The 72,089-nt window shown below is 46.6% G+C and overlaps 1 pseudogene across 1 annotated transcript; it reads left to right on the top strand.

Moving 5' to 3' along the window:
* The first annotated feature begins 28,849 nt into the window (after positions 1–28,849).
* On the top strand, positions 28,850–45,042 carry LOC308512526 (protein Shroom2-like; annotated as a pseudogene). Its single transcript has 5 exons — positions 28,850–28,977; positions 37,525–38,037; positions 39,522–39,693; positions 41,532–41,804; positions 44,776–45,042. The product of its transcript is annotated as a protein Shroom2-like (transcript).
* The last annotated feature ends 27,047 nt before the right edge of the window (positions 45,043–72,089 follow it).

Raw genomic sequence — 72,089 nt, 5'->3', positions numbered from 1 at the left:
GGAGATGGACTCCCTAGTCTGGGTGATCCGGGACAGCATTGTGCAGTGCAAGTTCCTTGTGCTGCGGGTACTGTGCTTCCAAGTCTCCTTTCAGCACCCACACAGGTACCTGCTCCACTACCTGATTTCTCTCAAGAACTGGCTGAATCCTTACAGCTGGCAACGGACCCCTATTTCCTTCACTGCCTGGGCCCTGCTGCGGGAAATCTACTGCGGGGGGCTGTGCATCTGGTTGCAGGCGCAGCACATAGCAGTGGTGGTGCTCCACCTGGCCCTGCAGGTCTATGAGGTTCAGGTGCATGCCGAAGCCACGGCCGAGAAGCCATGGTGGCAGGTGTTTGGGGGCGACCTTACCAAGCCAATCATTGATAACATTGTCTCTGATCTCACTAGGATTTTTACCATGGACACAGAGATCCCCGAAGGCCCTGGCCCAGGCCTGTCCAAAGAGAAGCTTGGGACGCTTGGCTGCAAGGGTACAGTGCCACAACATTGCCCTGACTGCTAGTCCCCAGAGCACTGGCAGGGAGGACTGGTTTTGTGCTTCTGGGGACAGACAGGTGAAGGCAATGATATGCTGCCACTCTGATTCTCAGGCTTTGACTGTCCCTGGCAGCCATAGTCCAGATGGTGATGGATGCTGCACCTCCTGCGAGCAGGATCGTGCTGCGGGCAGCTCTGAGGCCTCCATTTCTGCTTTTGTCCTTTGAAAGGATGCAGACTACAGCTGAGGTTTGGGATCAGTGGAAGGAAAATCAAAGAACGGATGGGACTGTGCCCCAGGGGATTTTTTAAAGGCCAGATTTAGAGAAAGTATGACTCAATTAACATAGAGGAAATTTTATTTTGTTTTATTAAACATATTAAAAAGCCAAAATAAAAACATAATAATTATTGGTGTTGGACATATAGCACAGATAGATGCAAAAAAATTAATCTAGACCACCAACTTACACCATACACAAGTATAAACTGGGAATGAATAAAGGACTTAAACGTTAGTGGGTAACCATGAAAACCTTAGAAGAATCCACAGGCATCAAAATATCAGGCATCTGTCTCAGCAATACCTTTAGTGATACAACTCCTAGGGCAATGGATACTGAGGTGAAAAGAAACAAATGGGACGACGTCAAATTAAAACGCTTCTGCAGAGAAGAAGCAGCCAACAAATACAACAACAACAACAACAAAACAAGGAAGTCCACTGCCTGGGAGAAGATATTTGCCAATGTTATATCCAATAAGGACCTATTCTCCAAAATTCATACTGAACTCATCCAATTAAACAAAAGGAAGATCAACATTCCAATCAAAAATGGGCATAGGACTAAGACACTTTTTGAAAGTGGACATACAGAATGCCAAGAGACACATGAAAACATGCTCAAAACCATTAATCATCCAAGAGATGCAAATCAAAAGGACAATGAGATAGCATCTCACAATGGTCAGAATGGCTATCATAAACAATTCAACAAACAACAAGTGCTGCCGAGGATGGGGTGTAAAAGGAATCCTCTTGCATTACTGGTGGGAATGCAGACTGGTATAGCAACTTTGCAGAACAGTATGGAGTTTCCTCAAATAATTTAAAAAATGTAGCTCCCATTTGAACCAGTAGTCCCACTACTAGGAACATATCCCAAGAAATGACAAACACCAATCGGAAAGGGCATGTGGAACCACATATTTATTGTGGCACAATACACAATAGCTAAGATTTGGAAGAAGCCGAAGTGCCCATCAGCAGATAAATGGATTAAAATCTATGGCACATATACACATAGGAACAATACACTGCTGTAAAAAATAAAGAACTTTTACCATTCCCAAAAGCATGGAAGGACATGTAGAGCATTCTGCTGAGCACAATAAGCCAGTTGGAGAAGGATAAATACCACATGACCTCACTCATTTGTGGAATACAATGAACAACATAAACTATTCAACAAAAATAGATTCAGAGACAGAAAAGCATGGAACTGGTGGTCAAACCTCAGAGGGAAGGCAGGACTAGGGGTAAGAGATCAACCAAAGGATTTGTATGCATGCATATCAGCATAACCATGGACATAGACACTAGGGAGGGAAAGGGCATGTGCTGGGGGTACAGGTGCACAAGGGGAAAAGAAGACATATGTAATACTATATGTAATCCTCTAAACAATAAAGGATTTTTTAAAAATGTGTTCCTAGAATTATACCTTTTACTTATAGTAATTTGATTAACATACATACCTAAATTCCCCAGTCTCCCAATAACTTCATGATCATTGATATTTTAGCTAAATCAACATGGCATGTGTAAACATAACTCAGGTCACTGTAATTGCTCCACATAAAACTCTTTGGATGTCTGGAACTATTTTTGTAAACTAATCCAAAGTCACATATTCCACCAAGATGTCTGGAACTGATGGGCAGCTACACAAAATAAACAGCCACTGGACACAGTTCCCACCTTAAGGAATCACTTGAGCTTTCTGGGTCCAAAATTTTTTCCACAGATTTATACACCACAGACTCCTTCCTGACATTTGAGATTCAACAAACATCCCTTGATCCCCTTAACTTTATGAATAGAAACACTATCTCCTACCAATACAACTTCTAAAAATAATTACCCCCTATATTTTTCCTCTTATCTTTTTTGTGCATGATTGTACTAATTTACATTTCCTTGCATGTTTGTTAATTTTACCATAGAAAATAAGTGCCCAATAAGTAGGGATTTTGTCTTATTCAGAATCATTGTGTAGGCTACAAAACATCACTTGAAAGAAGAAACTTAGGAATAATATCTACACAAACTACATTTCTTCTGCTTAGAAACTAGGGAAACAACACCAACCATTCTCCATAAATCAAATAAATGGACTTCTGAACTCAATAAAAATCATGAGACAAATCCCATTCTTGGCTGTTGACAAACCCTAAAAGATAAAGGTAAAGTCAAAGGGTCAATATGTACTGATCCCCTTCAATGTATCATAAAACAGGCTCTCCAAATAAAGGACAGGGACATAAGTGAGTTATGTACTAAAAGTCACTGAAGATCAACAACTTAATATGTGGCATAACGAGTATACACACAAATTAACTTAAATATAAGATCAAAAGTGTAGCCAAGGCACAAACTTGGTTATTGACGTAGAAATCTGCATATGTTACCTTGTCCCAGGGAAGAGTGATTCTTAATAAATCCAAAAGAACGTGGCTTAAAATAATGGTATGATATGTTGAAAATATCTGAAAATATAACAGAACCAAAGAAAATATGTACCCCAAATGATGCCCGAATGGTGTGACTTTCAGGGTAATATTAAGGAATACTTGTGCAATGAGCACTGACAACATTGAAGTATATGGGACACACATTGGCTATATTTAAGATTAAAGAGAAATAAGACTATTTCCTTCACTAGTACATTAAAGGCTCAATGAAAGGAACTCTTATCCACTACTTTAAAATAAATCAGGATATATACATTTTACAAAAATCAGTCTTGTTGCACGATTCAAAAATAACCAGAGAAAAGTTAGTTAGGGAAGGAAAGGTCATTTAGTTATGGCACACCCAATGTCCTAACTCACATCAGTTCCTGTCTTGAAGAACTAAATACCTAGCCCACTTGCTGTGTGTCTGTGATGGTTGACCATGCAATTGTGAGCCTGGAGGGTACTGTTCTATTCCTGGTCAAAGAACAAGCCCAAGTCCCTTGCTCCATTCCCAGTAGGGGACAAGGAGATGGCAGCAGATCAGTGATTCTCTCTCATCATTCATGTTTCTCTCTCCCTCTCCCTTGCTGTATGAAATCAATACAAATACTTTTTTTAAAAAAAAGTATTCCAACTTGAGGGTAAAGGGACTACACATACCATATTTTCAAGACCTTTTTTTTTATGCTATGGATATGTTTGCATCAATTGTATTAGCTTCTTACCAACAGTGATCTGATTTCTGCTGACATTATATGTCTGGGGTGGGCAGGTAGTTCTAAATTAGAAAGTGCATTGAAGGCTTAAAGCACGATTCCATTTGTATTCATATACTAAAGTAACTAAGCTTAATGTACTATTTTGCTACACAAAACGGACATTTCAACATCCTTCCAACCCCACAGTCCAGCACTTTTGTGAAAAAAAAAGAAAAAGAAAAAGAATAGTGATGGCTAAATAATGATGGCTCATATGGCATTATCAAACTTTAAAAACAAGAAGAAGGAAACCTGGAAATACTATTACTTGAACCACAGTGCTAGAATTTTATTAACAGACTTACTTTTTTCTTTTTTAAAAATATATTTTATTGATTTATTTTACAGAGAGGATGAGGGAGAGCAAGTTGGAAACATTGATCAGCTGCCTCCTGCACACCCACCAACTGGGGATGTCCCCGCAACCAAGGTGCAAGTCCTTGACCAGAATTGAACCAGTGACCGTTCAGTCTGCAGCCTGATGCTCTACCCACTGAACCAAACGAGTTAGGGCAAAAGACTTACTTTTTCATTCATTTCTTTGGCAGCATCTGTCGCATATTCAGAATTCTCAAATGTAATAAAAGAAAAGCCTCTGGACTTGTTTCTTGGTACCTCCTTTGCCGGGGTCCAACCCCAGTAGGTCCAGGGGTTCCCAAAGGCATAGACGGAGTCGGCGAAGAAGGAATGACACGGAGACAGCGTTCAGTTGATCAGCAGCCTAGCCAGGATCTCCAGCCAAGTTCTGGTCTGGATCTCCAGTGAAGTTCTGTTTAGGATCTCCAGCCAGGTTCTGTGTCCATGTTGTCTTGCTAGGTTCTCCAGCCAGGTTCTCCAGGTTCTCCAGCCAGGTTCTGTATCCAAGTTCCCTCGCTAGGTTCTCCAGCCAGGTTCTGTCCATGTTCTCCAGCCAGGTTCAGTCACCAGGTTCTAGTCAGGTTCTCTTGCCAATTTCTGTAGTCAGGTTCAGTCCAGGATCTTTTGCCATGTTCTCTTGCTAGGTTCTGTCTCTAGGTTCTGAGGCCAGTTTCTGTCCAGGATCTTTTGCCATGTTCTCTCCAGTGAAGTTCTTCTGTCTCTAGAGAACCTTCTGTGTAGGTTCTGTGCCTAGGTTCTGTCTCTCTCTCGGTTCTGTCTTCTAAGTTCTGTGTTCTAAGTTCTGTGTCTTGCTGTCTTGTTACATCTGTATTTATACCAGTTGATTCAATCCTATCAATCTCTATTACAAAGGTTAGGGCGTTTCTTATCTCCATTCCAGGGAGTAAAGATTATGTAGCTTAAGCATGATTGTTCGTAGTTAAAGTGATTAATTACCTGCCTGGCACTTAGTTAAGAGGTTTTATTCCCTCCCTAACTTCAGGGGAAAATCCCTACCTGGGGAAACAATCTTTCTCAGAGAGGAGACCTTGGTTAAAACACATAGTGCCAAGAAGGTGAGCAAACATATTAAGAACAGTATGCCATATATGCCAGGTCCCTTGAAACAGCAAGCATGGACTGGCTCCCGGCAAATTCCCCCTGTTTTTATTTTTTAAAAGCAGGCATTAAAAAGAAAAACCTGAAATGCTCTCTTGTATCCATTTTAAGAGTAGGATTGACGCTTTCCACTATTACCTGAGGCCTGATCTATCACCCCACGGAGAGCTTGCCAATCCTGCACTTTCCCAGGGTGGAAAGGCTGCAGTGGGGTTAAGGATAAGGCTCCTTGGGCCTACCTTCTCCCATGCCATTACGTTTACCTTTCCTTCCTCAGAAAAGCATGGACATATTTCTTGTATAAAACGTTCTATCTGACTAGGAGTAACCTTAATTCCTCTGCTAGCAAGCATATATGTTAAAAGATCAATACAGAGTCATTTTCTTTAGGCTCAGTATGGCACATCTTCTTAATCTAGAGATCAATACAGAGTCTTCTTTCTTTGGACTCAGTATGGCACATCTTCTCAATCTAAGTTCTGTACTATCCACCTTCTTACCCTACTTATCTTCTATAGGGGGGTCTGTAGCACCCTGGTGGAGTCCTATCCATCCCGAAGGTGGGGGTTCTCAATGGAGGGGGCTTACCTAGGGGAATCCTGTTCCAGGGGTTCCCAAAGGTGTGGACAGAGTCGGCGAAGACTATCCACCCTCTTCCTATGGTGGAGTCCGATCCGTCCCGAGTGCGGGGAGCTTCCCTAGGGTTCCCTGTTCGGGCGCCAGATGCTGGGGTCCAAACCCAGCAGGTCCAGGGGTCCCCAAAGGTGTGGACGAAGTTGGCGAAGAAGGAAGGGCACGGAGACAGCGTTCAGTTGATCAGCAGCCTAGCCAGGATCTCCAGCCAAGTTCTGGTCTGGATCTCCAGCGAAGTTCTGTTTAGGATCTCCAGCCAGGTTCTGTGTCCATGTTGTCTTGCTAGGTTCTCCAGCCAGGTTCTCCAGGTCCTCCAGCCAGGTTCTGTATCCAAGTTCCCTCGCTAGGTTCTCCAGCCAGGTTCTGTCCATGTTCTCCAGCCAGGTTCAGTCACCAGGTTCTAGTCAGGTTCTCTTGCCAATTTCTGTAGTCAGGTTCAGTCCAGGATCTTTTGCCATGTTCTCTTGCTAGGTTCTGTCTCTAGGTTCTGAGGCCAGTTTCTGTCCAGGATCTTTTGCCATGTTCCCTCCAGCGAAGTTCTTCTGTCTCTGGAGAACATTCTGTGTAGGTTCTGTGCCAATTTCTGTCTCTCTCTTAGTTCTGTGTTCTTAGTTCTGTCTCCTGCTGTCTTGTTACATCTGTATTTATACCAGTTGATTCAATTCTATCAATCTCTATTACAAAAGTTAGGGCGTTTCTTATCTCCATTCCAGGGAGTAAAGATTATGTAGCTTAAGCATGATTGTTTGTAGTTAAAGTGATTAATTACCCGCCTGGCACTTAGTTGAGGGGTTTTATTCCCTCCCTAACTTCAGGGCAAAATCCCTACCTGGGGAAACAATCTTTCTCAGAGAGGAGACCTTGGTTAAAACACATAGTGCCAAGAAGGTGAGCAAACATTTTAAGAACAGTATGCCATATATGCCAGGTCTTTGGAATCAGCAAGGATGGACCGGCTCCCGGCACTCCTTTATCAAATCTACTGGAATTTAGAATTTTAAATCCCACATTCCACTTAATATTTAATCTCTAAGAGATATTTCAATTTCTCTAAGTTTTTGAGAAATTCTCACAGAGACTCTTAATCCTATATAATAAAAGGCTAATATGCAAATTGACAGAGCAGTGGAAAGACCAGTCACTATGACACACACTGACCACAAGACGGCAGACACTCAATGCAGGAGCTTCCCCCTGGTAGTCAGTGTGCTCCCATAGAGGGAGCACCAGTCAGTGAAAAACCAAACTCACAACTAGCAAGCACAGCAGTGGTGGCTGGAGCCTCTCACGCCTCCATGGGAGTGCTAATGATATCGGACTGACACCTTAGGCCCACTTCCACTGTCAGACATCCCCCAGGGGCTCCCGAACTGCCAGAGGGCTCAGGCCAGGCTGAGGGACCGCCCACTGAGTTGCATGCACTAGGTCTTTAGATTAATATAAGGGACACAGTATAGTACCAATCTTCTGAAACTTGGTAAAAAAAAAAAAAAAGGCAAAACATTTTGCATCCTCATTACCTTCCCAAAAATCTGTAGGGAATAAACGCCACAGTAAATCTGTCTTATGGCATTCCATGAACCAACCCCATAATAAACTCACAATGTCTTACTTTTCCTCCTTATTACCTGGGACTGTAACATGATTGCAAGGAGGTAGATTAATTCCTGGGCAAGTGGAATAGAGAAACTGAGACAAGAAAATCAAGTCTGGTCAGTTTGTACAGCCTTTAGAAATTCGTTAACCCTCCCCCACCAAGGACACTTGAGAACAAGTGGTGGGAAAACTTTTTGACTCGAGGGCCACAATGGGTTCTTAAACTGGACTGGAGGGCCGGAACAAAAGCATGGATGGAGTGTTTGTGTGAACTAATACATGTTAACACTGCTGCTGGTGAAGGAGCAGAGGGGAGAGCAAGAGAACCCTCCGCTCTTTTGGCTCCGCGAGCTGGATAGAACAGCCAAATGGGCCGCATCCGGCCCGCGGGCAGTAGTTTGCCCATGGCTGGGCTAATATCTCTCTTTCCACATGAGAGACTATTCAGCAAAATCACCCTGGAACTTCCAAGGCGTGAGTGAGAGAGGAGGATGGACAGAGGGGCAGTTTTGTCTTGCCCACAAAACAAAGCAGCTTGCTGTCTTGGGGAAAGGATGAAAGGGGACTTTATCTCACTCACTAAGCAAAGAATCAACAGCCTTGGGACTTGCAGAGATAAAAGTTGTCAGACATTCTCATCAACTCTGAGGCAGCTATGGCCAGTAAAAGGAGACCTTGAAATGTAGTCTGTCCCCTCCCTGCCAGCCCCTCATGCAAGGGCAAAGCCTGGGACTTTCACCCACTCTCCTTCCCCGCCTCCAGAAGACACACCTAGGAAGAAACTAAAGGGCGATTTCTGGAAACAAGCCTCCACACACTCCCCCAGGAGTCCTCTACAGGGCCATCCATGTTTACAGGGGAACTTCCTGGGCCTTTGGACAGGAAGCAGCCTGACAGGGAATGAGTGTCCATTTTCCATCTCGCCAGCCGCAGGCCACAGCACAGCTCTGCATTCTCCTCCTCAGGCTTGACTTCCTATATTGTCCCCAACATTCTGAGGCCCTCACATTTTTGTCCTCATGCAGTGGGAAGCCATGGCTCAAAGCTACTCAGAGAGGCGCGGCCCTCTAGTGGCAGTCATGGCCTGGTTCCAGAAGCAGGGAGGCTGAGAATCCTGGATGTTATCATTATGCCAGAGTGGCTGCACAGGCAGCGGGGTGGAGGGTCCCCTGCTAAATGCAGGAGCAAAAGAGGACCTCCTGGGGAAGGTTGCAAGGCGTGGAGACCAGCATTTGTTGTCTTTCTCTCTCAGGGCATCTGTTTGCTATGCATGTGTGCATATCATCTCTTAGCACCCATCCATTCTCTGTCTTGCATGCATCATCTCTTTACCCATTATCTGTCCTGGATGCCAACCACTATGCATCACCCACCTGCCATCCTCTGTCATGCCTTGTCTACCTCTCCCTCGTCGGTTGTTAAGATTAGTTATCCTGAGCCACTTGTGGGTGCTGTGAGTTTCCTTTTCACCCAGGCATCCCAGTCCTCCATTTTATACCGTCTACTGCTCACCTCCCAGAGGCTGTTGAAAGGCTTAAAGAGAATAAAACAGGGAAGAGAATACCTTATTTTGCTTAGCAGATATCTTGCAGCAAGCTTTCAGCCTTGAGCACAGCATAGCCCAGATAACCAGAAGACACCTGGCATGGGAGGAACCAAGGACAGAACAGACCCTCATGTCAGCAGAGTGGCTTGCAGCCATCAAAATAAAGAAAAACTCTCTCTCTGCTCTCATGACTGATGACTTACTCTGTCTCAACCCACCAGCACCCAGGTGTCCAGAATAAAATCTCTTTTGATACATCTTGTACCCCCAGATGTCCCACCTCACACAGGAACAGCACTCATGGACAAGATGAGGGTGTGCCTTTCAGCAGAGGATCCCCTACCAACAGCCATATCCTGGCAGAATCCCTGTCTGGCACAGGGGACATCCGTTTCTCAGTACCTTCGGAGCTTAAGCACAAGCAGATGGCCCACAGGAGGAATATCACAGCCACCTGCATGTGGTGGTGAGAGGAGGCCACTGGGCCCAAGCCTCCAAGACATCCCAGGGCATGGTGTTTTCCCAGTCTCAGGGGGGCTGTTGCTCTGAAGCTCCTGGCAGGGTGGTGCTGCAATGTCAGTTCCTGTTGCTACATACTTTGACCCTCAGTCTGGGGCAGGGAAGGGCCTGGCATGGTGAATATGAAAGATGACCATCATGCCTGCGGGAGGGATAATCAAGGAGCAGAGGAACAGGAGATGGGTAGGGGAAAGCTGGGGGCTTCCTTGATATTGCAGAAGCAGTGAGCAGATCTCCCTTTATTAAAGTCAACACCACCACTCTGAAAACTAAAACTGGGGCTTTGTACCATAAGGACCCCCTCAGGGAGGAAGCTGGGTCACCAGCCTCTTTCAAGGCCCCTACCAACTCTACACCTGTGTTGTGGCCCTGCAGCCTCTCAATCTCTTTTCCCCTTAGACATTGGTGCATTGGGATTTTCTGTCACTTTTAGGTGCCTGGAGAATTTTTTCAATGTTGGTTTTATTATATTTAAGTGGCATGATGTATCTGTGTGTTTTGTTGTTGCTAATCCACACTATAGGATCTTTTCCATTGTTGACTTTTTTCAACAGAAAGCATGGAAGGAAATGTGGGAGGGAGAGGGAGAGGGAGAAGAGGGAGAGGGAGAGGGAGAAGAAGAAGGAGAGGGAGAGGGGGAGGATGAGGGAGAGGGAGAAGAGGAAGAAGAGGAGGAGGGGGAGGGGAGGGGGAGGGGGAGGGAGAGGGAGAGGGGGAGGGAGAGGGAGAGGGAGAGGGAGAGGGAGAGGGAGAGGGAGAGGGAGAGGGAGAGGGAGAGGGAGAGGGAGAGGGAGAGGGAGAGGGAGAGGTAGAGGGAGAGTGAGAGGCAGAGGGAGAGGGGAGGAAATGAGATGGAGAGAAGGAAACATCCATTGTTTAACTACAAGCCAGGAACATGCCCTTGACCTGGAATGAAATCCGGGATCCTGCAGTGCCAGGGCTGGTGCTCAACCAACTTAGTCACAGTAGCCAAGTGGGTAATTTAACATTTTTAATCAGAGGGAGCATTGGACTGCGTGAACTATAGAAATAATATGAAGGATAGAATTTCAGCCCATTTCCAGAGAATGTGCCTTCATATTCAGTCATAATCAATTATTTAATTTAAAACATTATTCTTCAGCTGCATTTTAAATGAATGTAAGCTCCATTGTCTACCTCAGCTTCATTGACACCTTTTTAGCTCAGGCAGATAAAAGCATAGGTTTTCAAAATAGTTAAGACTTTACTAGTGTCATGTCATACTGACATAAAATAATTCGTAAAGAGGTTCAAGCATTGTTATTTGGTCACTGACTTTACAGGAGGCTCAGTTGGAGCACCACCAGCACGAAGAACCCCTCTGACTTATGGTGGTCCAGTCCCTGTGATGATTATTACAGCCACACAGGAGATGGGTATGATGGGAGCACGGCAATTACTGCAACAGCCGATGGGACACTCCTGTAAGAGGTCCTAAGTGGGGTGCTGGCTTCGATCACAGGATGCACCATGTACGCAAGAGAGAGTGAATCTTGCAGTACAGTGGCTCACCTGATTGGGCACTCGGGGAGTCAGGGGGGAAGCCCCTGTGACAGAAGAATTAGACACTGAAATTAAAAATGATAAGGTGCAGACAACATTTTATTGTAAAGAATTTGGCTTCTGTTATTTAAGAATGACTAAAAGCAAATGGTAGGTTTGGGGGAAGCATCAAGAATTGTAGGTACCATAATGAAGTTTCAGGATTGGAGGCAAGGTTTGAATTATTCAAGGTTGTTTCATAAGTGCTGATTTAAATTACAATATACTTAAATGTTTAAATTTTACATATTGTATTGTTAAAATATTCAGAATATAAGCACAACCAACAGAACAACAGAGGCAAGACACTGGGAGTGGGTGATGAGAACAAGTAACTAGGAATAGGGGAGGCCAGGGGGAGGTCAGTAGAAAAAAAGAGAGAGACATATATATTAATTTGTAAAACCTTAAACACTAATATTACAAAAAATTTTTTGAAGAAAGTGTTCTGCAACATGGGATTTCTTGTCTGATTTTACTACAAACACAGAAAAGCGGTCTGTTTGGATGGTGAGTTATATTCATGGCCCTAAATTTCCCAGGGTGTCTATGACCATATGTGCATAAAGTCTTTGAAGTGAACTGCATACAAAATGAAGCAGTGTGTTATTTCGTCATGGCATGCTGCCCTGTTTTCCAGTTAGGGAGGGTAAACAAATGAGGTATTCTCCTTGGAAAACCTAAATGGATAAAAGCATTGGAAAACCTCTGACAAGGCTGCAAAACAAGGATTCCTACAGCTCTGTGGCCCACACTTTGCCCCCTAAGATACTGATAAGGAGCAGGCCGATCCCTCTGGCCCCAGGAGGAAGAGGAGACCTTGGGGAAATAGGAGATGGTGGTGAGCAGCAATAGGGCAATATGGCATGGCAGCACAGCAGCCTAGGCCTGGGCATGAGGAAGATTCACAGACACCTGTGGAAAGGAGTATAGGAAGAACATGTCATGGCAGCCCCTATTAAGGGGCAGGTGGAAAGGCCTGAAGGTGCTGTGGGTGGCCTAGAGGGAGAGTTCAGAGGAGGGGCTGAGGTAATCTGCTTTGACTCTGAGTGACAGTGGACATGCACACTCCCTCCTCCTGCCTAAGCCCCCCTGCCTGAGCTGGAATTGCACTGCCCTTGTTGTACTGGTAGTTCCTATCTCAGGCCCATATCCAGAGGCGCTGGTGTCACAGGCTGTATCCCTCCCAGCATCCAGGTGTCCCTGTGAGAGAAAAGCAATGGCCCAGGAACCTGGCAGCACACCAGGGGAGAGCCCAGGCAGACCCTCCTCACCCATCCTGTCTGCTCACTGGGGGCCATCATCCTCTCATAGTACTTCAGGGGATTGAGCCACAGGTCCTTGGTGATGATCTGGTAGGGCAAAGAGACCTGGGTCAGGGGAGTACAGGGACCCAAATAGAAACCCAAGCAGCAGGCAGACACAGGAAGCTGAATGCTGGCATGGCCAGTGACATCCCACCTCAGCAATCCTGCCTGATCCTGCCACACTGTGGTCAGAGAACCAGTAGAAGAAGCTGGGGCTGCTGTTTTGGTGACTGTGGCTGGAGGCTGCTCATTCACAATGCTGGTACCACTGAATGGGAGTGGAACGGAACACCCTGAACACTTAAAACCCCGCACATCTGGTGCAGATTCTGGGGCGTGCGTGTGACTGGGGCTTTGCTAATGCGGGCTCTGCGGACCCGCCTTGCCTGCGGACCTTTACCAGGAGCGGGTTCAGGGAGCCAGCAAGGCGTGCGGACCGGTCTTGCTTGCTTTTTGCCTTTTCCTTTTCTATAGCCCTGAGAAATAAGCATTTGACGACTGAGGCATTGAATGTGGATACTGAATGGAAATGGTGAGTCAGCTGCATCCAAATGAAAAAAAAAAAGAAAGAAAGAAAAAGCGATGAAATCAGATGTGCATGTTTAGTCATGAGAAAACGCTCCGTGGGTAAACTCACACGCAGCCTGCTCAGTGCGTGAAAGATGTGCGTGGGGAAAAGGAACTCTGGGAGCTGAGCCTCCTCCAGTCCCCGGGTTTTGCCGTCCTTGGTGTGCTTGGTGACACTTTAGAGGCGTGCATTTCTTTGCAGGCTTTACTGACGTGTGGTGTGTGTGTGTGTTGCCGCTGTAACCCGAAAAAAGACACATCTTTACCAATTTTGGCCATGTGTCTTAAAGATGGAAATGTCTTGGCGCTGCTCCCAGATGCTTTTGTGTGTGTGCGGGGAGGGTGCTGTGTCTCGGGAAATTGCGGAGGAGACCTGTGTGCACACATGCGGGCACTCTGCGGCTGCATGCGCAGGCCTGCACTGTAGAGGGCTGTGGGATGCAAGCGCACTTGCCTTGCAGAGGAAGTGGGGAGAGAGAAGGAGCTTGCAGGCGGGTCCAGAAACCCACCGTGCAGCATTTGTAACTAAGCAGCCTGCTGCCTCACACACTGCCAGCTGACAGGATGAATGGGTGAGAAGTAAGATTTTCAGTTTATGTAAAATAACGAAACATTTGGTACAGATTTCCTGGTTGACACATTTCTTTTCTTTGCAAAGCAGGATCTTTGAGGGCATATTCTACTTTCTTTATGATTATGTTGCAGAAAAGTATTTTAGGGGTGGTAGGAAAAGGGACAGCTCTATGCTTTTGTCATGCATAGTGGAAAAGTTTTACACTATCTCTTTTTAAAATATGTTTTATTGTTGATATTACAGATATCTCCCATTTATACCCTTTCTTTCTTATGTGTGTTTTTTTTTTTGTTTTGTTTTGTTTTGTTTTGTTTTTTTTGTTTTGTTTTTAATCCTCTTAAAAAATCAATTTTTGCATTGATTTTTAGAGAGAGTGGAAGAGAGAGGGAAAGACAGAGAGAGACACCAATGTGAGAGAAATGCATTGATTGATTGCCTCCTGCATGTATCCAACCAGGGCCAGGGCCAGGAAGGAGCCTGCAATTGAGGTATGTGTCTTTGACAGGAATCGAACTTGGGACCCTTTGGTCTGCAGGTTGATGCTGTATCCACTGAGCCAAACCGGCTAGGAATACACTTTCTCTCTTACCTGTCCCTTTCTCTCTCTCTCTCCTACTTTCTCCTACTTTCTCTCTCTCTCTCTCTCTCTCTCTCTCTCTCTCTCTCTCTCTCTCTCTTTCTCTCTCTCTCACACACACACACATACACACACACACACATACACACACACACATACACACATACACACATACACAAACACACACACATAGTAAGGAAAATATCTTTGGACTTATTCTCCTTTATAGGTATACTACTGGCCTGGTGCACAGATTCATGCACATTGGAAGGAAATTAATTAGAAGGTGGCTGGTGGGGTGGGGTGGGATCTGGGCAAGACAGGCCAAACACACCCTGGAGCCAACCTCCCATGGTCCCTCTCCACCAGGCACACCGGAGGCGGTGCTGAGGCCCAAGGTGTCTATGGAGTGAGTGGGGTCCCTCGGCCTGGCCTGTGGGAATCAGGCTGAACCCAGTTCTCTGACATCTCCCAAGCTGTCCCGGAGTGCGAGAGGGCATTCTGCAAAGTTGCTGTCACTGGACAGCTCCTTCATTGAGTGTATGTCCCCTGGTGGTCAGTGCATGTCATAGCTACCAGTCTGACGGCCAGAAGGTCGCTTAGCCTTTTATATATATATATAGATGAACAAAACACAGGCAGAAGCAATATTTAAAGACATACATGTTGGTGTCAACCATATGGGCTGCATAAGCTCCTGCTGCCCAGCTGGAGTGACAGAGGACCCTTGACCAATGTGCTAACTGGATTTGTGCAGTGCGGACCACCTGTTCCCCAGGGCCCAGCTCTGAATTTGGGAGAAGCCAGTGTCTTATTTGGCCTTCGGAATGCATTTGCTTGCCTTTCGCCACGTCTACATCTTTACCTCAGCGGTAGGAACCAAGCTGGAGTTTAGCCCATCTTTCCCAGCCACTGGCTATGGATGCTTGCATTTTGCAGCTGACTTTCCTGCAGCAGTGGGTAGTCAGGTCATTTCTGGGAGGCTTGTTGCTATCCCTGGGTGTCTGAACAGAGGTTGCAGTTATTTAGTTTTCCACCATTAAGTAATATTTGCAGAATCCTTTGTGTCAATTCCTCAGAGTTCACACAGCCTTTTCACATGTGTCTCCACCCTCCCAACACAGTCCCAGGTTCACTTCACAGTGAGCGGACTGACCTTGGCACATGGATTCTCATGGCCAGTGATGGAGCGCCCTGCAGGCTGTGTGGCTGGTTTCAGCTGCTGCTTCCTGTGCATCCCACCGTGGGTGCTGGCAGATGCTGCAAGTGCGCACAGTGGCTGAAGCCCCAAGTGCCAAGCCTGAGCTTAACTCTCCAGCCTCACATCCAGTGCACCAACAGCAAAGTGAGAAGTGGGGGGTTGGAACCTGCAGTACAGAATTCCCTTGCAGGACTGAAAGGCTGGGACTTAGGTTATAAGCCCTCCACTTCTTCATCTATAAAATATGCAGTTTGGATTAAATGATTCCTAAGATCCCTTTCAGATGTAATGTTTTTTTTTTATTCTGAGGGAGAGAAACCAGGACTTGAATTCCCCTTATAAATCACACATCAGATCCCAGGGGGTTTGCTATTTGACTCATTTGCTGTCAACATTCAGGTGAACAAAGACATAATTACATGTCAGTTACACACATAATGTCTCTGAAATCCATTTACAAATAACATGAGCTCCTATCACCAAGCTCCTTTTCTGCCTGCAGCATGTGGGGAGGCAGCGGCTGTGACTTTGACAGTAACCTTTCCATGGAGCTCTGGGCTGACATCTCATACAGTCAGCCGCTTAACAGTTTGCGTTCTCTTGGGTATCACTTACACGACACTTCTTACCTAATGATTTTGTTTGTAAAAATCTAGCCAGTGGGCCCTTCACCATGCTTGGAGGCCATTAAAAATGGAATAACTAGAAATTCTCATAAGATATTTAACATTTCTACACATACAGGCATGCATATGTATGCATATGCAATTGTGTACACATACACATCACACAGATATGTGTCATAGACATTTTATGTAGTAGTAATGCATATAAGTAAATTTTCATGTACAACAGATACCTAAAGCCTACTGGGCAAATAATCCATCTCCAAGTACGATTCACCTGAGTAGCAGTTACCGGACCAGATGTATGATTTTCAGAACTTGGGGTCACATGCAATTTTGATAAAAGGGAGAACTCCTGAAGGCAATGACTTTTTCCCTTAATTTATAGAGATCATGTGACGTACTAACTATGTTTAAATGCCTTTATCAAGGGATGCCCACAATTCAAAATAGTCTCTCAATTCATAAGTTTGCTGTATGTTTCTGAGAGCCAGGATTTATACAGATACTAGAGGCCCGGTGCATAAAAATGTGTGCACAAGGGCTGTGGGGAGGTCCCTCAGCCCGGCCTGTGCCCTCTTGCAGTCTGGGACCCCTCGGGAGATAACGACCTGCTGGCTTAGGCCTGCTCCCAGGTGGCAGAGGTCAGGCCCAATCCCTAGGTGCAGCCCCTGGTCGGGCTCAGAGCAGGGCTGATTGGGGAGTTGGGGCGCTGCCCCCTGTCAAACACAGAGCAGGGTGATCAGGAGGTTGTGATTCCACCCTCAGTCATGCTCAGGGTAGGGTCGATTGGGGGCTTGGGGCACCATCCCCTGTCACACTCAAGGCAGGGTCGATGGGGAGGTTGCGGCACCACCCCCTGTCATGCACAGAGCACGGCCCATCAGGGAGTTGGGGCGCCACCCTCTATCACCCACAGAGCAGGGCCGATCAGGGGGTTGGGGTGCCGCCACTCTCACACTCAGGGCAGGGCCATGGGGAGATTATGGCTCTACCCTGTCACACACAAAGCAGGGCTCGTCGGGGTGGGGGAGGGGGTCGGGGCACCGCACCCTGTCACACACAAAGCAGGGCCGATCAGGGGGTTGGGGCACCACACCCTGTTACACACAGAGCCGCAGGGCGATCAGGGGGTTTGGGCTCTGCCCCCTGTCATGCTAATCCTGGTGCCGGGAGGCCTCACGGCTCCGCTGATCCCAGTGCTGGGAGGCATATTACCTTTTTACTATATAGGGTAGAGGTCTGGTGCATGGGTGGGTGCCGGCTGGTTTGCCCTGAAGGGTGTCCTGGATCAGGGTGGGGTTCCCCACTGGGGTGCCTGGCCAGTCTGGGTGAGGAGCTGAGGGCTGTTTTCAGGCTGGGGGTGACTGAAGCTCCCAACCGCTCTCTTTTTTCTTTTTTTTCTTTTTTTATTCTGGGCCAGCTTTAGCTTTAAGAGTTGGCTCCAGCTCTTAGGCCTCTGCTGCTGGAGGTTTCTGGCCTTTGCTTACAATGTTGCGATCCTGCTTGGTTTCTGGGGTTTTGTTTAGCTTCTATGTTTGTTACATAGTTGCTTAGAATTGCAGCTCAGAGGCCTGCAGCGGCAGGCGGGGAACATTGGAGTCCTCCGTCACTGAAGCAAGCAAGCCTCATGTTAGTTTCAAGCTGCCTGGCTGCCGGCCGCCATCTTGGCTGACAGTTATTTTGCATATTGCCCTGATTAACCAATGGGAAGGGTAGCAGTCGTACGCCAATTACCATGTTTCTCTTTTATTAGATAGGATTGGTTACAGGTTCCTAGGCTGTCATAGACAGTTTTTAAAAACATTTCTTTCTTTTTTTTTAAATCTGTTTTACTAATTAAGACATTTGTATTAAAAATATGTAGAAATTTTGGAAAGTAGAATGAAGATATTAAAAACTGACCTCACTACATTACATAATGAAATACTATGCAGCTGTGACAGAAAAGGAAATCTTACCCTTGAGATGGCATGGAGGGACCTGGAGAGTATTGTGCTAAGTGAAATAAGCCAGTCAGAGAAAGATATGTATCCTATGATCTTACTCATAGATGGAATCTAATGCACGAAATAAACTGGAGAACAGAATAGAACCAGTGGCATGGATGCATGGAACAGACTGACAGTTGTCAGATGGGTATAGGGAGGGGAGACTGGATAGAGAAGGGGAGGGAATAGCTGAAGAACATATATGCAAATCCCACTGACAAAGGAGGAGTGGGGGGTTGGAAATGGGAGACATCTGCAATAATATCAACAATTTAAAGAAATCAGCCTCAACATCCAGAGATACTACTGTGGAAGGCTGATGTGGATCAACTTCAAAAGTTCTTTTTGTTGTTATTGTTAATCCTCACGTGAGGATATTTTTCCATTGATTTTTAGAGAGAGTGGAAGGGATTGGGAGAGACAGACAGAGAAAAAAAAAACAACAACAAAAAAAAACATCAAAGTGAGAAGACACATCAACTGGTTGCCTCCCACACACGGCTCAACTGAGGCTTGGATCGAACCTGCATCCAAGGTATGTGCCCTCGACCAGAATCAAATCAGTAGCCTCTTGGTTCATAGGTTGATACTCAATCATTGAGCCATACCAGCAGGGCAAACCACTTATTATTAGACTAGGGGCCCAGTGCATGAATATGTGCACCTTGAAAGGAACTGTGGGCCACAAGTCTGAGTTTACAGTAGCCACAGGGGCAGGTCTCCGCCCATCCTCTGCACCTCCACCCAGCCCCTCCCACCACAGGCTCACTCCTCCTTGCCCCCATCTGCCGGTATGGTACCGTTCCCCTGCCACTGCTCCCATGCTCTGATGGCACCTGCCCCACTCACACTGGCTAACAGCTCAGAGTAATTGGTGCCAGTGCTAGCAGTGGGTGCAAGCGGAGCCAGCACCATAAGCAGGTGCAAGTGGTGGCTGCTGCCCTGACCGCCCCTCAGGAGCAGGGGGAGGTGAAGAAGCCCTCAGGGGCAATCAGGGCCGCCAGCCACTGCTTACACCCGCTGATGATGCTGAGTGATTGGGACCAGAGCCAGGCAGGGCACCAGCAGCAGGTGCGAGTGGGGCTGGAGCTGGCCGTGGGTGTAAGTGGAGGCTCCAGCGCGGGAAGCGGGTGCAAGCAGGGCCAGCACCAGCAGCAGGTGCGAGCACTAGGCAGCGCACAGGAGCAAAGCATTTTCAGTAACCACCAGAGGCTCGCCCCAGTGACAGCGACCAGCACCCCACCTTGGTCAGGTGCCCTGGCTCACCTGCTCCACCATCCCACTGCTGCCAATGCCTGCCATGTTCTGCACACGCCCCCTTGTGGTTAGCACACATCATAGCGACCAGTTGTTCCTGTTCCGCTGTCCGGTCTATTTGCAGATTAGCCTTTTATTATATAGGATGGACATTGTTTTGGGGAAAAAATGAGTTACTTCCAATTGCCTTTAATGGATAGATAAAGCTAATTGAATCTATGGTTCGGTATGGTTCTGCAGTCATGACAGTGTGGTGCTAAATTGGAAGAAGGGATGTGGGAGTAGCGATGGGCTGTTAGACGAGTCACTGCCAGACCTTCAGGTCCAGCACACGGACCTTTGGAGGGCCTTTGATTCTTTGGTGGCCCCTGTGTTTCAATTAGCATGGAATCAGAAGAACTACATTCTCAGTGGCCAGTCTCGGGTGACGTCAGTTTATTATCTCACTGGATACGGACCTGTTTGTGTTGTTCGGTACCATGGACCCTGCAAAGTCACACCAGGCACAGATAAGCTCCCTCGAAGGCACTTACCTTGTTATTAGGTAAAACACTGTATAGCTAATGGCATAGGTTAGGCGCTTCAACAACAAACATGTATCTCTCACTTGTGAAGTTTGGAAGTCCAAGATCAAGGACCCATTTCCTGGATAGCAGAGGGCCAATTTGTTGCCATGTCCTCACATGGTGGGGAACAGAGAGAGGGAGAACACTCTGTGGGGTCTATTTTTTTTTAAATCCTTACTGGAGGATATTTTTTCCATTGATTTTTAGACAGAATGAAAGGGAGGGAGGAGGGGGAGAGAGAAACATCGATTTGAGAAAGATACATCGATTGGCTGCCTTCCTCGTGTGCCCCAACTGGGACCAGGGATTGAGCCTGCAACCCAGGTACGTGTTCTTGATGGGGAAATTGAACCAGAGACCCTTCTGTTCGTGGGACAGCACTCTAACCACTGAGAAAAACTGGCCAGGGCTGTGGGCTCTCTTTTATAAGAGCCCTAATCCCATTCATGAGGGCTCCACCCTCATGACCCAATGATCTCCCAAAGACCTCACTCCTGATACCATCACATTAGGAGATGGGGGCAGGTAGGATTTAACATATAAATTTGAGGGATACAAAAATATTCATTCCAGAACATAATGTATATATGTGACTGTGATGTTGGCATATCAGAAGGCCCAAGGGAATCAGCTTGCTAGCCTTCTTCACTTCCTCTTCTCTCCCCTTCCTTCCTGTCCCCAAACTGCACTTAACTCACCTGTTCTATTTTTATTTAATGACCTGGTCCCTCAGTGACCCCTATTCTGCACCGTACATTTTGGCTAAAGGCCTTCCTTTCCATCCATGCCTTGCAGTTCCCATATCTCAGATTTGATTCACATTCCAGAATCCATCACATGGACACCATTCCTGTTCTTAAACATCTTGGATCTTTTCTTTTCCTGGACCTTTTGACAGAGGAGAAACCTTTCCTCTCCCACACCCCCATAAACAAACTCATCAGACAGCCCACTGCACATCTGGTCTTTATGGTAAATGATACCGTGTGGTGGGGCATGGGGAGGAATCAAGGTGAAAATCTTAGGTCATGTGAATACCTGCTAGATCCATAGCTACATGCCTAGAAACTCAAACACACATTTTTACAAAGCTGAAATGGCTGAGAAGAGGAGCTGTAGATGTCGGGGACAAGAATGAAGGAGAAGCCAAATTTATATATTGCTGTGACCTGTGCCTCAGTTTTTATCAACAATAGATCAGACATAATAAAAACCGCAAAACTTGGATGCCCCTAAAACCATGCCTGAGGTCAATGAAATGTCTGTCATAAAAAAATTCATACTTGTCACAGTGACTCAGAAGTAACTGTTCCTTCTAACTGTAAGGATTTTAAATGACAGTTTGTGTAGTTCACTCTGCTTCACACATGGACAGTCAGAGAGACCATTGCATCCACTGGTGGCTAAAAAGAGGAAAGTTATAAAATCATAGCTTTTAAAACACTAATTAGATACTTATCCTCCCTGCCCTTCATGTATAAAAAGTCTTTTCTTATTCCTTAGCATTCTCTTCAGAGCCTTTAGACTCCTGTCAAAATGTGTAATTACTTATTTGTATTTTCACAGATTTAACCTCTGCCTTGCCTTCTAGACCAAGAGGGTCAGCTATAGCCCTAGGGCCAAATCCCCTGGGCCCAGAGTTCAAGAAGCCTTTCTGGGTTTAGGAGTAAGATCAGCCCCTCTGGGCCTGGTACCAAGGGGTGCTTAATCTCACCATTTTTTTAGGTGATGATCATCCAGTTTCCAAGGGACATGCCAAGCCAAATAAAAATTCAGGGGTAATATTTTTTCTTATTTTTCTTTAAATCCCACTCAAGGATATATTTGTTTGTTTGTTTGATTTTAGAGAGAGAAAGAAACATCTATTCGTTGCTTGCCATATGCACTCTAACCGGGGATTAAACCCACAACCTAGGTGTGTGCCCTCACTGGGAATAAAGCTCTCAACCTTTTGGTTTATGGGACAGTGCTCCAACCAACTGAGCCATCCAACCAGGGCAGGAGTAGCTTTTAATATTCACATCCAGGTAGGTAAATATGCAGGAGATAATGAATCTGGCTTGCCATTCAGATTACCTGGAATAGATTTTCTCACTGTCCATACCTCTGTACAGGCCTGGCTTCTGATGGAGTACATTTGATAGAAATGTTCTTGCGTAAAAAGCTTTAATACTGCCCTGGCTAGTGTTGCTAAGTATTTAGAGCATCAGCCCATGCAGTGAAGGGTCATGGGTTCGATTCCTGATTAAGGGCACATACTTGGGTTGTGGATTTGATCCCCAACCTGGGTCCCAGCCAGTGCAGGAGGTAACCAGGTTATGTTGTTCTCTTACTTTGATATTTATTCCTCCCTCCTTCCTTCCCTCCCATTTTCTCCAAAAAAAAAAAAAAAGCAAAGGAAAAAATATCCTCAGGGGAGGATTAACACTAAAAAAATGCTTAAATATAAAATTAGAAATGATGCCCCCATCAGGGAAGGGGTTATTCTGGGTGGGAAAGAGGCAAATGGGGAAGCAAACCTATTAATAAATACCTGTGTATCTGCAACATTGTATTTCTTTTTACAAATACTGGATATAAATTTGGAAAGGGTAACCTCTTGTGCATGGGAGAGTGGAAAAGCAGCTGATATTTGTTAAATTTTTCTGTCTGGGTTAGGATATTTTTTAAGTGTAACTCTTCACCTCTCCATACAACTCTGAAAGTTGCTTAATAGTTTTTGAAACAGGAGCAGCAGTAGGGTGCGAGGGTAGAGGGAACTTTGCCTTTGTTGTATCTCTGTCGGAGGTTTGCCTGCCTCAAGTGTTTTCTGCTCAGGTGTTGGTTGGCCAGTGCAGAGGGTGCTGGCCTGAGGGAGTGTGCAGCAGGCCAAGGGATTCAGGCACCCATCTGAGGAATGGCACCAATCCCCTAGGACTTGGGGGTCACCTGCAACATACCTGAAGATATTCCTTGGTCCAGTGGCTTCCCAGGACAGATCCTGTCCTGACAGGTCACCTCGTCACACTTGCAGGACACACTACACTACCATCTATGGAGGGGACTGAGCAACATCATTGGCCAGTCCCTTTTCTCCCCCCTCAACCCCCCTCCCTCCCCCGAAATCTTCATTCAATCTGTTCACCTGTTCTAAAAAATTATCACATTGTATCAGGCTCTGCACTGCACTTTGGGCATAACTACAGTTTCAGGAAAGCAACTGAGAAAGAACCCAGAAGAAAACTGCTAACAGATGACCAGAAAATATCTTCAGTTCATCACTGCCTCTATGATTCTGTTCTGATAAACTAACTTGGGACAGAAACGGGTCTGGAGCTTTGACTGTCAGAAGGATTTGTTTGATTTTTGTCCAAAAAATACTCCCAGTGTCACAGCTTGGGTCTAAGGATGAGATCTCCAACCAAAGAAACAGAGGCCAGGACTAGATTCCAGAATGTGTTCTGAAGCTGAGAAGCTGCCTACTTGAGGGCCCTCTAGCTTCCAATCTCCATCTCTGCGTGTTTCCTGTCATTGGCTCCTTGTCCTCAAGAAACCCATGCCTGTTCGGTCTTGGACCTTCTGTGAGCAGAACCTCTCTTTTAATCTACCCCACCCCTCTTAAGCATGAATGACTTATCTGTCTCTGTTGGAGATACCTCTTATGGATACGTGAGAGGTGTTACTGGATAGGACAGCCTCCCTGACTCAGTGGGAGAGGCTATCCCCAACCTCCATCCTTGTCTTCTCATATAAGTGAAATTTACATAGGAGACCCTGAAGTCAATCTTAGCAATTAAAGCATGCACTTTTATTGAAGAAAGCAAAACAAGTTAAGCAAACTATACATCTGGCTCATGAAGCACAGATGGGCTCTCAGCTAGTCTGAAGAGTAGTTGGGTAGGGGTCTGAGGCATTATAGATTTGCCTGATTATAGGCTTCAGAATTCCTCTGTTGAATATTTTGGTACAGATGAATTCTCAAGGTCCCCTTTTTCACTTTGCTGTGACCTTCCTTCCCAGAATTCATGAAAAGCACCTGGCAACTTATCTTGCCAAGCATTGAGACTGCTGGCTTCTCTGCTTAGGAAATAAACTGCCCTTTTTCTCTCTCTCCCTTTCTCTCCTCCCTTTCTGCATTCTCTCATTAGGAAGGGTTTTTAACCATTTTCTCTGGTGTCCTTGGCTGGGGAAGATAATGGTTTGTTAGCTATAAACTGGCTGCAAATTGCCCACACTGTTTGGCCTTGTTTTAACTTTCCTGGCTCAGTTTCCCTATTCCTCCTGCTCTGGAATTCTGTAACATATCCCACCCACCCATCTATTCCCCCCTTTACACTTCCCTACCCAAGATTTTGGGGATTGATGAGAGAGGACGATCCATTTTAGAGGCTTTAGTTTAAAAGTCCCTTTCTTTTACGAGGGGAGGAGTACCACCCTATTTAGACTAAGCAAAGCCTGCTCTCTAATAAGGGACTGGGCACCTTGGATCTATGAGAGGACATGACTTAGAGTGCGATCCAAAGGCTGCAGCTGAGGGCAGAGTGAAATAGTAAGGTTAAGGATGCCCATTTCCCCCCAGTAATCAAACAGGTTTTGAGAGAAAGAATCCCCGGTGAGTGACAAAAACAGGCCTCTTGCAGGGGAACACCCTTGGCTCCATCTTTCATAGATGGTATCCTCAGTGGGGGCCGACTGGAGCATTGAGCCCTATTAGTTCAAGGCCATTGTGTGGGTAGGTTCTGGTCCACAGGCCTTCCAGACCCAGGGACAGTCCCTCTTCCAGTGGCGAAACCTTTGACAGAGGGGGCGCAGCCCTTGAGGAAGTCCCGTCCCAGGGCACTCCCTTTTCCAGTGTCCCTCTTGGCCATAGAAATAACATTGGCCCTTTTATGTCCTTGTATTCCAGGAATTGGGTGCCTTGGAGGTGACGCATGGCTTAAAGTCGAGCCATTTGTTTCTATAGGATGGCTTTCTTGCTCTTTCTCTGGCCCATCTCAGTTGTTAAAAACACTGAAAGTTATTTCTACCAGTTGTTCAGTAGGGTCTGGGGTCCCAAAGGTTATTGGTAATTTTTTTCCTAATGCCTGAGGCTGTTGGACAAAATGTGTTGTAAAGTGTTGGGCCCTGAACAAATTAACAGTCTCCCTATTTACAACTTTCTTAGAGATAACATGCTAAGGTTTGGGTGATAATGAGCTCTGCTCCTGGTAGTTCAGAACTGTTTGGCAGGATAGTACTTGCAGTTCTGAAAACCAGTGTTTATAGTTTTGAAGCAAAGAAAGGGTTTACAGGCAGCTACTTTATGGGGGAGAGTGAGCTGAGAAAGTGGCTGCTCTGCCTTTGTGAGAGGTAGGCAGTTTGAGGGACTGTCAGGAGGTGTCCCTGGGAGTCTACCCATTCAAAGGCAAACAAAAACAGACAGTTTGAGTCCGATGTGATATAAAAGAAGGCATCTTTTAAGTCTAATACTGAAAACCATGAGTTTGAGAGGGAATTTCCCCTAAAATTGCATGTGGATTTGGTACAATAGGATGTATAGGCATTACAGCCTTGTTGATGGCTCATAGATCTTAGACTCATCTATATGTTCCGTCCTTTTTTATGATGGGTAAGATAGGGGTGTCATAGGGGGAATCACAGGGAGCTAGCAGTCTGTGACCAAGGAATGTAGGCCTTCCCTTGCTTTTAGATTTCTAGTATATTGCCACTTGTTTGAAATTTATTTGAGTCCTATAAGAAATAAAGTGAGCCCCCAAATCAGGGGTCCTGGCAGAGAACAAAGTACTCGGGAGCCAGGCAGCAAGGCGAATATCTTTCCTCCTGCAGAAGGCTGTTCACACATGGTCTGGGAGCACCCGCACACTGATCAGGTGGTCCATGTGGCTTTTTCATCCTGATGCTGGTGACCTGTCCTCACTCTTGATTGGAGTTCAAGCGCACAGTCTTTCACAATTGGCTAATCCAAGGGGAAGGTTTTGCCTTTGCAGTTCAAGATGGTGGCTCCCAAGGGGGCTGCAAGTCATGTGGCCAACATGGCGGCTGTCTAAATTGTTTTTTGATAGGAAAGATTACTTGTCTATTCTCACATCTCCCATCCGGGTGGCTCTTGCAGCATGTCCTGTCCAAGGCGCTCTGCAGATAGAGCTCCTCTTGGATAAGCGGTAGATAGTGGACCTAGATAGCCAAGGCACTGAAACCTGAGCAGTATATGGCAGCACCTTTCACTCTCCCATTTCTTGGAGGTGCTGGGTACTTATGAAATAGCAGGGGCCGGCACTTCGAGGGGGTCAGTGGCTGCTAGAGTGGAAGAGTTTTAGAAGGAGGAGAAAACCTCCCAGTTCCCTCGCGGCTTTGACATGAAAGGCTGGGCAGGCATTTGCGTTTCATCATGAGTTAGGACACGTTTGCCTGTCAACAAGCACCCCCACTGTCTGAGCAGGCACAAAACCTTAAGTGAAGGGGGACATTGGAGTCACAGGGTCTTCCCTCCTCGCTGACCATCAGAGCCAGAGTCGCCCCTCAGACGGCATTGTTGCGTGGACAGTACCACTGCTATTCTGAATTTTGTCCACACAGCTGCTTGGCTGTGTGTTGTTTTCTAAAACACTCACTGCCGTGTTCAGGTTATTTTGATAACTTCCAGTTTGTCTTGGTGTGTACCTACTACCCATTTTTTAAAAAACCTGACTTCCCACACCAGGTTAATGCTGTCTAAACTCTTACACTCGGCTGTTTTCTTAGCTTGTTTCTAAGCGGAGGTGGTGCCCGCCTCCTGGGAACAGAGGACGTACCTGTCCTCTCTCAGGTCCCAGTCGGGTCCTGTCCTCTGCCAGATGAGAGGAATTCGTTTCTGGCTGGGAGCAGGGTCCTGACCTTGGACTTGCCATAGTGCAGGGTGGGGACTGCAGCCCCGGCTGGCGGAGGCAAGGAATTAGGTGTGCTATGTGGGTTCTGTTCTGAAGCATCCACTGAACCTGGAGGGACCTTTCTCCTGAGGACATAGCAAGAGGGACATGGACAGGTCACTTGCCACTTAGTACCCAAGATAGGGTTGGAACATATGTAATTCCCAGGCTCAGTAGCATGTCCTGGGGTGCAGTTCATCCCTCAGCCACAAGGGGCGCTGGTTGACAGGGAAACGTGTCCTATGAGGTGTGCTGGTTAATAGGTTGCAGGTCTGATGGGCACTGGTCTCCACTTGCTGGTTCCCGGTTTGCTGCCCTGGCCAGGGTCTCCTTTAACAGCGCAGAGCTGGTATCTTCATTGGAAAGCTCTTGCCTTCCTGGGAGAGTCAGCCCCAAGCTCATTTTATTGCTGTGTTGGGTCGCAAGAGGCAGTGTTTTGGCAAAGGTGTGGCTGGCTGGTTTGTTGCAGATGTAATAGTTATGTCACGAGCTTTGCCTACAGCACAAATGAACATGTGTGAAGCATGTATACATGTTTTTCAGGCATGTTTATGTGTGTATGTCTATGAACATGAATACATGTGTATATTCATGGGAAGACAGAAATGGGTTATGGATATAGAAATGGCTAAGAATTTGAAAAGATCAGTTAATTGTTGCAGCTTCCAAAAGCAAGTCATTCTTTTCTTGTTTTTGTTGTTGTTATTAATCCTCACCTGAGGATATATTTCCACTGATTTTTAGACAGAGTGGAAGAGAGAGAGAAAGACAGAGAAACATCAATGGGAGAGAAACACATTGATTGGTCGCCTCCTGCATGAGCCTTGACCAGGGCAGAAGAGCCTACAACCAAGGTAGGTGCTCTTGACCAGAATCAAATCCAGGACCCTTCAGTCCGCAGGCTATTGCTCTATCTACTGAGCCAAACTGGCTAGGGCATTCTTTTCATTTTTCCCCCAATATGCTATTGATTTTAAAGGCTTCATTAATAAGTAAACTTGCAGCCCATCTTAGAAAGTTCTCTTTCTTTGTATGTGGTGATTTCCTGGATGAAATAAGCCACCTAAAAATACAGTTGCAACATGAAATAAATCTTTCCAAATAAAGCAGTGTATGAGAATTTTCATTGTTTTCTAAAATGTTTGTGTAAATTTTGATTTTTGCTCCCAAATACAGCTTGTGTGGACATGTATGTGAATCTGCATCTCACAACCTATTGTGCGATGTGCCCACATGTGGCCTAACGGTGCCTTGTGTGTGTTTGGACTCAAGACCTGGCCTTAGGAATTGTGATGGGCACGGGCGTGGGAAAATGCCTGTGGGTTTAATTCCTTACAGCGATTTGAGGAGATTAGCAAGATCTGGGTCTAGCCCCCTTGGGGAAGAAGATGTTCATTGAAATCAGTTGCTCATTGTTACTCGTTCTTCCTCTAGACAAGCAGATGCCCAGTGTCCAGAAGACGGCCCAGGAGCACATCAGGGCCTGCGAAACCCGGTCCAGGTGGCTGAGCCAGGCTGTGCCCAGGAAGCCCCAGAAGTGCCTCAGGAGGTGCATGGCAGGGCGGGGACCCCACCCTGTGATTACAGCTACTGTGAGGACCACCCACCCGTTGCCCCACTGCGGCAGCCAGGCACAGGGTCACAGGCGCAGAGAGGCCTCTGGGCCCTGCACACCGGGGGGCAGGACCCTCGGCCTGTGAGTGCCGCGCTGCTCGCCAAAAGACCTGCCCCTCAGAGGCTGCCACTGCCGAAGTGGGAGCCCAGGCCTTGCAGGGGACCAGCCAGTGCCACCCCCGCAGGCACCCGTGTGGGCAATCACCTTGCTGTGCCCAGCAGGCCCTTTCCCCCACGGCCATCTCCAGCACACAGCCCCTGTGCCTTGGCAGAGAAGCCGAGGGGTGCCCAGCCCGCAGCCGGCCCCAAGGCTCCCAGGGAGCAGGACAGGCAGCATGTAGGTGAGCACCCAGCTGTCCTGAAGCTCTGCTGCCTTCCAAGTTCCCGCCCCTGCAGACATCTGCCATGGAGACCTCGCGCTCCCCTTCTCCTCAGTTCACCCCCCAGAAGCTGACGGACAAGCCCCCCCCCCCGCTCATCCAGGACGACAGCTCAATAAGGTAGGGCCCTGGCAAGGTGGCCTCTGCATTCTTCCCCCTTCATGGGCTCCCTTCTTCGCGTGAGGTTTTTCTCGCCCTCCTGAGCCGGGCTCAGCCTCCCTGCACAGTGTGCTCTCTGGTGAAACCCGAACTGGCGAGCAGGAATTCTTCCCGGTGTCTCATGAATCAAAGAATGACGCTGCGGACAAGAGGCATTCAAACAAGGCAGGAATTTATTGCAAAGAAACACAGGCTCCCCGCTTGGTTGTCCACCAGGTTGCACCTCCTCCACATCCCCTCTCCTTGCACCCTAAGCCTGCTCTTTGTCTTATCTGTAACCTCGGTGATTAGTTGCTGGCCTTTTTGCAACATTATTTGTTCTCTTTCACTTCCAAGAAAAAACATCCTGTTTCCTGCAAAACACATTCTTTGTTTCAGCTATAGCTCCAACATTCCTCCTTCTTCCATCCCTCACCCCAACTACCTAATTGTACTTAACTCCTTTCACTGGTGCCCTGTTCCACTCCTGACTTTGGACTTTCCCTTGGTCTGGGAATAGCACAGAGGGAACCAGAGTTCCATGGTCCCTGGATATCTAATTTATTGGGGAGCTAGACCACCCCTAGTCACCTTTATCCAAGTCCCAAACCTTTATATGTGCATTACCTACGGAAAAGGGCTGTGTTTATTTCTAAACACTTTCTGATAGTAAAGATAACCCAGTGTAATCCTGACATAAGGCCTTTGGATTGGTGGGTTTCATAATATGCACTATGTCCATACTCCTTTTTGTCTAGAACTTTTTGGTTTTTGTTTTTTTGTTAATCCTCACCCCAAGACATTTCCCCCATTAATATTTAAAGAGTGTGGGAGGACGGGAGTGGGAGAGAAAGAGAAGAAACATCAATGTGAAAAAGACACATGGATTGGTTGCCTCCAGCATGTATCCTGACCAGGGTGGGGGATCAAACCTGCAACCCAAGTACATGCCATTGACTGGGAATCAAAACAGAAACCCTTGATGCAAGGGCCAGCAATCTGACCATTGAGAAACACTGGCCAGGTCTGAGTAGATCTTTTTATGTGTAAAGGTAAGTGGGCATACGCCTTGTGTGAAAGCAGAAGAAAACCTGGTTCTATTCCCTGCTGTTGTCAGAATTTCAGGCATGAAGGTGGAGGCACTGGCAATTCTGGGCAGACTGGGACTGGCTGGTCAAGAGCCCTGACCCACGGCTTCGGCCCTTCCTGTGTACATGCCTTTGAGGGACTGAGAACAGAAAGGAGAGAGTTTCCATCTCCTCCTCAGCCGGGGGACTGCGCTTGGGCCCGGGGAGATTTGGCAATGTCTGAAGACATGTCAGGTGCTACAGCTGTTGAGAGGGGTGCTCCTGGAATCTAAGGGTAGGGCCAGGGATGTTGCTACATGCCCTACAGGACAGTCACCCCCACACGGGGCACCACCACATGTGGCTATGTGAAGGTCAGTAGAAGGCTAAGTGAAGTGTGTTCCTTGCTGTACCACAAGGCGAGCAGATACCACAGCGGTCAGCAAAGGGGCAGGCCGTTTCCATCCTCCAGAAAGTTCCCACGGGCTCACTGCTCTCGTGGTTTGGAGCTACTTTTCTTTTTCTTTTTTAAACTAGAGGTCTGGTGCACAAAAACTTGTGCACTCGCGGGGGTCCCTCAGCCTGGCCTATGCCCTCTTGCAGTCTGGGACCCCTCGGAGGATGTCCACCTGCTGGCTTAGGCCTGATCCCTGGGTGATTGGGCCCAAGCTGGCAGTCAGACATCCCTCTGGCAGCCCGGCAGCCCTAAGGGGATGTCCACTTGCCAGTGGGGAGCAGGCCTAAGCTGCAGTCAGACATCCTTAGCACTGCTGAGGAGGTGGGAGAGGCTCCCACCACCACCGCTGTTCTAGCAGCAATCAGCCTGGCTTGTGGCTGAGCAGAGCTCCCCCTATGGGAGCACACTGACCACCAGGGAGCAGCTCCTGCATTGAGCTTCTGACCTTTGGTGGTCAGTGTGTGTCATAGTGACCACTCATTCTCGGTCGTTCTGCTGTTAGGGTCAGTTTGCATATTACTCTTTTATTATATAGCATAAAGGCCTGGTGCATCGGTGGGGGCCAGCTGGTTTGCCCTGAAGGGTGTCTCAAATCAGGGTGGGGGTCCCGCTGGGGTGCCTGGCCAACCTGGCCAACCTGATTTGGTTGGCCTTGATTTTTTAGACGGATGAGAACTATCACCTTGAACATCAAATGTGAGAGTCTCCTGAGTGAGTCAGGGAGTGTCCCAGGGTCAGAACAGCATTTCTTTTTTATTCTGGGATTCATTCACCTGGGTGAGGGGCTGATGGCTGTTTGCAGGCTAGCCACACCTCCTTTAGGGTGTGGGCTCCCCATTGGGGTGCCTGGCCAGTCTGGATGATGGGCTGAGGGCCGTTTTCAGGCTGGCCAAGCAGCCCCGGTGACAGAAGCTCCCAGCCTCTCCTTTTTTTCTTTTTTATTCTGAGATTTACTTACCTTCTATAATTGAAACTCTGTAGCCTTGAGAGAAGCTTGGCTTCCAGCATCACCAGGGGCAACCCACTCCTGCTTGCTCCAGCTCGAAAGCAGGTATCTGGGGTTTATTTACCTTCTATAATTGAAACATCGTTGCTCTGAGTGGAGCTCAGAGCCGCTGCGGCAGGCGAGAAGCTTGGCTTTCTCCATCATTGCGGCGACAAAGCCTCCTGCTTGCTCCAGCTCCATGACTGCTGGCCGCCATCTTGGTTGGATTAATTTGCATATAGTCACTGTGATTGGATGGTGGGTGTGGCTTAAGGTGTAGCAAAGGTATCGTCAATTTTCATGTTTGTCTTTTATTAGTGTAGATATATTTTTATTGATTTCAGAGAGGAAGAGAGAGGGAGAGAGATATAGAAACATCCATGATGAGAGAGAATCATGGATTGGCTACCTCCTGAACACCCCCTACTGGGGATCAAGCCCGCAACCCGGGCATGTGTCTTGACCAGGAATTGAACCATGACTTACTGGTTCATAGGTCAATGCTCAACCACTGAGCCACATCAGCCAGGTGGAACTATTTTTCTTTTAGCTTGAAATAACTCAGCAGTATGACGGATGTCAACCTATATTTTCATGTGTGACATCTCAACCACATCTTCCCATGTGTGCCAGTACTGTGCTCTGTGTCACTCAGAGTGCAGCTGTCACTTAAATAGCCTCTCATACTGACTTCTGCACAGGAAGGAGAAGCAGGAAAGCAGGCAAAAAGGTGAGTCAGGTGTAAGATATGGAAACAGGCCTACCTACATGGCCTCTTATGTTATGGAACTGGTGCAAAAAAGCAACAGTCAAGCACTCAGAGGTTTCAGGAGACACCTTTAATCAAGCAGCATGGCTGGCTCAGGGGATACAAAGATCCAAAGCCTGAACAAGTGATACAATGAGATTACTACACACACACACACACACACACACACACACACACACACACACACACACAGTAGTGGCTCGATGCGTGAAATTTGTGTACGGGGGTGGGGAGAAAGTCCCTCAGCCGAGCCTGCACTCTCTCTAATCTGGGGATGTCTGACTGCTGGTTTAGGGATCGGGAATAAACCAGCAGTCAGACATCCATCTCGCAATCTGGGACCACTGGCTCTAAACCACTCACCTTCCTGCCTGCTTGATCACCCCTAACCACTCTGTCTGCCAGCCTGCTTGCTCCCAACTGTCCTCCCCTGCTGGCCTGATCACCCCTAACTGCCCCCCCCCATCAGCCTGATCACCCCCAACTGCCCTCCTCTCCTGGCCTGATCACTCCTAACCACCTCTGCCTCGGCACCACCAACATGGCTTTGTCCAGAAGGACATTTGGAAGGTCTTCCGGAAGGTCTCCTGGTCTAATTAACATATTACCCTTTTATTAGTATCAATAGGATATGACATACCACCATAACTATAACATATGTACCAATATTACTCTCTGAGAATACATACTTCATGTGATAGGAAGGCATCTAATACATTACATTGTAAATGTTGTAAGTAGTAGAAAATACTGTATTCGTAGCAATAGTATATACCCTGTGACTTCCCTTCCTGATTTGGGAATGGTTCCCCAGTCCTTTGAACATTTCCTGGCCCCTGATGTATTTGGGAAGAAAACAGCTCCGATTGTGGAGAAATTAAATTACAATCATGACTCTAATTCAACTTCCTGCCTCCTGTGCTTCCAGCCAGAAAACAGGAAAACCTTCCAGGGCCAGTGCCTCCAAAGGCTGAGCTCTGGAGTGAGGGTCCACGGCCCAGCGCTGAGCAGGTGACGGTGACTGGAGGCACCTCAGATCCATCCTGCTGTTAGCTCGGCAACCAGGGCCCTCTACTCCCAGCCCCTCCTAAGCTCCGGTGCCTCTTAACGGGGTCCCGAGGCTGTGCCCCAATCCTACTGCCCTCTCCTTGCAGGGGATCAGGGCATGGCGGTGTGGGGCACAGGTGTCACATTTTCATTAAAATGTTCAACCCATGCCTGCTCCAACACAGGCATCCCTGGGGCAGACAGTGATCCCGGAGATGCTCTATACCCCGCTAGAGCTCAACCACGATGGTCTGGGGTGAGAGAGCACCGCCAGGCTCCATGGCTGCAACATGGACCCGCTTCCTTAACCAGAGGCTTAGCTCTGGGCAAGTGGCAGCAGCATTTCCTTCCCAGCCCATGCTAGAGCGGGTTCCTGCAGTTTCAGAACCAAACTCTGAGGGTCTCCCCTGGCGGCAGCAGCCCTGAGCCTGCCGGCTCTCCCTTGGTCTCGCCAGGGCTTGCTACTCATACTTGCTGAAAACCTTCTCGGTCCACTTGCCATAATAATCAGTTTGGGCTGAAAGGACTGCGGGACTCTGGCAGGGCTGAGGGGACTGGGTGCTGCCATCTTGTGGCTATGGGCACCACATCTTTGTGACGATGTGATGGTCAGTTTGCATATTCCATCTTATTAGATAGGATATTCCTAGGTTTCTTTGTTTTCTTTCTATTTCCTACCTACCAGGCTTTTGTGATGGGCTTCACAGCCCCTCCTGAGTCAGTTAAAGCAGGGAAGTTTGATTGTACCTAAATGCCTGTTCTGGTTAGTGCCTCTAGCTAAGCTGTTACATTCTTTTGTTTAAGGCCCATTGTAAATTAGGAGTAATTAGCAATATAGGTCTTATTGTTGTACTGGAAATCAGCTAACCAACATGAGACGCCTTAAAAAGCCAACATTGGAGTCCTTTAAAACACCGGCGGGCTTACAGGAATATTGTATCCAAAGTCTAAGCAGCCAGCCTGGAGGAAGCCCTTCTTATTTATACCTTTTTCAGTCCTTTGTCTTCCAAATTTGGAATGAAACTTCCGGACCTTCTGAGAAAGAAGGCCTGTATGCAGAGAAGGGGCCATGAGACTGTCTCAAGGCCTGGCCTGGCACCAGCACTGACAACTCTGTCTGGGACATAGTTCATGGCCTCTCTGGAATGGGAGTAGTCTTATTTTTCCTATTATTTAAGCAAGCAAGCAATTACAGAAGCTAAAATAGCAGTGTTAAAATTTCAAACAGCAGTTTTTATACAAGATGGAGGTTACTACGCTTCATTGCAAGACCAGATTATTAAGAAAGGGCAGAGGCTTAATCATACGTTACCAAGAATGTGCTGGTTAACAGATTCAGACTGTTAGTCTTTCTATATCCTTTCTCAATAGTTCTCAGGTGCTAGTCGCAGCAGTGAGGGCTGCCTGGACAAACAGGACACATTGTGGCACAGTGCTCATGACTGGAGTTGGGTCTGGGAGGTGGGCATCAGTTGCCAATTTTTCTCACCTGAAGTGGGCGTAGGTTTTCTCACTGGGTCTTTGCTGTGCGTGTGAGAGGGATTTTCAGAAGCAGTGACAGAATCGTGCTATAGGGGTCTTCAGGCATCCACATGAAGAGCTTCCTCCAGCAGTTTTCTGGACAAAGAGGCCATGTTTGAATCAATGACCTTGCCCTAAACACCCCCGTACAGAGCAGAATCCTAGTCAGTGTCCTCTCTGCCCTTGTCCAGGAGTACAGTATGGCAGAAGGTGGCCATGCCACCCATGGAAGTAGCCACCAAGGAAGTCTTTCATATCAGGGCACAAGTTATGGGTGCATGTGGAATCCCAATGACATATAAGACCAATGAGAAGCTGGAACTTAGCAGGAGCTTCGGCCCAGCCCTGTTCCCTCGGTCTGTTGCAGACCAGCCAGCATTGAAGCCCACCCAGCATGAGCCTCCTAAGCTGCTTGTCCTCTGGGCACAGCTCACATACACTCTCTTGTCCTGATTTCTGGTGGCTTTTATTTCTTGAGCATTAGCCACCCAGCTCATATCCCTGCTTCTGATTACATGTGGATCACAAGTGTGCACCTACTCAGTGCCTGCTGGGGAGCTGGCCATGGTTTAGAGCAACATCTTGTGTCCACGGGCAGTATATCTGTGAGTTCAGTGAGCAGATGCCAGCTACATCCTGTGTGCCAGTCCTCCAGCTGGCAGCAGGGATGCAGAAAGCAGAGAATGTCAAGTGCCCACCTGTGGGGATTTCAGAGTAGCCATTCATTCTGAGTCAAAAGGCCTCCACTCTTGTCCCCAAACTAGAAAGCTTACTTTCACATCTTTTCAGATTCTCTGAAGTTTGGTTTTTGCCTAGGAAGTATAGACAGTGGCAAGCAACACCTCAGCCATTGTCAGGCAAGTTAGAGGTTCACTTGCTCCCAGCAGCATCCCTGAGTGACTTCCTGAAGCCTGTTTTTCGGTTTGGTTGCCCTAGGTTTTTGGACAGATGAGAACTATCACCTTAAAAATCAAGTGTGAGTCTCTCCTGAGTGAGCCATGGAGTGTCCCAGGGTCAGAACAGCATGCCGACTGGCTGGCTTCTGCAGTGGCTGTGTGCTCAGAGCTGGGTGGCCTGTGTGAGTTTGGGGCTGGGCCTCTGTGGGCAGTAGGTAACTTAGCTGCAGGGAGCTGCCCTCTGAGAGCACCTGAGTCCCAAAGGACCTGGCTTCATCCCTTTCTATTAGGAATTGAGGTCTGCCTGCTTTATGGGTCTAATCCACTGGTTTCTCCTCATTTTGAAGTAAAAGTTTATTAAACTCTTTAGGGAAGGTCTGGATAGTTTCAATGCTTAGAAATGACCAGGGAGGAATGTTGGTGGAAAGTTATGTTGCCTATGGCTGACTTGTTTTCCTTTTTTATTTGTTTTCCTAAGACTTCTTAATTAGAAACCAAGTTTCTGTGCAAATACGAGACAGTACAGGCTGACTTAAGAAGTAGTAACTGATGGTCAGGGTTGATAAGTGTGGAATGAAAGGAATGAAGAGGGATTCTTGTTTGTTGTTGCTTGGATAAGATGCCAGAATTTCCCCTTGAAAATATAGCCAATCTAAATGATACTCTCTACACAGCCTTTTATTTTATTTACTAGAAGATCAGTGCAATTTGTGCACTGGTGGGGTCACTAAGCCTGGACTGGGGGTCAGGCCAAAACCAACTCTCCAACATCCCCCAAGGGGTCCCGGATTGTGAGAGGGCAAGGCCAGGCTGAGGGACCCCACCCGTGCACGATTGGGCCGGGGAGGGACCGCAGAAGGGCACCAGGGAGTGTCTGGCCCTGTTGCCCAGTCCCAATCTGCTGGACCGGACCCCTACCGGTCGGAGCGTCTGCCCCTGGTGGTCAGATGTGTCATAGCAACGGATCGAACAGTCAAAAGGTTGGAAACTTAGCAATTAGGCTTTTATTATATAGGATTATTAATTTTGTAAATAATTACCCAGGGACATTTTCCCCATTGCTTTTTAGAAAGACTATAGGAGGACAGAGATTAGAGAGAGGAAAGCTGATATGAGAGAGACACATCAACTAGTTGCCTCCCACACACACCTCTGACCCTGGGGCTTGGGATAGAGCCTGCAATAGAGAAATGTGCCCTTGACCCGGAATCTAACCTGAGACCTTTCAGTCTGAGGGCCAACGCTCTGTTGGGCTCACATGACAGAAGTGGCATTAAGCCACCAAGTTAAAAGTGAGTTTGGAGTGTAGGTTGTGACTTGGGCTTGATCTTTCCTTCTTTATTGGGTGCCAGTAGGTGGCTCTCTGTCTCCGATAGGTCCTGTGAGAAGACTTGGAACACGTTTGTCCTGCTGGCCTCCCTAGCAGGGTCCCCTGGGTGTGGTCCTGTAAGATGTGGCAGAGGGCACCAGCTTCCAGGTATCTGGGATGCAGCCCTGTTCTGTTGACCAGGCTGTTTTTTACTGTTTTCTATCTCATTCCTGTGGAGGTTCCAGGTGCCATCCAGCTTCTTGTACCAAGAAACTTTTTTAAAGGAAAGTTTGTGCTTAGTGACTCAGTTCAGATAACAGGGGAGCAACGCGCCCGTTTGGTGCCAGGCCCTCGGCTCCCTGGTATGCCAGCTGGACGAAGGGTGGCTTCAAATGCTGGGTGGCGGCAGGCAGGCACGGAGTGGCACCAGCCGCCCGGGCGTGCCTTCCCTTTCAGCCTCTGGCTCTTCTGTTTGCAGAATCAAGTGGGTGACCTACAACACCACAGTGTAGATGGTGCCCATCAAGATTGTGTACTCAGAGAGCCAGCCCGAGAAGGAGAGCCGCCAGGGCCTGGCCCACACTGCCGAGCTGCCCGCGCTGCCCAGCGGGCTGGAGAGAGACCAGATCAAGACGCTGAGCACATCGGAGCAGTCCTACTCCCGCTTCTGTCTGAACAGCTGCCCGGGCGTTGAGCCCAAGCCCCTGGCCCAGGCTCCTGCCAGCCCCAACGGCCAGGCCTCCCTGCCTGCGCTTAGCTATGGGAAGGCCAGAGAGAGGGCAGCCAAGGACCTGAAGTTGGAGGAGCTGCTGCGGGAGATCGTGTGCAAGGACAGGTCCCTGGCGGATATCCTAGACCCCAGCGTGAAGGTCAGGACGACCATGGACCTGATGCAGGGTATCTTCCCCAAGGACCAGCAGCTCCTGGAGGAAGCACAGCAGTGCCGGAAGCCACTGCCCAAGGTCCTCTCTCCCAGGGCGGCGGAGGACAAGTGAGTGCCCGCTGTGTGTCTGTGGGGTCTTGTGGGCTGCACAGGACCAGTGGCATCTGTGTATGTATATAAATTAATCCTCACCTGAGGAAAGTTTTTTCCCATTGATTTTTAGGGAGGGATAGAGAAACATTGCAGATGTGAGAAAGGCACATTGATTGGTTGCCTCTTGCATGCATCCCAGTGGGGCCAGGGTTGGAACTTTCAACCCAGGTGTCTTTGACTGAGAATCATACCCAAGACTCTTTGGTTCATGGGCGGATGACCTAACTATTGAAACACACCCTCTGGCCAGGTCAGGGGGTGGTATTTTTTTGATTGCTTTTGAGGGGCTGGGTTTTCATATGGACTACCCTAATGCTTAGTACTCTTTGGCTATTTATAACCCTCTTGAAAGAGGCTAAAGCATTTTAGACTGTGTTTATGGGGATGGTAACTGTCAGGCCTGGCAAAGATGTGAAAATCCTGCATTGGCTGGGCCTTCTCCAAGTGAGGACAGTGTGGTTTTGCTCCGAGCACACCAGCTGTCAGCAGGACCACTGTCTCCCCCAAGAGACAGTTAGAAGTATCAACACACAGTTTTTTGTTTGTTTTTTAATATATTTTTTATTGATTTCAGAGAGGAAGGAGAGGGAGGGAGAGAGAGAGAGAGAGAAACATCAATGATGAGTGAGAATCACAATCGGCTTCCTTGTGCACATCCCACACTGGGGATGGAGTCCATAACTGGGGTATGTGCCCTGACCAGGAATTGAATCATGACCTCCTGGTTCATAGGTTGATGCTCAATCACTGAGCCACACCAGCTGGGGCCCATGATCATCCTTTAGCAACAGTAGGCTGCAGTGCCAGAGCAGAGCATCAGATGAGAGAAAAAGGCCACCACAAGGATCAGAGCAAGAAGGGGCAAATGTGGGTGCTGGCAGGGGGTGCAGGACACCCCTCATAAGGTTTTATTTATTGATTCATTTTAGAGAGGGAGGGGAGAAAGAGAGAGAGAGAGAGAGAGAGAGAGAGAGAGAGAGAGAGAGAGAGACTTGTTGTTCTGCTTACTTATGCATTCATTGGTGGACTCTTGTATGTGCTCTCACTGGGGATGGAACCCACACCCTTGGTATATGGGGATGACACTGTAACTAACTGAGCACCCAGCCAGGGTAAGGGTGCCTCTCTCCTAGACAGTGGCACTCACATCATCCTCATACACCTTGGATGTCGCCAGAGGAAACCATGTGTCTGCACTCAACTATCCCAGGCAAAGTCTTTAAACATCCTTACTATTGAAGTTCCCCCCTTTTAGAAACCCAATTCCTTAGCCTTGATGAAAGTCCATCTGGCAAGTCCTGACCTTGTCCCCTACCTTGTCCTTTAGCTGCCTGTCTCCCTGGCTAGTATCCTTCTGAGGGAGCCATCATTTGTTGTAGTCCTGGGTGCCGGGTGATCGTGGGTTGGTGCCCATAATTGAGGTTCTGGCATTTTTACAGGAGAGAGGAGCCGAGCGTGCCTTCAGCCATGTCCCTGGCCACCAATTCTGCATACTAAAGCACATTGGCCCCCAAGGCAGAGCTGCTGATTAAGATGAAGGACCTGCAGGAGCAGAAGGAGCCCGAGGAGGACTTGGGGAGTGACCTGGACCATGATCTGTCTGTGAAGAAGGTAGGACAGCCTGGGTTCCCCATGGCAGTACCCACAGAGGCAGGTGGGGGCCTTTCCACCAGAATGTTTGCCACCTTTTTGTAATGAGATCCATTGTCAAACTAGCTAATGGACACCATTCTCTTTCTTTTCCTTTTTAATGTTTTTATTGATTTTAGAGAAAGAGGAAAGGAGAGGGATAGAGAGATAGAAACACTGATCAGCTGCCTACTGGGGATCAAGCCTGAAACGGGGGCATGTGCCCTAACCAGGAATTGAACCCATGACCTCTTGGTTCATGGGTCAAGGCTCAACCCCTGAGCTACAGCAGCTGGGCGCATTTTAAATTCAGCTGATATGTCTCTTTATCCTGTTTAAAATCTGGGGAAATAATTGTCTGCCCTTCAGAATATCAAGTTCACATGTCTGTAAGCAGATGATCCCAACTCCAGCAATGGGCTGGAAAGTGCTTGCTTAAACAAACAGCATTGTTGGATCAACTCCAAGACCCTCCCCACTGCCCCATCAATTCCCTCCCTCACCCCCTGCACTTGAGGGTATGGCCATGGACAGAACCAAATAGAGCACCTTCCTTGGGGGTTCTCACAGGACAGGTGGGGTGGCAACCAGCACATAGACAAAGAAACATACTACATGAGGCCAGCTCACACGACCTTGACCGGAATCAAACCTGGGACCCTTTGATCCATAGGCCAACAGTGCTCTATCCATTGAGCCAAACCGCCTAGGGCTTAATGCCACCATTTAACAGTGGGTAAGACAGTAAATTTTATGTTATATCTAGTTTACATTAGAAAATTAGTCCTTGATTTGCATTTTGGTCAAGTTGAAATCAACAGACTTTTAAGTTCATTGATATCCCTTTATTTGTCTTAAGTTTTCATTGCTATGCAGAGTACATTTTTAAAATATTTTTTTAAAATATGCTTTTATTGATTTCAGAGAGGAAGGGAGAGGGAAAGAGAGATAGAAACATCAATGAGGAGAGAGAATCATGGATCAGCTGCCTCCTGCATGCCCCCTACTGGGAATGGAGACTGCAACCTGGTCATGTGCCCTGACCAGGAATCAAAACCATGACTTCCTGGTTCATAGAACGATGCTCAACCACTGAGCCATGCTGGCCAGGTCAAGAATACTTTTTAACCATGGAATTGAGTACTGGCTGTGAGACTCAATTCCCTCAGTACATGTAAGCCTTGAGATTGGGAACTTCCGAAGTAGGAAATATAAAGATTCACATAGACTCTGAGAATTCCTGCAAAGATTCAGGTTGAAATGAGGTTTACCATATGTAGCCTGAAGGGACCCCCTCCTGCATAACCCAATAGGACTTAAGAGGATGAGCATAGGTTTCTTTTATTTCTAAATTGTCAGTGATTTAACCAGGAGTCATTATCCTTCCTTATGGGCTTGTAAATACTCTATATTTTTTGTTTGTTTGTTAATCCTCACATAAGGTTATTTTTCATTGCTTTTCAAAAAGACAGTGGAATGGGGAGAGAGAAAGAGAAACATAGATATGAAACATTAATGTGAGAGAGAGAGACATCGATAGGTTACTTCCCACATGCACCCCGACTGGGTGCGGTGAGAAAACTGCTACCCATTATGTGCCCTTGACCAGGAATTCAACCTGAGACCTTTCGGAGTACAGGCCAATGTTCTAACCACCGAACAACACCAGCCAGGGCTGCTCTATTATTTGATGATGCAAAATGAACTTGCATCTAGTGGGGTGACTTCCATGTGCCGAGGCCCCGCAGTGCCCCCGTAGCAATGGGTGGCCCAAGTTGCACACCCCTGACCCCATTTTCATGCTGCCCTGTGCCCCAAAGCAGGAGCTCATCAACAGCATTGGCCGAAAGCTGCAGGTGCTACAGGGAGCGCAGGAGAGCCTGTTAGAGGACACACAGGCAAACAGTGCCCTTGGGGATGAGGTGGAGGCCATTGTCAAGGGCGTCTGTAAGCCAAATGAATTCGACAAGTTCTGCATGTTCTTCGGGGACCTGGACAAGGTGGTGAACATCCTGCTGTCCCTGTCAGGGCGCTTGGCCCATGTGGAAAATGCCCTCAACAACTTGGACGACATCAGTTCTCCTGGCGATTGGGTATATATGACCCATGGGACCTGGAAATTGGGAGGGCTGAGGGCTGTGGGGGGCTGGGGGAGGATCTACAGGGAGGTTCTCCTTGGGCATTTGAGTGAATGCCTCATGGTGCAAGACGCTATTGTGCTCTCCTGGTATAATGCAGTGATGGTGTGGTCCTCCGGGTATCAGGCTGCACTGCCTGCCCAGCATCCCAAGGCCCATTGCAGAGATGCAGAGTGGGTGGGCCAGCCATTATCCCCTAAGCTGTGCAGGGCTGAGGCAACTCCCCATCTCATTCCACCCCCTCATTTGGTGCCACTCAGTGTCCAGGTGTCAGTATAGCTGGTGGTGGATGAGAACCTTGTGTCAGGCATGGAGAAGCCCAGGCTTTCAGACGTGCTAATGCAGTAAAAAGCATGGCACCAAGTTGTAGAATGTGCCTTCATGTTTTCAGGTAGAAAATTAACATGTGGACAGAGAAGGGGAAGGTGGGGGGGTCCTGCCCCCGATCTCAGCAGCTTTGAGCCCAACTGCTTTGAGTATGAACCAAATTTGTAGAATTGGTTACGATCCGCTTCCCTTTCTGTTTGGAACCCACTGGCTTTGCTTCACCTCTTTCTACCCAAGTGCATGGTCCTTTGTTTCTCAAGTGCCTGGGGCCATGGTGTCCCAGCAAGGTTGGTGGGATATACTGACCCCAAGCTGCCCACAAGCCAGGAGCTGGCTGTTTGCAGCCAGGTTGAATGTCAGCTCTCCTTCCCTGAGCTCTTCTCTGTGTCAGCTTTTTTGCAACGTGCAGCCTCAGTCTGGATGCCACCATGTAGCCCTGCAAAGCAGCAAGATGGCAGGGAACCTGTGTCCAAAAGTCCCACAGAAGGAAGGGGTTCCTTGCACCCCCAGCCGACAGGAACATGATGCATTTGTCTCCTCCTTTCTTCTGATCCTTACACTGGGAGAGTATAGAACACAACTGCATGCTCTGCAGACACAGAGGGCGAGAGTGAGAGCCATGTCTGGCAGTTGGTGGTCTTGTAAGGGGGGAAGGAACCTCCCCACAGCACTGCATGTATCTCTTACCTCCCTGCATCTTTGTCTACAACCACTCTGGGCTCTGTGTCCTCCTGCAAGAAGGATTTAAAATCCTGCCCTGAATTTCTTTAGAATGTATTCCCTTTGCCACAATGTTGTCATGGGAAGGATGCTAACACAAGTAGGATGACTAAGTCCTTGGCACCTTTTTTTTTTTTTTTTTTTAATTGCTCATATATTTGGAAAGCAACAGATAAAGTGTGAAAGATGCAACCAGGATGGCTAGGGTTCAGGATCTGGAGAAGGGCCATGCACAAATGAAGGCACTAGACAAGAAATAGAAATTTGGAAATCACAGAGGGCCAGGCAGAACACCCTTCTCTAGAGAAAAGGCTTCACTGGGGCCCAGGCCCTGTTAGCTTTTATTCACTTTTAGAATACATATGTTGCCCTTAGGCAGGCAGACAGTCTGGTAGCAGACAGACTATCTTAAAGGTCAGTAAATATTAGTGAAGATTTACTTTGAGACCATTAGGTCAGGAAATTCCTTGAGCCACCATTGTCTTAACAGAACAATCTGTGTATAGCTTTTAGCCCTTGCTAAAGCTCTAGGTATGTCAGCCTCCCTGTTTGCACTTTCATGATATTGTAGACAATGGATAGCTTCAAGAAACAAGGGTTGCCCTGGCCGGTTTGGCTCAGTGGATGGAGCGTCAGCCTGCGGACTCAGGGGTCCCAGGTTCGATTCCGGCCAGGGGCATGTGCCTTGGTTGCGGGCGCATTCCTGGTGGGGGGTGTGCAGGAGGCGGCTGATCGATGTTTCTCTCCCGTCGATGTTTCTGGCTCTCTGTCCCTCTCCCTTCCGCTCTGTAAAAAATCAATAAAATATATTTTTTTGAAAAAAGAAACAAGGGTTGTTTTTTTTGTTTGTGTGTGTGTGTATGTAAATGTACATATACATATCCTATATAAAAAAGAGCTAATATGCAAATGGTCATCATGCCATCATGATGTAATGGCTCAGACACTCAACACTGGGAGAGAGGAATGGGGACCAGCCAGGCACAAATGAGATCATGAGAGGAATGGGGATCAGCCAGGTTGCGGCCCAGGAGAGGTACAAGCTATTTGCCTCAAAGTCCTGGGCTCCTGCGGCCTGGGAGGGGGACAAGCCGCCCACCCCATGGTCCCAGGCGCCAGCGCCTGTGGCTGCAGCCCAGGCAAAGCCACCCACCCATGGTCCCCTATGTCTGTGGCTGGCCCAGGCAAAGATGGCCTGGGTCCTGTGTACCTGTGGCTGGCCAGAGGGAGGGAAGCGTGGGTCTCGGGTGTCTGCAACTAGCTGGGTGAGGGAATCCTGAGTCCTGGGTGCAGGGTGAGGCAGAGGCAGTAAAGGGAAATTAAGGCCGGTAGTGGAGCAGTTAGGGGTGAATAGGCAGGCAGACAGAGGTGGTTAGGGGAGATCAGGCAGGCAGAGATGGTTAGGGGTGATCATGCAGGCAGGCAGAGGGGTTAGGGGCAATCAGGCAAGCAGGCAGGCGAGTGGTTAGGAGCCAGCGGTCCCAGATTGTGAGAGACAATCCACATACCCCAAGGGGTCCTGGATTGGAGAGGGTGCAGGCCAGGCTGAGGGAACCCCCACTCCATGCATGAATTTTGTGCACCTGGCCTCTAGTGTGTGTGTGTGTGTGTGTGTGTGTGTGTGTGTGTGTGTGTGTTATTGATTTCAGAGAGGAAGGGGGAGGGAGGGAGAGGAACATCCATGATGAGAGAGAATCATGGATCTGCTGCCCCCTGCATGCCTCTTATTTGGGATAGAGCCCACAACCCGGGCATGTGCCCTGACTGGGAATCTAGCCTTGACCTCCTGGTTCATGGGATCAATGCTCAACCACTAAGCCATGCTGACTGGGCCTTAGCACCTTTTGAGTATCCCAGAATTCTGTCTCTCTCTCCACAGCAATCACTGCTTGAGAAGCAGAGGGTCCTCATTCAGCAGCACAAGGGCACCAAGGAGCTCAAGGAGAACCTGGACCGCCAGGAGCGTGTGGTGTTCGACATCCTGGCCAGCTACCTGAGCGACGAGAGCCTGGCCGATTATGAGTACTTTGTCAAGATGAAGTTGGCCATCATTATCAAGCAGTGGGAGCTGGAGGACAAGATCTATCTGGGCGAGGAGCAGCTCAAGTGCCTGGTGGACAGCCTGCAGCCCAAGAGGAGCAAATGAGTGGTCTCCTGGGGGCAGAGCTGGGCCTGCGTACCACCTTGGGTGGCGGACCCCAGCCTGGATGGATGTCCAGTAGTGAGAACCCTCTCATAGACATGGCTGTTAGAAAAGCGATAATTAGTGTTTGGGGTGATGCATTGGGTATTTAGTTTTCCTTTGGATGCTGAGCAGAGTGGTTCTCTGTGCGGTCCCATGTAGCACAGGCTCTGGTTGCTGGCGAGTTTCTTCCTCAGAGACCACAAGCTCCATCCCATGCAGCATGCAAGAGCCCCTTGGAAGCAGTCGCTCTGGCTTCCTATATCTCCTGCTGCTGACCTAGCCACTCAGGCAGAGCTCAGAGAGTTCCCAGGGTGCATGGGAGGGGCACTTGGCTCACAGCTTCTCTTGTGATCCACGGTGAGTGTCCTGCCATGTTTTATCCATGTCCACCCAATGCTGTTAGTGTTCACTGTCTCATATAATGTGCTCTCTGACCCAGCACAAACCTGTGATGGTGATGATGGTGGTGACAATTCATTAACATAGTAGTTTCCAAGTGGTTAGAAACCAACTGTGAAATGCATAGCCTGTGTGTTGTCATTCTAAAAGTGCCAATGGAGTCGTGTGCATGCCTTCAAACCCACACACCAAGTGGACAGCTTCAGTCTGTCTCACCCAGCGGAGCGGGTCAGGTGAATTTCTGCAAAGTGAAATGCCTGGTAAAAGGTGTGTGCGGTAGTCCTGTGCTTGCTAGGTGTTTCCCGAGACCAATGGATGGTTCTTAAATTCCTTTCTCCCCAGAGCATTTGTGTCATGTGCATATGGTCATTAGTGGTAATTGGCCACTTTCCTCTTTTTTACCTCTTTCAATCTGTCAGCATGCCCTGAAGGCCCATTTTGTTTCCTAAGAGCCTGCCTCTGACTTCCGGAGCTCTCTCTCGAACTTTGCCACAGAGTTGACTGACTCCAGGCCCTTTTTATTGGTTGACATTGCAAGATTCTGAAGAGTCTATTCACTTAAAACAACAACAACACTGTCACGGTATCAATTTGTAGTTGACAAGTCAGGCTGGGAGAAATGATTTGTAAATCAAGTATGTGACAAAGGAATCATCTCCAGAATATATAAGGAACTCTATACAACTCAACTGCAAGAAAACCAACAGTCCAGTTGAAACGTAGGCAAAACTTTTCACCAAAGAGGACATATGTGTGGCAAGTAAGTATAGGAGAAAGATGGTCAACTGCCAATGGCTGGATGGTAACTTATTTTTACCTAAATCACTGTGGAGCCAGTATATTTCTTCTCAAATGCCCATGTGATTCAATGTGTGGTTAATGGTGAGAGATCCCCTTGGATGAGTTCATGTCAGGGTAGCGTGGACATTTGTTTAATAGAGGGGTTATTTGAATCCGTTTCCCCTTATTCCCTATAAAAGAAATTTTCCAGCAGGTGGGGAGACCTCTCTGTCAGCAGTGACTGCCACCTAACCAAACCACACACACACCAGTGTTTTAGGACCATGGTCCATGCTTCCTGAGCCACAGGCAGCGAGCCAGGCTCTCAGGATGCAGTCTGGATGTCGACTTGCCATGTTGAAGGGTCTGCATGGGCCAGCTTCAGGAGCATAGACAGTCACCTCTCTTTTTGGCAACTGAACCATGCCAAGAAGACAAATGCCTTTCCAGGAGTGTTCACTGCTGTTAGTTAAGCTGTGATGTGGGAATCCTACCACTTGCAGTGAAAAGTGGCCACGTCGGAGAAGGTCCAGCTGGCTGCTCGCAGACCCCTGTGGTCCTCTCTTGGGGGACCACAGCCATTCTGTGTGTTTGATTTTTAATTTGGACAAAGCTTTTACCTGTGATGCTTTCCCCTCCAATACAGTGTTGTGGCCGTTTTGATGCTATGTATGTAAATATGAATATAGAAAATGTGTGTGTGTGTCTGTGCCAGCCTTTTGATGTCTTTGAGGACTTTCTTCTCCATGGGAATATGTAGTGCAATTTCCCCTTTTAGCAAAGCCCTTGTGCCCACACCATCCTGTCCAGTCCCCATATGCCTTTTCAGTGTCTGGTTGGCAGGACCCAAAGATCCAGGAGTCCGTGTACATACTTTTGTATATAGTAATATCATCTATAATAATAAAAGTGCAATATGCTAATTAGACCAGATAGCCAAACGACCTTTTCCACCAGTGGTTCTCAACCTATGGGTCGTGACCCCTTTGGGGGTCGAATGACCCTTTCACAGGGGTCACCTAAGACCATCGGAAAACATATTTTCAATGGTCTTAGGAACCAAGACACGGCTCCTCTATCCATCTCCAGGTGGGTCTGCCCACATGCATATACACCTACATATGAGTACCTGGCATGATGACATCATTGCGCCAACCCCATCACATACACCCCATTCAAATACAGGTGTATGGGAGAGGGTTGGCACCATAAGATACTTATGCGGACCAGTCACACATGTGTAGAGAGCAGCTACTATGTAGAGAGTAGCTGCTGTGTTGAAAGCAGCTACTCTGTTGAAAGCAGCTACTGTGTTGAAAGCAGAAGTATTGGCGGTAAAACGACACTTCATGAATTATAATTACTAGGTAAATGTAAAATCATGTACTGTAAAAATAACTACTGCAAAAAAAAAAAAAATATCTGTACCATGGGAACTTAATCTGGATGCTGATCGGTTTTTTTATATTCAGCTGTGGTTGATGTGAATACTGCCCCCTTGTGATAGTAACAGGTATGTAAAAAAACCCAACAAGAATGGTAAATCATAGGAAACTTTAATGAACTGTATTGACTGAACTATGCCATGTATTGGCATGCCCAGATTTCAAGATCCCCAAAGAACCAACAGGGAGCACTGAGTCCGATGCAAAATCATAGAGCCTTTATTCAAGCTCAGCTCGGTCCCTCTGCCTCCATTACCAGCGCAGCAGCAGGATGTGAGAGAGCCCCAAGTCTTGAAAGAACAAAGACTTTATAGGGATTGGGGTTCGGGGGGGTGGGGGGGGCGGGTGAGGGCCCACTCAGACTACTGATTTGGCCAATTCCGGTTGGTTGAGTGAGGTCTGGGGGCTAGTGATGCAAGGGCAGGGTGCAGCTAGGGCAGGGTGGGCAAACTTTTTGACTCGAGGGCCACAATGGGTTCTTAAACTGGACCGGAGGGCCGGAACAAAAGCATGGATGGCGTGTTTGTGTGAACTAATATAAATTCAAAGTAAACATCATTACATAAAAGGGTACAGTCTTTTTTTTCTTTTAGTTTTATTCATTTCAAACGGGCCGGATCCGGCCCGCAGGCCGTAGTTTGCCCACGGCTGAGCTAGGGTCTGGTTACACAAAGACAGGGGGGTGGTCAGCATACTTTTGGCCTTGGGTTTGTTTCCCTTGCATTCCCATTGGCTGAGATAAGGGCAGGCTGAGTAACTGATACATTCTGTGGCTTTTTCTTGGAAGAGGGGTCAGGGACACAGCTATCAGTCCCATTCTGTCCTTTCAGTATCATCTTTTGTATTATTAAAGCTATTGTTATATATTTTCATTAGCAAACCATCCCATGACAATGGATCGTGTAGAGAAGAACTTTAAGAAAGGAAAATATAGTGAGGATTGTTTACAGTATGGTTTTACCTCAATAATTACAACAGGAATTGAGAAACCGTAATGTGTTATTTGTTGTGAAGTTCTATAACTGAATCGATGGAGCTGAACAAACTAAAATGCTATTTTGATAGCAAGCATCTGAGCTTTGCCGGCAAGGATACCAACTATTTTAGAAGCAAAGCTGATGGACTCAAGAAAGCCAGACTTGACACTGGTGGCAAGTACCACAAACAAAACTTAGCAGCCATTGAAGCTTCATATTTGGTGTCTCTCAGAATCGCGAGAGCTATGAAACCTCACACCATTGCTGAGGATTTACTGTTGCCAGCGGCCAAAGACATTGTTTGAGTTATGATCAGAGACGAATTTGTTATGAAATTTTGTGCAATTTCCTTATCTAACAACACTGTCCACAGAAGAATAGATGACATGTCTGCTGATATTCTTGATCAGGTAATCCAGGAAATTAAATCTGCTCCACTTCCAATATTTAATATCCAGCTTGATCAATCTACAGACATTGCAAACTGTTCACAGTTACTGGTTTACGTGAGGTATATTAATGATGGTGACTTTAAAGATGAGTTTCTTTTTTGCAAACTTCTTGAAACAACAACTACTGCACGTGATGTATTTGACACAGTTGGTTCATTTCTGAAAGAGCATAAGATCTATTGGGAAAAGGTTTGTGGTGTTTGCACAGATGGTGCTCCAGCTATGCTAGGATGTCGATCTGAATTTCAATGTTTGGTACTGAATAAGTCACCAAAAGTCATCAGAACTCACTGTACGATTCATTGGCAAATATTAGCAAAGAAGACGCTGCCACAAGAGTTACAAGAAGTAATGCAAAGTGTCATAAGTTGTGTCAATTTTGTAAAGACAAGCACCTTAAACAGTTGACTGTTTTTGCAACTGTGCAATGAGTTGGATGTGCCAAACAATGCTCTGCTATTTCACACTGAAGAGAGATGGTTGTTGAGAGGAATAATTTTAAAATGTGTTTTTGAGCTTCATGATGAACTCAAAACGTTTTTTAATCAGAAAGAAAGACCGCAGTTCAAAGCACTTTTCAGCAATAAAAGTGAACTGCAGAAATTAGCTTACTTGGTTGACATGTTTGCCATCTTGAATGAGTTAAATTTATCACTGCAAGGACCAAATGCAACATGCTTCGATTTGTTTGAAAAGATCTGATCATTCCAAATGAAACTTTAGCTTTGGCAAAAAATATTAGATGAAAATAAAATTTACATGTTGCCTACCTTATCTGCTTTCTTTCAGGAACATGACATTGAACCAGAGAAAAGGATTATGATGATAATTTCTGTGAAAGAACACCTGCACATGCTTGCAGTCGAAATTTCATCGTACTTTACAAACCTACCTGACACCCCTTTTGCACTTGCCAGAAGCCCATTCACAGTCAAAGTTGAAGATGTTCCTGCTACAGCACAAGAGAAGTTCATTGAACTTATTAGCAACAATGAAGCAAGAACTGATTTCTCTACAATGCCAGTTACAACATTCTGGATCAAGTGTTTGCAGTCATATCTTGTTCTGTCTGAGACTGTGTTGTGCATTTTTCTTCCATTTCCAACAACATATCTTTGTGAAACAGGGTTTTCCAGCATGTTGGTTATCAAATCTAAATACAGAAGTAGACTTGTTGTGGAAGATGATCTTCATTGTGCTCTTGCAAAGACTTCCCTGAGAATATCTGATCTGGTGAGAAAGAAGCAATCTCAACCTTCTCACTGATATTGACTTTTTACACATACTGTCACAAAATGTAGCAATGGAGTTTACTGTTGTTATATTAAGACTGTTACCCATGATACAACATGCTTCAAGACAAAATTTCATTTATTTCTAATTACAAATAAACATTCCACAATATATAATTACACTAGACCCCTGGTGCACAAAAATTTGTGCACTCGGGGGGAATTCCTCAGCCCGGCCTGTGTCCTCTCACAGTCTGGGACCCCTCGGGGGATGACCACCTGCTGACTTCGGCCTGCTCCCCGGGGTATTGGGCTTAAGCTGGCAGTCAGACATACCTCTGGCAGCCTGGGAGTCCTTGGGGGATGTCTACTTGCCAGCAGGGACCAGGCCTAAGCTGCAGTCAGATATCCTTAGTGCTGCTGAGGGGGCAGGAGAGGCTCCCACCACCACCACTGTACAGGCAGCTGTCAGCCTGGTTAGTGGCTGAGCAGAGCTACCCCTGTGGGATCACACTGACCACCAGGATCAGCTCCTGCATTGAGCATCTACCCCCGGGTGGTTAGTGTGTGTTATAGTGGCCAGTCATTCCCAGTGGTTCTGCTGTTAGGGTCAATTTGCATATTACCTTTTTATTATATAGGATAGAGGCCTAGTGCATGGGTGGGGGCAAGCTGGTTTGCCTTGAAGGGTGTTCTGGATAAGGGTAGGGGTTCTGTTGAGGTGCCTATCCAGCCTGGGTTAGGGGCTGAAAGCCATTTTCAGACTGTCCCTTCAGAGTGGAGGGTCCTGCTGGGGTGCCTGGCCAGCCTACATGAGTGGCTAATGGCTGTTTGCAGGTTGGCCACAACCCCTTCAGGGTGGGGGTCCCCTCAGGGGTGTCTGGCCTGCCTGTTTGAGGGGCTTATGGCTGTTTGCAGGCTGGCCATAGCCCCTTCAGGGTGGGGGTCTCCGCTGGGGTTCCTGGCCAGCCTGGGTGAGGGGCTGATGGCTGCAGGCTGGCCACAGCCCCCAGCCACCCCCGCTCCCAGTGGAGGCTGGCTGGAAACAGGTATCTGGGATTTATTTATCTTCTATAATTGAAAATATGTTGTTTTGAGGAGACCATAGCTGGCCAGGGCAGGCGGGAAGCTTGGCTTCCTCCATTGTCAGGGCAACCAATCCTCCTGCTTGCTGCAGCTCAGTGGCTGCCAGCAGCCATCTTGTTTGGGTTAATTTGCATATAGTTGCTTTGATTGGCATGGCTTGGGTGTAGTGGAGGTGCAGTCAATTTGCATGTTTCTCTTATTAGATTAGATATTGTTTTTGTGATCAATCACTATGCTTTAATTATGTTCAATTTGTAACAATGAAAATACAGCCTGCATATCAGATATTTACATTATGATTCATAACAGTAGCAAAATTACAGTTATGAAGTAGCAACAGAAATAATTTTATCGTTGGGGGTCACCACAACATGAGGAACTGTATTAAAGAGTCACGGCATTAGGAAAGTTGAGAACCACTGTTCTAGACAAAGCTGAATCTAAGAGAGCCGAGGCAAGCTTCTCTGGTTGTGAGGGCCAAGCCCCTTGCACAAATTTCATGCATAGGGCCTCTAGTCCTATATAATAAAACTAGAGGCCAATGCACAAAATTCATGCATGGGGGGTAACCCTCAACCATCCTGCACCCTCTCCAATCTGGGACCCCTTGGGGGATGTCTGACTTCTGGTTTAGACACAATCCCTGTATAAACTGGCATCCCTCTCACTGTCCAGGACCACTGGCTCCTAACCGCCTGCCTGATTGCCCCTAACCCCATCCCCTGATGGCCTGATTGATGCCTAACTGCTTCCTGTCTGTCCTGATCTCTCCCAATGCCCTCCCCTGCTGGCCTGATCTCTCACAACTGCCCTCCCCTGCTGGCCTGATCACCTACAATTACCCTCCCCTGCCAGCCAGATCTCCCACAACTGCCCTCCCCAGCCAACCTGATGGTCCCCAATTGCCATCCCCTGTCAGCTTAATCACCCACAACTGCCATCCCCTGCCAGCCTTATTGCCCTCAACTGCTCTCCTCCCTGTCATACCCCGCCTCTTCCGTGTGAGCTGGCAGAGATGCCTGGACCAGCCTCCTCTGCTCCTCACAGAGCCATGGGACCCCCAGGCCTCACCATGTGATGCAGCCACTGGGGCCTGCCTCTGCTGTGTGTGCAGCCATCTTGTGTGACATTGTACAAGGGCATAACACCACCTAGGCTTTTATTATATAGGCTAGCCTAATGTGCTGAGTGCCCAGTCGTAAGGTCAACCATTCAACCAATCAAAGCGTAATATGCTAGTGTTATGCTAAGGCCTCTCAACTGCTTGGTATGATATGCACTGACTACAGGGGTGCAGACACTCCACCAGTAGGTTAGCTTGCTGCTGGGGTCCAGCCAATCGGGACTGAGCGAGATGGGCCAGACACACCCTGGAGCCCTCCCATGGTCTCTCCCCTTATGGCCAACTTCCCACATCCCTCCCTGGCCCCAGTGGGGTCTCTGGGCCTGGCCTGCACCCTCTTGAAATCCAAAACCCCTTGGAGGATGTCGAAGAGCCAGTTTCAGCCCAATCTTGCAGGCCAGGCTGAGGGACCTCAATAGTACATGAATTTGCACACTGGGCCTCAAGTTGCAGATAAAAACTGTCTGGTGCTAACATTCTGCCCTCTGCACATGGGTGGTGGCTGTTCCAGACACTCTGTGAAGCTCAGCCATGGAATCCCCTGAGTCGCAAGTTTCAGCCAGGCCATCACTTGCAGTTAACTGTGGAAATGTGTACAGATTCGTGCTTAGGGCTGACCACTTACCTCGCAACAGATCATCCTGCCTGACTTTAATGAAATAAATAGTGTCTTTGAGTGCATGGAGCCTGTCTTTGATTTACCTATTTTATCACAATTTTTGTTTTCATTCTTTGTGATTCTCATCCAAGGATATTTTTTTCCATTGATTTGTGGAGAGAGTGGAAGGGAGGAAGGGAGAAAGAGAAACATCTATGTAAGAGAGATACATCAATTAGTTACCTTTCATACATGAACCAACTAACAGGGACTGAGAATTGAGCCTGTAACCTAAGTATGTGACCTGGACTGGGAATTGAACTCACGACCCTTCAGTGCTCAGGCCGATGTTTTGTAACCACTGAGAAACACTAGTCAGGGCTATTACAACATTTGTAAAGAATCAGAATGTCATATCAGAGAGACAAGATGGTGGGGGAATAGATGGACGTGTCCCAAGGTTTGTCCCAGAGCAAATAGAATGAGCAGCTGAAATGAACAACATCCACCCTGAATTGGCAAAGGAGACTCAGCTGGTGAGACAGTTTGCATCCAGGAAGGGCAGAGTTCCCCTGGAAAGGTAAAAACCAGGGATCTGGGCAGGAAAGTTTGCCAGATCTCTGAGCCCACAAAGTCATAGGGAAACCGCACTGCACTCAGCCATGTCCTTGGGACGGGCAAGCCTCTGACTGGGGAAAGGACTTCTGGTGCCAGGGTATTTGAGATCTGGGTTCCATAATTACTGAAGACTGAGCCAAGAGGGGGAAGCCTTGAAGGGCTGACCAGACCACACAGTGCCAGTAAGAGAGGATCTCACAGAGACTCAGTTCTTCCTGTTTCTGTGGCCGGCGATTTTTTTTTTTCACTGAACTCTGTTCATAGGACATTTCGGATACAGACACTCACCTTTACTGAGGTGCAGGAGAAGGTGCGGACGAGTGGAATCTGGGGAGAGGCTGGGGTCCAGGAGAGGTGGCAGCAAGTTGAGTGCTGAGTCATGGCTGAGCCCAGAACCTGGGCAGTCATTTTCTCCTGAAGATATAGCCCCTCCCTCCAGTCTCCAGGCAAGGAATATAGCCAAACCCAGATTCCACTCTGAATGGTACAAAGGATTAAAAAAATTTGATTAGTTTCTGGTAGTTAATAGGATCTGGCCTATACAGACACCTTCAGTTCCAGCAACAGAAAAAAAAAAAAAAGTCTCAGACATTCCAGAAACCTGGGATGTTAATCCAGTCAAAGGAACGACATTTCAATTTTTTGTTTTTATTTATTATTATTATTTTTTGGCTCCATTTTTTTTGCACTTTTCTTTCTTTTCCTTTTATTAGTTTGTTGCTTTATTTTCTAATTCTTTTCACATTATTTTTCTAACATTCAATTTTATTTTATTTTTACTTGCTATTTTCTATTTTTATATCATTTTTATTTATTTATTTATTTATTTATTTTTATTTTTTAAATATATATATTTTATTGAGTTTTTACAGAGAGGAAGGGAGAGGGAGAGGGAGAGAGAGTTAGAAACATCGATAAAAGAAACATCAATCAGCTGCCTTCTGCACACTCCCCACTGGGGATATGCCCGCAACCAAGGTACATGCCCCTGACCAGAATTGAACTTGGGACCCTTCAGTCTTCAGGTCGGCACTCTATCCACTGAGCCAAACTGGTCAGGGCTTATACCATTTTTTAAATCAATTTTTTTGTAAATATATTATTTTGTTCCCCTTCTTTCTCTGCTTATCCACTCATCCCTTTTCTACTTCCTCTATACTGAGTTGAGGTCCTCCCCATATTTATCCAATTCTTAACCTTATTTTCTGTAAATCAGCTCAGCCTCTACAGATCCTGCCCCCACCCTTTTTACTGGGTGTTTGGTGTTTGTATTTGTTTGGTTTATCTATTGGTTCTGTGGTGTTTTATATATATACTACAGGCCCGGTGCACAAAAATTTGTGCACTCGTGAGGAGGGGGACCCCTCAGCCCAGCCTGTGCCCTCTCGCAGTCTGGGACCCCTCGGGAGATAACGACCTGCTGGCTTAGGCCTGCTCCCAGGTGGGAGAGGGCAGACCCAATCCCTAGGTGCAGCCCCAGGTCGGGCTCAGAGCAGGGCTGATTGGGGAGCTGGGGCACTGCCCCCTGTCATCCACAGAGCAGGGCGATCAGGAGGTTGTGATTCCACCCTCAGTCATGCTCAGGGTAGGGCCGATTGGGGGGTTGGGGCACTGCCCCCTGTCACACTCAAGGCAGGGTCGATGGGGAGGTTGCAGCGCCACCCCCTGTCATGCACAGAGCAGGGCCAATCAGGGGGTTGGGGCGCTTCCCTCTATCACCCACAGAGCAGGGAAAATCAGGGGGTTGGGGCGCCACACCCTGTCACAGACAGAGCTGCAGGGCGATCAGGGGGTTTGGGCGCTGCCCCCTGTCATGCTGATCCCGGTGCCGGGAGGCATATTACCCTTTTACTATGTAGGGTAGAGGCCTGGTGCATGGGTGGGTGTCAGCTGGTTTGCTCTGAAGGGTGTCCTGGATCAGGGTGGGGTCCCCATTGGGGTGCCTGGCCAGCCTGGGTGAGGGGATGATGGTTGTTTGCAGCTGGTCACACATCCTTCAGGATGGGATTTCCCACTGGGGTGCCTGGCCAGCCTGGGTGAGGGGGTGATGGCTGTTTTCAGCTGGTCACACACCTTTCAGGGTGGGGGTCCCCACTGGGGTGCCTGGCCAGTCTGGGTGAGGGGCTGAGGGCTGTTTCCAGCCTGGGGGTGACTGAAGCTCCCAACCACTCCTTTTTTCTTTTTCTTTTTTATTCTGGGCCAGCTTTAGCTTTGAGGCTTGGCTCCAGCTCTTAGGCCTCTGCTGCTGAAAGTAGATTTCTGGCCTTTGCTTACAATGTTGCAATCCTGCTGGCTGAAGCTCGGCAGGTTTCTGGGGTTTTGTTTAGCTTCTATGTTTGTTACATAGTTGCTTGCAGCTTAGAGGCCTGCAGCCCAGGTGGGGAATGTTGGAGTCCTCCATCACTGAAGCAAGCAAGCCTCATGTTAGTTTCAAGCTGCCTGGCTGCCGGCCACCATCTTGGATGACAGTTAATTTGCATATTGCCCTGATTAGCCAATGGGAAGGGTAGCGGTTGTATGCCAATTACCATGTTTCTCTTTTATTAGATAGAATATTTTCTCCTTTTTCTTTCCTGTCTTATCTTTTTTCCCCTCATAGATATCATTTGTGCTCTCTTTTCTCTCCCCTAATTCTCTTTTCTCAGGTGGTCACTTATATTGGGGTTATCAGTGTTGTGAGTACATTCACTCTTTGTTCTCTTTGGGTCATGTCTTGTTAAGGTGAATTTTATCCTGTCTGGCTAAAGTGCTAGAGAGTGTGCCACATAACCAGACATGTGGAGAGGAAACTTCATCCACGAATGGGTCACACACCCTAGACCTAGCTACAGAGGCAGGAAGAAGGGGGCAGTGAGGGAGCAAAAGAGGAGTGTGTGGTTGTGATGTGTGTGTGGCACAGTTAGACCCCTCAGGACCTTCAGGGGAAGGCTAACCGGGCTAGCCTAAATAGGCAGCCTCCGCTACCATTGCAAACAGTACCAGGAGACCAGCGCTTCTTCAGAGGCCTCACCTTTTCAAAGGGGAGAGCTGATGTAACTGAGAGGCCAGCCTCACCTCCACCCAGGGTGCCCTCAGGTAACACCTGGATCTCTACAGCCACTCATGCCAGGGACCTGCTACCTCAGCTGTGGTCCCATGGTCACTGACTCTTCAGCCACTCTGGGTGAACTCTCCTGTGAGTTCTGAAGCATGTTCCCCTATGACAGGCCCAATGCTTTCGTCCAGGGCACTGCAACCACTTGATCAGCAGACACGTGAGCAGCCCGCTCCAGTCCAAGGAGCATCAGCCTTCCCCAGGCCTAACAGCAGCAGCCTCATGTGGCCTGACACAATCCAAGGAACAGCAGCCACGTGAGCAGTACGCCCCATTCCAAAGAGTAGCAGCTGTGTACAGCTACCATCCATACAAGGAACAGCAGCCTTGTGATCAGCACCCCCACTGTCTGAGGAACAGCAGCTGTGTGAGAAGCTTCCCCCCACCAGCCAGAGGAGCCACCACAGCTGCGAACAGCACCCAACAGAGGAGCTGCTGCCAACTGAGGAGCAGCTGCTACCTCAACTTCCTGAGGAGCAACCGCAGACCGAGGAGCCACTGCCACCCAAGGAGCAGCCCCTGAATAACTCAACATCTAGATCTGTCAGTGAGATCAAACATGGGTAGACAAAGAAACACCCAAAAGAAAGGAAAGGAGGACTCATCAGAAAAGCAGCTAAGTGAAAAAGAGGCATGCAACATGACAGAAAAAAAAATTCAGATTAAGGGTGCTAGAGTGCATAAACTGGATGGAGGAAAACATCAACAACTTATGCAAGAAGCAAGAAGAAACAGATGAAAAAATCAATAAATTATGTAAGAACCAAGAAAAAATGAAGAGCGATATAACAGCAATAAAAAATACCATTGAAAGTATCACTAGTAGACTAGGAGAAGTGGAGGACTGAATTAGTGAATTAGAAGACAGGGAAACAAAACACACACAAACTGAACTTCAATTGGAGAAAAAAATTAAAAGATGGGTGGAGAGCCTAAGGGAGCTATGGGACAACATGAAACAAAGGAACATATGAATAATAAGGGTGCCAGAACTACAGGAAGAGGAACAAGGCTTAGAAAACCTATTTGAAGAAATATTTTCTGAAAACTTCCCTGATATGGAGGGAAAAAAAGTCACACAAGCACAGAGTCTATCGAAGAAGATGAACCCAAAAAGACCCACAACAAGACACATCATAATTATGATGGCAAATGTTCAGGACAAAGACAGAATCATAAAGGTTGCAAGAGAGAGACAGAAAGTTACATACAAGGGACCTCTGATTCTATTATCAAATTATTTATCAACAGAAACACAACAGGTCAGAAAAGAATGGAAGGAAATTTACACAGTGATGCAAAGCAAAGGACTGAATCCAAGAATACTCTATCCAGCCAGGCTATAATTCAAAATTGAAGGGGAAATAAAAAGCTTCACAGACAAAAAAAGTCTAATGGAGTTTATCACTTCCAAACCAATAATTCAAGAAATGCTAAAGGGACTGGTTTAAAAGGAAGACATAAAAAGGTAAGAAAGAACACAGGCACAAAAAATAAAAAGGATTACAAACAAGTGCTTTTCAGTAATAACTTTAAATGTAAATGGATTAATGATTCAATCAAAAGACACTGAGTGGCTGAATGGATAAAAAAACATGTCCCATATATACGCCGTCTACAAGAAACCACCTCAGTACAAGGGAATCACACAGACTGTAAGTGAAGGAATGGAAAATTATCTTTCAGGCAAATGGAAATGAAAAAAAAAGCTGGGGTAGCAATACCTATATCTGACAAAATAGACTGCAAAGTGTAAGAGATAAGGAAGGCCACTTCATAATACTAAAGGGATCAATACAACAAGAGGGTACAACCCTGATAAACATATATGCACCCAATGCAGGAGCACCCAAATACATAAAAAAAAAAAAATCAACTACTGCAGATATCAAAGGAGAGATCGACAACAATACACTCATAGTAGGGGACTTTAATACTCCCCTGACATCACTGGATAAATCCTCTAGACAAAAAAATCAGCAAAGAAACAGTAATCCTAAATTACTCACTAGATCAGATTGACTTAATTGACATCTAAAGAACATTTCACCCCAAAGGTGAGGAACATACGTTCTTCTCAAGTGCACAAGGGGTATTTCAAAAATAGAAGACATATTGGGTCACAAGCAAAGTCTCCACAAATTCAAGAAGATTGAAATCATACCAAGCAACTTCTCAGACCACAAAGACATAATAATAGAATTAAACTACAATAAAAACAATCCAAAACACTCAAACACTTGGAAGCTGAATAGCATGTTATTAAATATTGATTGGGTTACCAATGAGATCAAAGAAGAAATTAAAAACATTCTGGAAACTGATGACAATGAAAACACAAAATTCTAAAGCCTATGGGACACAGTGAAAGCACTCCTGAGAGGGAAGTTTATAGCTCTACAGGCTTACCTCAAAAAAAAACAAGAAAAATTGTTAGTAAATCATATAACTCTACAACTCAAAGAATTAGAAAGAGAGCAAGAAGAAAAGCCCAGAGTGAGCAGAGGAAAGGATATAACAAAGATCAGAGAAGAAAAAAATGACATAAAGACCAAAAAAACAATACAAATGATAAAGGAAACCAAGAGCTGGTTCTTTGAAAGAATAAACAAGATTGATGAGCATCTAGCCAGGCTCATAAAAAGCAAAGAGAGAGGACCCAAATAAACAAAATTAGAAATGATAGAGGAGAAATAACAACAAACCCCACAAAATACAAAAAAAAAAAAAATGTTAAAGAATACTATGAACAACTCTACTCCAACAAACTAGACAACCTGAAGGAAATGGACATATTCCTAGAAAAACACAATCTTACAAAACTCAATCAGGAAGAATCTAAAAATCTCAATGGGCCAAAAAATGTGGAAGAAATTGAATCAGTCATCAAAACGTGCCCAGCAAACCAAAGCCCAGGAGAAGACGGCTTCACAGGGGAGTTTTACCAAACATTCAAGGAAGAACTAAAACCTATTCTCCTCAGATTCTTCCAAAAAATTCAAGTGGAAGGAACACTTCCCCGCTCATTCTAAGAAGCCAGAATCACCCTAATACCAAAACCAGGTAAAGACAACACAATGAAAGAGAATTATAGGCCAATATCCCTCATTAACATAGATGCCAAAATCCTGAAAAAAATCCTCCAAATTGGATTCAGTAGTACATCAGAAAGATCATACACAATGACCAAGTAGGATTTATCCCAGGGATTCAAGGATGGTACAATATCCACAAATCAATAAGTGTGATATGTCACATAAACAAATTGAGAAAGAAAAAAAAAAAAAAAAAAAAAAAAACCATGGTCCAATCAATTGATGCAGAAAAAGCATTTGACAAAATCCAACACCCATTTTTGATAAAAAACTCAACATGGTTGGAATAGAAGGATCATACCATATATAATAACCCCACAGCCAACATCATACTCAATGGTCAAAAACTAAAATCATTTCCCCTAAGAACAGGAACAAGATAGGGATGCCCACTCTCACCACTCCTTTTTGACATAGTACTGGAAGTACTAGCCATTGCGATTAGACAAGAAAAAGAAATAAAAGGCATCCAAGTTGGAAAAGAAGAAGTAAAACTGTCCTTTTTCGAAGATGACATGATATTGTACATAAAAAAAACCCTAGAGACTCCATAAAAAAACTATTAGATTTAATAAATTAATTTGGCAATGTAGCAGGATACAAAATTAACACCAAGCAATCTATGGCTTTTCTATACTCCAATAGTGAACTTACTGAAAGAGAGACTAAAAAAGCAATCCCATTTACCATCACACCAAAAAAATTAAGATACCTAGGAATAAACTTAACTAAAAAGGTAACAAACCTCTACTCAGAAGACTACCGGATATTGAAAAAAGAGGTAGAGGAAGACTTAAACAGATGGAAGAACATACCATGTTCATGGATTGGTAGAATCAACATCATTAAAATGTCCACACTACCCAAAGCAATCTATAAATTCAATGCACTCCCCATTAAAATACCAATGGCATATTTCACAGACCTAGATCGAACTCTCCAAAAATTCGTCTGGAACAAAAAAACACCCCGAATAGCTGCAGCGATCCTGAGAAAAAAGAATAAAGTAGGAGGGAATCACAATACCACATATCAAGCTATATTATAAATCCACTGTTTTCAAAACTGCCTGGTACTGGCACAAGAACAGACATATAGATCAATGGAACAGAAAAGAAAACCCAGAAATCAACCTGAAGCAATATGCTCAAATAATATTTGACAAAGGAGCCAAGAACATACAATGGAGTCAAGACAGTCCCTTCAATAAATGCTTTTGGGAAAATTGGACAGATACATGCAAAAAAAAAAAAATGAAACTAGACCACCAATTTACAGAATACATAAAAATAAACTCAAAATGGATAAAGTACTTAAAAGTAAGACACAAAATCATAAAAATACTAGAGGAATCCAAAGTCAACAAAATCTCAGACATATGCCGAAGCAGTTTCTTCACTGATACAGCTCCTAGGGCAATGGAAACTAAAGAGAAAATAAACAAATGGGACTACATCAAAATATAAAGCTTCTGCACAGCAAAGGAAACCATCAACAAAACAACAAGAATGCCCACTGCATGGGAAAACATATTTGCAAATGTTATCACCAATAAGGGTTTAATCTTCAACATTTATAGGGAACTCATACAACTTAACAAAAGGAAGATAAACAATCCAATCAAAAAATGGGCAAAGGACCAAAATAGACACTTTTAAAAAGAGGACATTCAGAAAGCCAAGAGACACATGAAAACATGCTCAAAGTCACTAATCATTTGAATCTGAAAGATGCAAATCAAAACAACAATGGGGTACCATCTCACCTCTGTCAGAATGGCTATCATCAACAATTCAACAAACGACAAGTGCTGGAGAGGATGTGGAGAAACAGGAACCCTTGTGCACTGCCAGTGGGAATGCAGACTTGGGCAGCCACTATGGAAGACAGTATGGAGTTTCATCAAAAAGTTAAAAATGGAACTCCCATTTGACCCAGTGATACCACTTCTATTAATATTCCAAGGAAACAGAAACACCAGTCAGAAAGGATATATGCATCCCTATGTTCATAGCAGCACAATTTACCATAGCTAAGTTCTGGAAACAGCCTAAGTGCCCATCAGCAGATGAATGGTTTAGAAAACTGTGGTACATCTACATGATGGAATACTATGCTGCTGTGAAAAAGAAGGAATTCTTACCATTTGCAACAGCATGGATGGAACTGGAGAGCATTATGCTAAGTGAAATAAGCCAGTCAGTGAATGAAAAATGCCACATGATCTGACTCATTTATGGATAATTAAAACCATTATAAACTGATGAACAAAAATAGAGGCATAGCAACATCAAGCAGACTGTGAAACTAAAACGGAAAGGCTGGGGAGGGTTTGGGGGTTGGGGTAAGAGATCAACCAAAGGACTTGTATGCATGCATATAAGCATAACCAATGGACACAAGACACTGGGTGGTAGGGATGGCCAGGAGAAGGTCAAGGGGAGAAAATAAAAGGAGACATATGTAATACTCTTTGTAATACTTTAAGCAATAAAACAAAATTTAAAAAGAAAAAAAAAAGGAATCAGAATGTCTTCACCCTATGTAAGGTTCTTAAGCCATTGATGAATTGTGGGGAATGGTTAATGTGTAACTATTCATGCCAGTTGCATATGGCCCATCAATGAGCAGTTGGGAAAAGTCAGTGATATGGTTTATACAGGTTAGCGGTGGCCACGGTCATGCTGCATAATGAACAGGTGTAAGGTCTTGGTGGGTCCAGTGAGAAGTATTTCTTGAGCTCATGAACTTGAACATCAGCAGGCTCTGCTCCATGTGCCCCTCATACTCCTCCTGGGACCAGAAGTTGTGTGTGTGTGTGTCGGGGGAGGGTGTCAATGGCAGGTGTGCAGCACAAGACCAGCAACAGAGATACTGTTGACACCTGTGGTCCTGTCACACCTGCTAAGCTTCCACAGTCAAAGCTCTTCTCACAGCCCAGCCCGAGATCCAATGGGATGTGCTGCTCTGCAGTGGGAGGAACCGGCCAGGCACATGGCCAAGTGGCTACAGGGAGATGTGAAGACAGGGTTGTCCCAAGGCTTCATCCTGCACACATTGCCCACTCCTGCCATGAGGCTCTCATGTGTCGTGACCCAGAAGATAAGTTCCTGGAGCAAAGTCACTTGAGACCTCAGGGGCTTAGCCTCCACCAGCCTCAGTTTCTTTCGTTGTATTTGGAGAAGAGCTGCTGTGAGATCAGGTTAGCTAACACATGTTCCCGTGCTTGGGACCTGCTTCAGAGAGTGTGAGGGTGCCCCTCGATTTTCATCACTGTAGCCTGGACCTGGGGGAAACTTCCCCACCTCAGAACTCCCAGAAGAAAGGCATGTTTTCGGTGGGTGAGATTAGGAATATTTCTGTGATGGAGCAGGTGGTGGAACTAGAAGGTGAGGGAGGGATTCTTTAATAAAAACTTCAAAATAAAGTATAAGGTTGAATTTTTTTTAAAAAAAATATTTTTATTGATTTGAGAGAGGTAGCAATATCAATGATGAGAGAATCATTTATTGGCTGCCTCCCGCAGGCACCACACTAGGGATCGAGCCCACAACCCAGGCATGTGCACTGACTGAGAATGGAACTGTGACCTCCTGATTCATAGGTTGACATGCAACCACTGAGCCATGTCAGTTAGGCGAAGATGGAATAATTTAAATGGGGGATAAATTATATATTTTAAAGAGTGGACAGATACCTCACAGCTTAGTGCTATTTTGGCTTTAGCCAGACCTGAGTTCCTCTTCATACAGTTCTGAAATCATCAGTTAGGACAGGAGGTTATGACATCTGGCTGTGAACCTGTGTGACTCATGTCCTGAGATCCATTGATGGTTAGGTGCAGGGGATTGTCCTCAGCACCTGTGTGACTACATCCCATGATAGTAAGTAAGGTACAGTGGATAGTCGGAGCAACTGCTTGACCCACATCCCTCTTCCATTTTTTTTTTTTAAGAAACAGGATTATATAATCACATATTTTATATATACACTAGAGGCCCGGTGCACAAAAATTTGTGCACTCAGGGGTGGGGGGTCCCTCAGCCCAGCCTGTGCCCTCTCGCAGTCTGGGACCCCTTGGGGGTTGACCACTTTCTGGCTTAGGCCTGCTCCCCGGGGGATTGAGTCTAAGATGGCAATCAGACATCCCTCTGGCATCCTGGCAGTCCTCAGGAGATGTACACTTGCCGGCAGGGAGCAGGCCTAAGCTGCAGTCAGACATCCTTAGTGCTACTGAGGAGGCAGGAGAGGCTCCCACTACCATCGCTGTACTGGCAGCCATCAGCCTTGCCTGTGGCTGAGCAGAGCTCCCCCATGTGGGAGCACACTGACCACCAGAGGGCAGCTCCTGCATTGAGCGTCTGCCCCATGGTGGTTAGTGTGTGTCATAGTGACCAGTCATTCCCAGTCTTTCTGCTGTTAGGGTCAGTTTGCATATTACCCTTTTACTATCTAGGATAGAGGCCTAGTGCATGGTGGGGGCTGGCTGGTTTGCCCTGAAGCATGTCCTGGATCAGGGTGGGGGTCCCACTTGGGTGCCTGGCCAGTCTGGGTGAGGGGCTGAGGGTCATTTTCAGGCTGGCCAGCGACTGAAGCTCCCAGCCTCTCCTTTTTTTCTTTCTTTCTTTTTTTTTTTATTCTGAGATGTATTTACCTTCTATAATTGAAACATTGTTGCCGTCACTGGCACTCCCAGCTCTGAGGCCGTGGCATGCTGAAAGCAGGTATCTGGGGTTTGTTTAGCTTCTATAATTGAAACATTGTTGCTTTTGGGCTCAGAGCCAGGCTGCGGCAGGAAGGGAACCTTGGCTTCCTCCATCACTGGAGCAAGCAAGCCTCATGTTTGCTTCAGCTGCATGGCTGCTGGCCGCCATCTTTGTTGGCAGTTAATTTGCATATCACCCTGATTAGCCAATGGGAAGCGTAGCGGAGGTACAGCTAATTACCCTATTTGTCTTTTATTAGTTAGGATATGGTTATATAATCACCATATCTCTTGGTTCTTAGGTCCACGCTCAACCACTGAGCCACATATTTTTGAAACCTGCTTTTTACTTAAGATTGGGAACTTTCCCCCCACAATTATTCTTCAGCATAAGGTTGAATTTCTGTGTAATAGTCCACTGTAAGGACACATGGTTTACTGACTGTATTCTCTAAATGGGGTTGTAGGATAATTTTACTTGTCCCTCAGGTATGAAGTCCATTTGGTGTGTTCCTGTATGCATCCTTGCACATCCCCATTTGCTGGAATAAGCTCCTTATCACAGGAACTAAACAGAAGTTCCTGCAGAACTTGACTCCTGTGGGCAGAGCTCAAGAAATTTATCTCAGTGCTGTGGCCGATGCAATGCTGTGAGCACACTCCAGCAAACATGCTTCCTTGGCACACCAGGAAGTGGCAATGCCTGCCTGAAAAATCTCTAAGAGCCACTCTTAGCCCCGACCCTCACGCTCATTGGATAACACAGCAAGCGTGTCCCTGTTACACTATTGGCTGCTTACCCCTTTTTATACGATTGTACTTCCTCAATAAACTTAGATCTGTGTCTCTGAACCTAGTCTCCAGAGTCATGCATGCAAATGCCCTAGCGTGGTGGGCTCTGTCATCCTCACCCCCGAGGGACCCCCCTGTTCCAGACTCCCACATAAAATTTGGTCCTAAGTGTGGGCCGGTGGACCCCCTGACCCACATGTGCCTTTTGTCAGCCTCATTCCTCACAGAAGCCCCATCTGACACATTCCCCTAGCTGGCCAGCTTCTCCCAGTCAGGAGTGACCTTCACCTTCCACTGCATCTCACTCATGGGTGCCACGTTCACAATGCTGTCACCTGAGGTTCAGTGGGAAGGTCTTTGCCCACAGCTCCAGGGTCTTTCCTAACATGTTGGCTATCACTGGGCTTTCATAGATAAACCTCACCCATGCGGGGCCACTGCTGCTGATGCCTGTTTGTTTATTTGAATCCTCACCCGAGGATATTTTTCCACTGATTCCTTAGAGAGAGGGAAAGACACAGAAATATTGATGAGAGAAAAAATTATCGATTGATTGGCCCGGCATGAGCCTCAACCAGGGCCTGAGCCTAGGAGGATCCTACCACCAAGGTACAAGCCCTTGACTGGAATTGAACCTGGGACCCTTCAGTCTGGGAGGCCGACACTCTATGCACTGAGCCACGCCAGCTGTCATCTTTGCTGTTTGCAGGTCATTTCCTCCAGGTGGTGTGGGAGAGACCATTTCTGGGGGACAGAAGAGGGACTGGTTATGACACCCGGCTACCGTCAAGCAGAACTTGAAGACTCCAAGGTCCACACTTGTGCAATCCACCTGGGAAGCAGGTAGAGAGGGTGCCTGATGAGGCAGAGAAAGCCTGGTGGTCAGTGAGCAATGGATGCTGCCATGTGTTCCACACCCGGCAACAGAACCCTGCTGGTCAGGACAATGGGAATGGAATGTGGCTATGGACTGGAGGCTGAAGAGAGGGCTTGGAGTAGTGTGCCAGGCCCTCATGTGGCTGAGGCCTGTGTGGCCAGGTCCCACAGTGTGGCCGGTCCCACATAGCCAGGAGCCGGCCGAAGGACCCTCAGAGGAGCCACGTGTGCCTCGGCAGCACTTCCTGACCTGCTAGTTGCTCTTCCCAGACACCCACTCCTTTGGAGACACATCCCTGGTCAGTAGGGGCTCAGCCTCTTTCTTGTATCTGTTTTATTATGGTAAAATGGGTATAACAAAAAAGTTGTGTACTATTAGGGTCGCTGAAGGAGGAACACACTAGGTCAAAAGGGTTTAAGGATTATGAATGTATTAGGTCATCTGGGAACCAGATGCGCTGATCCCCAAATGGCACCAGCCACCAGGAACAGGAGTCAAAGATTTAAAGGACTCTGGGTGGGCTTTTTCAGCGGGGAACTCTCTGGGCTGGTCCAGATCCTGAGGAACTCCAGAGGGGAGAGATAATGGTCTTAGCAAGTGGAATTCGGTCTCATAAGCGGGATGTGGTCTTACAAGTGGGATGTGGTCTGGGCCAAAGGGAATGCCTGTTGTGAAGTGGCCTAAAGGGCAGATCCCAGGGGAGGGGTATTGATTCAATTATTTGATCAAACCTAACAGTTACCTTTTTTAAGTGTATAGTGCATTGTCACTAGGGACCTTCACAATGTTTTGCTGCCATCACCACCATCATCTCCAGAACTTTTCATCTCACCAAACTATTGTACCATAACTCAGCAAGTTAGATACAAGATGCCTTAACAATCCAATTAATTAGGAGTCTTGATTATGCGCAGGCTCAGAGGGAGGTGTCTCCTAATTCCCTGAGCAAAGATCTAGAGGAAGTTTTCTCTATTTACACCTTTTGAGCACTTTGTCTGCAGATTTTACAAAAAGCTCTGTATAGGTTATTTTTGCAGACAGTTTGTAATCTTTAATACATAATGAACAAACACTTGGCATGAGAATTGGGAATTATCAGCATTTGCCTATTTCGTTAGATGGCTAGCTTGCAAGGTCAGACAGTTAAGTTTTTATCTTTTTCTATTATTCAAACTAAAACAGTTATTTTACAAAATAAGGGACTATCTAAAAATAACAGAGTTGACCTATAGAACAAGGGACTGTCTAAGAATAACAGAGTAGTTCAAACAGCAGTTTTCCAAAGCAGGGATTTACTATGCCTCAAAACCAAAACTGTCCCCATCGAACCCTCTACTTCCTGGCCCCTTGCACCCACAGTTGCTTTCTGTCACTGTGAGTGTGGCTACCCTAGGGACCTCAGAGAGGTAAATGATACAGTACTTGTCTGTGTTGCTGGTTTGTTCCATTCGGTAGAATGTCTTCATAGTTCATCCATGCTTTAGTGGGTGTCAGAATATCCTTCGTTTTCAAGGCTGAGTACCATAATATTCCATGGTATGGGTGGACCACATGTTGTCTGTGCACTCATCCAACATGAACATTTGGGTTGGTTCTAGCCCTTGGCTGTTTTGAATAATGCTGCTATAAACATGGTGTGCAAATATCTGCTTGAGTCCCTGCTTTCCCTTCTTTGGAGGATAAATCCAGAAGAGGGATTGTTGAATCTTGAGGTAATTTCATGTTTAATGTTTGGACTCTATGATGAGATATAATTCGCACACTAGTCATCATTTTGAAGTGTACAATTCAGTAAGTTTCTCTATATTCACAAGATCATGCTACCATCACTGCTAATTCCAGAATGTCCTCATCAACTAAACAGGAATGCTCTTTTCTCAGTCCTTCTTGTCTATGTTTTAACTGACTTTTTGGCTACTTCAGTGTTTGTTCCACTCACTGTCAGTGGTTAATTGGCTGTGTCTTCTTTACATTTTGATGCTCACTGAATCTGTACATTTCAAAATGGTGAATTTCGTGGTGTGTGAATTCCATCTCAATTAAGCTGTTTTAAAAACAAAAGATATGCTGCAATGGTAGAAATGTGCCCAGGATATAGGGAAGCAATGAGGTGGGTGCCCATAAGACCCACCAGGAAGACAGCTTCTGCTCTTTTTTTTTTTTTTTTTTTTTCAGAGAGGAAGGGAGAGGGAGAGAGAGATAGAAACATCAATGATGAGAAAGAATCATGGATCAGCTGCCTCCTACTGGGTATTGAGCCTACAACCTGGGCACTCATCTAAAGATCTAAGGGATTTCTTGTATCAGTCTGGGAGATCTCTCGTCCTGTCCCTCCCACTGGGGGCCTCTCAGAATAAAGGCCTCCCAGTGCTCAAGTTGTGTGCCCTGATCCAAACTGTAACCTCCTGATTCATAGGTTGACACTCAACCACTGAACAACCCTGGCCTGGCAGCTTCTGTTCTTCATGATTCTCTGAGGTGGTCCCTCACTTGAGAATCCGTATGTAACCCATGAAATGGCTTTACTTTACACTCTGCTCCATGTTTCAATGGCCTTATTCCAAACTTTTCTAAAAGGGGTTTAAGATGCTAAATAAGTACATATGTAGTTTTCCAATGGTACACAAGTGATCCATAGAACTGTGATGAGGTGAACTCTAGACCAGTGGGTGACAACTGGTGGTCCGGAGACCACTGTTGGTCTGTGAGGTCCAAAAGATTGGTGACCACTGGTTTAGGAAACCTTGGGAGCAGCTGTCACCAACTGGTGGTCCAAGGATCACTGGTGGTCCATAAGGTCCGAAAGGTTGGCAACTGCTGCTCTGGATCATCACAGGGGTATCCTTTAAGGTAGCATTGCTTTTGTCAGGTGGTGAGAAGTGGGCTACTGAGCTGGGCAATATGTGAAGGGAATGGCAAGTTTCTGGAGTGCGTAACCACAGAGGGAGGGCTAGAACTGATCTCTACTGGAGCCTAAAACAAATATGTCAGTTTCTCCATCTTTCTCATGTTGGGTCTTGGAGCTTTGTAGATGAAAGGTTCGGAGTGGGCCGGAGTCACATACCTATGATGTGAGGCCATAATGAATCAAAAGAGATTTTTATTTCAGGCACCTGGTTGCAGGTAGGCTGAGTCCAATAAAGGAATCAGTGGAGACTGAAGGGGGAGGCAGACTTTTCTTAATCCTTGATGACTGCAAGCTGCTCTGCTAATGTAAGGGTTAGGTCCGTCCTTAGCTCCTCCCAATGCCAGGTGTCTTCTGGTTATCTAAACTATGCAGCGCTCAAGGCTGCAAGATTTTTGCAAGATATCTGTTAAGCACAATACGTTTTCTCTACCCCATTTTATTCTCTTTAACCCTTTCAGTAGAGTTTCTATGAGAGCCAGAAAGAAGTTGTGTGCCTCATGACGATGGGACATGGGTTATACACACTCTGGGGTTCTTTGTATGAAGTTCTGATTTAACAGGTCATTGGCACTGAGCAATGTTTTAAATAGTTAAAAATCATTTTTAAGTGGATGTCACAATTTACGTGAGCACTTTGCATGGTCACTTCGGGTCTTCTGTTCCTTCTATTCCAGTATACATTCTGGGTGTGCACCATCACACATGCCCCCTAGCTGTCTTCACTCCTACCACTCTCCTTGCCTGGGGAAACCACCTGACCCAGTAGTCACCAGTCATGTGTCACTGCAAATCCTTGTTTCATTGGGTTGCTCAGCAAGCGATCAGGGCTGGAGCACCAAACTGTTATGAAGAATGCTCTGAGCTGAGGACACAGTGACTTGTGTCATCGGGCTTTGCTAATGTCCCAGGACTGCTCAGCCTTGGAGTGTGTGCTACCAAGTGTGCTCCTGGGATTCAGAGGGAGGCCATGACTTTAACACCTTCGTGAAGTTTTATGTTCTTCCCGGTATTATTGTCATGAGCATACTGTGCGAAAGGTGGGGAACTTGCCCCATGCCCGTCAGCACAGGCTGAGTGGCTGCTTAGTGTGTGCCAGCAGGGCCAGCATGATGTCTTCCCCACACTTCAGCTTCCCCTTGAACCATACATTCCATGACCCTGAACTGCCACTCCGTCCCTCATGGCCCAGGACCCAGCCCCCACCAGCAGTCCCTACAATTATTTCAGAAACACTCAGCCCATGAAGCTCACTCAGCCTGACCATCTAATTCCAGCCAGCAGGCCATTTATTTATTTTTTTTTTTTAATTCTCACTGAGGCTATTTTTTCTATTGTCTTCTAGAGAGAGAGTGGGAGGGAGGGAGGTAGAAGTGGGAAAGAGAAACATCAAGGTGAGAGAAACACATAGATTGGTTGCCTCCCACATGCTTCCCTATTGGAGCTGGGAACCTGCAACCCAGAAATGTGCCCTTAACTGGGAATCGAACTCACAACTTAGTCCACAACTGAAGCTCTAACCTCTGAGCCTAACCAGCCATGACCTGCAAACATGCCATGTATCTAATTTTTTAAAGTATTTTATTAATTTAAGAGAGGAAGGGAGAGAGAGACAGAGATAAAAACATCAATGATGAGAAACACTGATCCATTGCCTACTGCTCCCCTCCTATTGAGGATGGAGTATCCAACTTGGGCATGTGCCCTGACCAGGAATTGAACCTTGACCTCCTGGTTCAGAGGTCGACTATCAACAACTGAGACACACCAACCAGGCCCAACATGCCATTTAAAGTGTTCCTTCCACATAATTTTTTCAGGGTTATCTGGCCCCAAAGAATGATCTTTATAAATAAGGCATCTTCCCTGAATATCTGGCCATGAGAAGGGATTGCTTGTATCAGTCTGGGAGATCTCTCGTCCTGTCCCTCCCACTGGGGACCTCTCAGAATAAAGTCCGAACCCCTCAAAGCTCTCCATGCACTGGCTTCAAAGTCCATTCCTGTTCACCCTTTATTCATTTCTGTGCTTGTATCACTGTACAAGCCCCCATTTTTCTCCAACTTAAAATATAAAAATATTCCTGGTAATCCTGACAGATGCATCTCGTTTTATCTTCCCAGTGTATTTCAGGATGGGCAAAAATAAGATCCTGCTACATACTTATAATTTTCTTATCCTCATTTTGTTTATTTTTAATTTTGTATTATTAATTCGTAATTGATTTTTAGAGAGAGAAGAAGGGAGAGGGAGAATAGACAATCATCTATCAGCTGCTTCCTGCATGCCCTCTAATAGGGATCATGCTGGCACCTCAAATATGTGTTGTGACCAGAAATCATACCAGCAACTTTTTGGTGCACAGGACAATGCTCACCCAGATACACCACAATAAGCAATGATCTTATTTTCATTTTAAATGCAACCCACTATGACCTCTTCCCATGGTACTGAATACTCTCCTCCTCTAATGTCTGCTGGGTACTATAGGGAATGAATTACTTTAATACTAGGTATTGCAGAATATTTGTGTACCAGAATTAATCCTCCATTGCTTCTCGTTTTTTTTTTTTTTATTGTTTTTATTTCAAAAACTTTTGCTCATGACAAATAACTGAAAGTTTTGAACACCCAGAGATTATTTAAAAAATCAGCCCGGCTGGTGTGCCTCAGTGGCTGAGCGTTGATCTATGAACCAGGAGGTCATTGTTCAATTCCCATTCAGGGCACATGCCTGTGTTGCGGGCTAAATCTCCAGTAGGGGGCATTCAGGAGGCAGCTGATCCATGATTCCCTCTCATCACTGATGCTTCTATCTCTCTCTTCCGCT

This window comes from Myotis nattereri (assembly GCF_964212035.1).
Source record: "Myotis nattereri genome assembly, chromosome: Y".
NCBI lineage: Eukaryota > Metazoa > Chordata > Mammalia > Chiroptera > Vespertilionidae > Myotis > Myotis nattereri.
This window is presented reverse-complemented; position numbering and strand designations above follow the sequence as displayed.